The sequence below is a fragment of the Sphaerodactylus townsendi genome, linkage group LG01 (assembly GCF_021028975.2).
Source record: "Sphaerodactylus townsendi isolate TG3544 linkage group LG01, MPM_Stown_v2.3, whole genome shotgun sequence".
NCBI lineage: Eukaryota > Metazoa > Chordata > Lepidosauria > Squamata > Sphaerodactylidae > Sphaerodactylus > Sphaerodactylus townsendi.
In genome coordinates this window covers 192763939-192836027 of record NC_059425.1, presented here as the reverse complement: position 1 = coordinate 192836027, position 72089 = coordinate 192763939, and the positions used below count along the sequence as shown (strand labels likewise).

The 72089-nt window shown below is 47.4% G+C and overlaps 1 pseudogene; it reads left to right on the top strand.

Annotated features, from left to right (window-relative positions):
* Positions 1-20249: 20249 nt before the first annotated feature.
* Positions 20250-70922, top strand: LOC125438328 (annotated as a pseudogene).
* Positions 70923-72089: the final 1167 nt, after the last annotated feature.

The window sequence follows — 72089 nt, the reverse complement described above, 5'->3', positions numbered from 1 at the left end:
ATTAGGAACAAGATCCACCAGACCACGGCCACACAGCCCGGAAAACCCACCAGAATCAGTATTTACTCTGTGACTCAGAAATTTCTAGTTTTTATTAAACCACTGTTAGACTCTCTAACTGCGGTACTGTAAATAAAGTTTCCAAGTTTCCTTGAATTTCTCTGGCATATTCCACAATCTCCAGGTCAATTTGTCCATTTCCATTCATTCTTGTAGTTTATCTTCCCAGTTCGCCATTGTTGGTATCTCTTTCTTTTTCCAGCATTTCACACTTTCTATTCTGCCTGCTGTTATCATGTAAAGGAATAAATTATCATTTTTTGGGTATTTCTTTATTCTTAACCAGTCCCAACAAGAAGATCTTAGGTCTTAACACAGTTTTTTTTTCTGCAGTTCTTTTCAAAACATAAAAATAAATAGAACTTTTCTGCATTTTTTCTAGTGAACAAAAAGCAGACCTAGATTCAGCAGGGATCAATGATTTTGAAAGCCTTCTATGCACCTGAGATACTGAACAACTACAGTGCGTATGGAAATCATCTAGGTAGCACATCCTCTGCACTTAGCAATATACAAAGCCCTAAGGAACTCGTCTCTTAATTTCTTATTGCTCCAAAGTGATATCAAAGATTCCACTAAAAAACAAATACTCAGAACAATTGTGGCAACAACTTTAGCAGTTGAATCTTGTTGAAAGTCAGTCAACAAGATCAGTTGAACGGATACGAAAACAACAATGTTGTTGACAAGAAGGGACAATATAATGATCAGTGCCTGAAAGTGGGCATTGGCTTGGGGGCTCCTGTGGCCCTCCCAGTGACCCCGCATCCTCTGATGGTGCCTCCAAAGTGAAAAAAGTAGCAGGACAGCAGACGTCACACAGATAATAGAAGCTGCCAAACATTCCAGTCCCACCAAAACAAACACATGTAACGGTGTCCCTGTTTGGATGACGTGAGTTACATTTTTGATGGTAAGATCATGGTTCCTTTGACTTTCTATTTCCAAGTCACTGAACACAATGTTTAGGCTAATTGCCAAAGATAAAACCATAGAGCCTAGGAGCCAGATGGTTAGTAGTCTTGGGAGTCTTAGTTTCAAGCGGATGAAGATGGGGTGCCTGAAGTCTGCGATCTTCACGCAATAGCAGCTGCACAAGGAAGCTGTCAGCCAGAGGTTACATGCAGTCAAACACCAGAGGCCAGATGTGAGCGCTCTGTAGAAGGTGCCCAGCTTGATGATCCAAGGGCAGAATTTTGCCAGCATATACCACAGAATTTTCATACACCCATGACCAATCATGATGGTTCCTTGTAAGGTCAGGATCTTATCAGTGAGACTCAGACATTTCTTTTTCCTCCAGTCCCTACAGTTGACAGCCAGGGTGAATACATGCATCCCCATTCTTCCCAAAGTTAAAATAGTTATGACTAAGAAGGAAATCATGTCTATGTCAAACAAGTTGCCTACTGTGCAGTTTTCTGAAAGGGTTCCCATTCTTCAGATTGTTTGGATGGACTCCTTGGAAGAAGGCAGATTTGGGGGAAGTGTGCCAACTGTAACTCCAAACACCAGTAAGAGAAACTGGCTTATGTATTCACGATGCTTTTCACCAGCATGGAGATATGCAAAAGACTGCTTTATTTTTTTCTACTCAAGGCAGGATATGTTTTGTTACTAACTATTCTGCTGTAATGCACATGCAAATGTGGTCAATATTCTGTTACTGAGGTATGGAGCCATACATCTATATTTAGCTGTGTGCTGAAGAGTTCTGAAACCTTTTCGACATGAGTTGTTTACAGTGTATCTTGGCACCAAAACGTACTTCTTTCTTTTAATTCCACACGTTTACCCTCCATTTTGGTTCCAGAAACATTTCCTCTTCATTTCCCCATTCCCCTTGTTTCCCCCGGCACTTTTGTTGTCATTTGTGGATCTATTTTTCAGCCAGTTTCCCTTGTTGAAACTGTCCTTGTTTCTCTACCCCCACCAAACAGCTGGCCCCAATGTTCCCTGTGCACTGCCATGCTGCCATCATATTGGTGCCATTCTGATAAGGGGCCGTCTTGGATGGCTCAGATCCACTTAGTTTTTTGCAAGTTCCACACAGTACTGGGGAACACTTAGAGGGACTATTGACTGCCCCTATTGTTACTCGAAATGGTGGGAGTCCCTCCCTTTTAAAGTGGGGAATTAGCAAGAGCTGACTCTTGGCTGAGCAAATGATTGGACAAGCTTGGAATCCTAGTTGCCTATGTTTACCGAAATCAGCTTTTGCAAGAAATTCCATGAGAGAGAGAGTGAATGAAGTTTAATAATTTTATTAAGGGTCTATGGTGCTCCACAAGCACACATTAATCAAAGCAGTAGAACATGCAGAGTCCTAAAAAGAAGTAGTGTTGAGTGGATGGGTTTGGAATAGATGAGGGAATTGAGGAGCAAGGGAGTAAGTCACCTGATTGTGCAGAGTTAGAGTTAGGGTTAGGGAATGGTCTGATCAACAGAGCTGAGTAGCCTGTGCTTAGCTCTGGTAGAAGAACAATGCACTGTGGAACAATACCAATGACAGAGAGGTATCCAGAGATATTGAACAAGGGCTACTGGGAGAGAGGGATTCCTATGGGGAAAATGGATCTCTCAGGGTTATACAGAATAGCCCTTAATCTCCAAGGACAAAGAGGAATCCTGTCTTTCTGGGGAAAGACAAGAGACAGGCATTGGTTGCGTTGTTAATCTTATGGTTGAGGCATTAGCTTGATGGTCCTAACTGAGGACTGCCTTTAATGGGAAAGGTAGCTGATGGAATTACAGCTATAGAAAAATGACTATGCAAATGAGACAGTCATTAGTTCTGTTTAGAGTCCATGCTTTATTTTTGTGTAGAGTCTTTGGCTTTCATTGAAATAAACTTCTCTGCTGTTGCTGTTTGCTCTTAGCTGAGTAGCCTACACTTGTCCGTTCTGTGGCCCTGTTATCTACCTTTTCTCTTTTAGAATGTATACACAGGTCTTTCTCACAAATACATGTAAATGGATCATGCTAGGTTTATGGTTATGCCCGTGCTGATAGCGTGTGGTGCCGGTGACTCTTGTGAGTAACCTGTTCTGTATGGGTGTATGTGACTGTCATGATGCATTCTCCCCAAAACTGGTTTTGAAGGGATGTGTGATTTAGCATGCATCTCACCATATCTAGCATTGTGCAGTTTTGTTTTACTTTCAGCAACGTACTGTGAAGGATTGAGAGGAACAGTAGTCTGATGCTAAATTCCTTGTTCTCTCAGGAACCGCTGTGTAGCATTGGACATGTATTCTCCTCCACTGCCTGTCTGCAGAATCTTTGTTTTTCAGCTGGACTTATTGGTGAACAGGGCTGTGCAATTCTTCAGCCTCACAAGCTTCTGTGATTTTTCTCTGAGCAGAAATAAAACTATATGTATGGAAAAATACTTATTGCTGCCTTTGATCCCAGTGAGACCTGGTGAGAAAGAGTATAAATAAAATAGAGAGTATTGTAGTCGTGCCCACGGAGTCAGCGTAAGAACGAGACGGGACGCGGAGATATCATCTGGTGGAGAGAGCCAGCAGCGGGAGCGCGGGGGTCCGTGGTCCTGGCAACTCTGCCGCGTGCTAGTTCCTGGCACCTTTTATTAGGGTTTCTCTGGGGGCGGGCAGAAGGGGAGGATCGGTGGGAGGCCGGGAGACCGGGAGACCGGGAGACCATCAGGTGATGCATGATCTCATCGGGCTGGTACGTGCAGGAGGGAGTGTCCGCGTCTGGGTCTAATCCGCACCTGGGGGCAGGGGCCCATTGTCCCTTTGTCTGAGACACCCGGTGGTTGTGAGCCAGGTAGTTCATGACCTGTGACTCACCAGGGGGTGGGGGGCAGGGGAGCGGGTGCGACCAGAAGGCCGTAGTTGGGCCGGCATTCTGGCGCTCTACCTACGGTGCTGCTGGGTCAGCGGCTCATCCCTACAAGTATAAATGATACAAATCAATACAAAAATTGAAGAGCATCAGTGGCATAGGAGGTTAAGAGCTCGTGTATCTAATCTGGAGGAACCGGGTTTGGTTCCCAGCTCTGCCGCCTGAGCTGTGGAGGCTTATCTGGGGAATTCAGATTAGCCTGTACACTCCCACACACGCCAGCTGGGTGACCTTGGGCTAGTCACAGCTTCTTGGAGCTCTCTCAGCCCCACCTACCTCACAGGGTGTTTGTTGTGAGGGGGGAAGGGCAAGGAGATTGTAAGCCCCTTTGAGTCTCCTGCAGGAGAGAAAGGGGGGATATAAATCCAAAGTCTTCTTAAGCATGGTCAATCACATGGCTCTTCTCCATGGGCATGAACAGATCTCTCAGGAAATTGACCTGAATGTTATAGCTAATGAGTTCATTGAAAAGATATCAATTAGAACAAACACAGTCAGTGTCATTCAAGTGCAGGTTTTTCTGAATTGCAACATCTTAACAAGGGGGTTGTTAATGGATAAGGCAATTTCTACAAGGAAATTGGGAAGGATGGGTGGCCTTTGGCAGGAGAAGATACTTGTAGGAGCTGGAAAAGAGGTAATTGGGAATTTAGGAGAATATTTGATTGTATTGTAATTTAAAAAATGTAAATAAACAGTTTGTGTTGTTAATTAATGGTTAAAATTGTATTTCAGCTATCTGAGGATCATTTGTTGTCTTACAAGTTTATCTTGAAGAAGCAGGTGATTGTATCAAAAGCATTGTTGAGTGTCTAAAGTTACTGCAATATCTTCAGGAGTTGTGACCAGCATCTTAGAGGAAGTGACCATTGTACTGGCTTGTAAACTTCAGTTTGTCCAATGGTCCATTTCAAGTAGTGATCATGAGGGGATCACAAGGGCAAAATCGCCCACACCTTCCTTCTACAAAAGGGCAAGAAATGCCCCCCAATTCTTCTAATCTTCTTTTTTCTGATCTTCACTGCTAGTCAGCTTTCTCTCTCTCTCTCTCTCTCTCTCTCTCTCTCACACACACACACACACACACACACACACACACCTCTTTTGTGGGGTTTCCTCCCGATTGTCCCACCCTATACCTCTTTAAAATAAATGTATAGCTCTGTGGTGGCGAACCTTTGGCACTCCAGATGTTATGTACTACAATTCCCATCAGCCCCTGCCAGCATGGCCAATTGCCACCACTGGTATAGCTGAACCAGCTTAGGAAACTGAGGTGATTCCACTCCCCTCCACTTACTCCGTTTTACCTCAGATAAACCACACTGGAGACTTTTTTCTTTTCAAAGTTCAACAAATAAAATATTAGAATTGTACTAAAACCTCATGGGAATAGGATGCAATGCGATATTAGCAATAAGGAAAAAAAGTATTTTTATGTACAGGTATGAAGATTTTCCTAAGGTACAGCTCAGATGGTCTTTTGGTGTTTGATATGGTTTCAGTTTGTCCCAAGTTCTTCATACTTTGGAATAAAAGATAGACTTGGCTTCACCTTCAGCTTATAGCCAGAAGTTCACGTGTTAACTTGTGCCTGAAAACTATAGAGAAAAGTGCATTTACTCAATTCCAATTCCCTTCACACTTCCCCAGACTTTAGGATCACTTGACAGTATTTGAAGCAATTCCTCTTTAGAACTAAAGATGAAAATTCTTCTCCTACATGCAGTGTAAAATCCCCCTCCCAACTTGAGATTGGTCCCTCTGACACAAGGTCCCACTTAGGCTGATTTTGCACGGCAAAATTGCCCTTGGGTGGACCCAGAATCTTACATACCCTGCCAATTTTGCCCCGATTTGTGCATCTGCACGGATCCCCAATTCTGCCCCTGCAATGTTCCAGCTGTTTCTTCATGGGCACAGGGCTTTTTTCATTTGCCCTGCGATCTATTTCACACATGCGTGGACAATCTCCGTTTCTCACATTCTGATTGGCTGCTGGTTGTGTCACACAAATCGCGTCATTCTCCCCCATTCACTTTCACGGAGGGTGAAACTGTTGATTTAGAAAGAAAAAATATGGGGCAAAAAAAGGGAGAATGATAAGAAACGAAGTCTGCCTTTCCCAGGCAGGACGAGAGGAAAGCATGTGAGTGGGGGGTGGCAGCTCCCATCTCCTGTTAGCTCCCATTGGAAAAAATGGGGGCACAAACTTCCGGTTTGGTGAAGCGAGCTGCAGCAGCGCCTTTACTGAGTTAATAGAGTGAATAAAAACCATGTCCCTCCCAAAATTATTATACCTATTTCAAAACTTACCTGTTATAGGCACTTCTAAGATCATCACAGAGTGGAAGAAAGATCTGTTAAATTTTGTTTGGAGTAACAAAAGACATCGGATCAAATACTCCTCCCGAATTGAAAGTAAAAAGAAAGCAGGTTTTGCTTTGCCAGATCTTCAATCGTATTCGGATGCGGCGGCATTATTTATTTATTTATTTATTTATTTATTTATTTATTTATTTATTTATTTATTGGTTGCATTTTTATACCGCCCTCCCCCGAGGGGCTCAGGGCGGTGAACAAACAGAATAGGGCACATAAATAAGCTAAAATACAATAAATATTTAGATAATTAAAACGCAGCAGTGTTAAAAATCAGCATAAAGATGGCGCCTACTATCAAGTCCCCTAAAACAAAACAAAAGGGGGAAGGGGGACGGCAGAACCCACTGTTGTTCTGGGGGGGAGGGGCCCATCAGCAGCCAGCCGCCCCAAAGGCCCGGCGGAACAGCTCGGTCTTACAGGCCCTGCGGAACTCGTTAAGGTCCCGCAGGGCCCTGACAGCTGGAGGGAGAGCGTTCCACCAGGCCGGGGCCAGGGCTGTAAAGGCTCTGGCCCGGGTGGAGGCTAGCCGCATCATTGAGGGGCCAGGGATCACCAGTAAGTTGGCCTCTGCCCTGTGGGTTAGAGACTGGATTATGCTAAGAAATGAAGAACTCCTCGATTTAGAGGGGTTTAATAACAGTGTGGGGTGGCATGAACATCTGTGGCCCACAAAGAAGGGGAACTCCCCGACATTTAAAAACCACAAAATTAGGAAAGCATTATTGGGAGTTTGGGACAAATACAAATTTGCTTTATATCATAAACTGCCTTATTGGCTATCGAGAATGGAAAGCAGCTTGAATATACAGAACTCCAGTAATAAACTGTGGTTAACATATTCAGACTTATTACTATGGTCACAAGAAAACACCACACATAAGGCAAGAAACAACATTCTAATAGGACAGGAGGAAGCCCACTGGTTTACATATGAACAAATAAAAGCCCAATATAAACAGGATATTAAAGAATGGGGAATAAGAAAAAAACCTAATGAACTGGATAAAATACTGTTTAACAGAACAAAAAAAAGAGACTTAGACATACAAATTATTATTAAATTTAATTTTGGAAAAAGAAGATGTAAAAGAAGTGATGGTAAACTGGGCATGGGATTTCAAGAAAGTAATAACGTACCAAGAATGGGAAGACACTTGCAGATAAATAGTAAATTTTCGGCAAGCTTAGAGTTACGAGAAAACTTCCTGAAATTGTTCCACCGTTGGTATCTTACTCCATTGCAATTGGCAAAAATAACTAAGGATAATAATTCAAATTGTTGGAGATGCCATAAAGAAACAGGAACTATGTTACACATGTGGTGGACATGCCCTAAGATAAGGAAATTTTGGAAGGGAATACACAATAATGTAACTCAGATATTGAACATTACAATCGACTTTTCTCTGGAACTATATCTGTTGGGGATAGGAATAAGAAAGATTGCTAAGTTGAATGTGGAACTCTTCTGTTACATGACTACTGCGGCCAAAATTAAAATGGCTAAAAACTGGAAAAGTATAAAATTGTTAACAATTGAAGATTGGCTGTTGACTTTGTCAGAGTATATGCAGTTAGATAAGCTCTCAGTTACTGTAAAGCAAATTCCAGAAAACTTGGAAAGAATATTTATTGTTTTTGGAAAAGAAATGTATAAAATAAACAGTAAGTAAATATGTATTAATGGAAAACTCATGTATATATGGAAAACTAAATATACACAGATATATTTAAGATTATATCAGAAATACTTTAGAGAACTAATTATATATGATAAGGTTTCAATACTTGTTTAACATATGATGTTTTTTCTTAACTCTCCAGATTCAGCTAACCCGATGGGGAAGTTCGAATATGTATTTGCTATATTATTTGGAAAGGGGAAGCTTAATAGAAGAATCAACTATATTAGTTTAAATAGAATAATGTAGAGGTAATGTTAGTGAATTTGTTAAGTAGTCTATGATTTGTTTATTTCACTGACATTCTTTTATTATTTCTCACTATGTAATACATAATAAACTATATAATAAACGGTTAAAAAAGGAAAAAATGGGGGCACCACCACGAACTAAACCTCACCAATCTCAGGTGGTATCATCAGAACCGTCCTCAGATGATACCCTGAAATTTTGGTGCTGCTAGCTTTAACAATGAGCCCCCTGCAGGCCAAAACATGAAAAAACACAAAACTAAAAAAAAAATCAGACGGACCTGAATTTTTCAGGTATATTCGAATATGTTATTTGTCTTATTCAGGCATACAGATAATTTTATGCATGAATAAATCTGAATCCAAATGTTGTGAGGCATAATTTTTTTAAAAAAATAAATAATTTGAGCTGCAACCCAAACAACCAGTCTACATAGACTGAGACCACTTAAAGTCCATTGAATTCAATGGCCTTTGAAAGGTGTAACTCTACTTAGGATTGCACTGCAGTTGTCCATCACAGTTAGCTTTCTGCATACATGAGGGTTTCTGGCAGGGCTGGATATATTGGTTATATTTGCATATCAATAAGCAGTAGTTGTGATAAAGGATAATTCCTTTGCTTATAGATATTGCTTCTATATATCCCATCCAGTCCCTTCTTAGAGCCGAAATACATGATATTCCTGATGGGTGGTTCATGGATGTGTGACCAGACTCACAGTCAGATACACATCAGGGGAATACACCATAAGCAACATTTGTTTGCTCATCACTGCAAGGGAGTGCTGCGTGGAGGGAGAAGGCACTTCCGGTTTCTCTCCTGCTTTGCTTTCCCTAGTGGACACGGCACTGTTTATGGTCAATTCCCCCAATGCGAGTTCACTTGTGTACCCGTGATCTGACGCATGTCAGCTATATCGTCCATTTGAGCCCTTAGAAGTATATCAGGGAGAAAAAGAGGTGATGCACAGTGGTGGGATCCAACAATTTTAATAACAGGTTCCGATGGTGGTGGGATTCAAACAGCGGGGCCGCCGCACACACGCACCTCCAGTCCCTATTGGGCAGGGAGGTTGCTTTAGTAACCCCTTCTCGGCACTCAGAAAAAATTAGTAACCACTTCTAGAGAAGTGGTGAGAACTGGTTGGATCCCACCTCTGGTGATCCAAAGAGTCACCTGCCACTAAGTGCTTTCGACATTCTGCAATCTTTCTGTAGTTCCATTCAAAACATAAAAATAAATACAACTATTCTGCATTTATTCTAGTGGACCAAAAGCAGACCTAGATTAAGCAGGAATTCTGAAAGCTTTCCATGCACCTGAGATAATAAAACACAGCTACAGGGCGTATGGAAATCATCTAGGTAGCACATCCTCTGCACTTAGCAATATACAAAGCCTGACTTAACTCATTTCTTAATTTCTTATTGCTCCCAAGTGGAAGAAAAGACTCCACTAAAAAACAAGTATTCAGAACAGCTGTGGCAACAACATTAATAGTTGAATTTTGTTGAAAGTCACTCAACAACATCAGTAGAACAGATACGAAAACAACAATGTTGTTGACAAGATGGGACAATATAATGATCAGTGCCTGAAAGTGGGCGTTGGCTTGGGGGCTCCTGTGGCCCTCCCAGTGACCCCGCATCCTCTGATGGTGCCTCCAAAGTGAAAAAAGTAGCAGGACGGCAGACGTCACACAGATAATAGAAGCTGCCAAACATTCCAGTCCCACCAAAACAAACACATGTAACGGTGTCCCTGTTTGGATGACATGAGTTACATTTTTGATCATACAATCATGGTTCCTTTGACCTTCTATTTCCAAGTCACTGAACATAATGTTTAGGCTAATTGCCAAAGATAAAACCATAGAGCCTAGGAGCCAGATGGTTATAAGTCTTGGGAGTCTTAGTTTCAAGAGGATGAAGATGGGATGCCTGAAGTCTGCGATCTTCACGCAATAGCAGCTGCACAAGGAAGCTGACAGCCAGACATTGCAAGAGATGAAATACCAGAGGCCGGACATGAACGTTCTGTAGAAGGTGCCTAGCTGGGTGATCCAAGGGCAGAATTTTGCCAGTGTAAACCACAGAATTGTCACACAACCAAGCCCAATCTTGATGCTTCCTTGTAAGGTCAGGATCCTATCCGTGAGACTCAGACATTTCTTTTTCCTCCAGTCCCTACAATTGACAGCCAGGATGAATACATCCATCCACACTCTTCCCAAAGTAAAACTAGTTGTGACTAAAAAGAAAATCATGTCTATGTCAAACAAGTTGCCTACTGTGCAGTTTTGTGAAATGGTTCCCATTCTTCAGATTGTTTGGATGGACTCCTCAGAAGGCGGCAGATTCGGGGAAAGTGTGCCAACTATAACTCCAAACACCTTTAACGTCTGAGTAAGAGAAACTGGCTTACATATTCACGATGCTTTTCACCAGCATGGAGATATGCAAAGGACTGCTTTGTATTTTTTCTACCCAAGGCAGGATATGTTTTGTTACTAACTATTTTGCTGTAATGCACATGCAAATGTGGTCAGTATTCTGTTACTGAGGTATGGAGCCATACATCTATATTTAGCTGTGTGCTGAAGAGTTCTGAAACCTTTTCTACTTGAGTTTTTTTTTCATGATAGCCTTTATTGGCATTCCAAAATACAATAAATACAATAAAACAATAAAACAATAAAACAATTGTCCATAAAAGACAGATAGTTACAGCAGCCATTCAGAGTCTCATCAATAGTTTAGTCCAAATGGACTCATCAAAAGTGCCATTCCTATACACCTCTCCACAGACCTGACTGAAAACCCACCAACAGAGCCCAGGCATCACAACAGCATACAGTATCAACACTCCACTATAAAACACAGAGTTTGTTAGAGTGGAACCTAACACAGAACAAGGGATAGGGGGCGAGGAAATGGGCAAACAATTGGTTTGACTCCCATAGATTGCCACAGCCTTCAGTTGTCACTCACTCCATCTAACAATCAATAACAAAACTACGACATCCCTCAATGAATCACCCACATTTGACTTTGGGTGACCGTGACCCCAAAGGTTGTTCTACATGAGTTTTTTACAGTGTATCTTGGCACCAAATCGTACTTCTTTCTTTTAATTCCACACGTTTACCCTCCATTTTGGTTCCAGAAACATTTCCTCTTCATTTCTCCTTTAATGTTTTCCCAAGCACTTTTATTGTGATTTTTGGGATCTATTTTTGAGCCAGCTTCCCCTGTTGAAACTGTCCTTGTTTCCCCACCCTACCAAACAGCTGGCCCCAATGCTCCCTGTGCACCACCATGCAGCCATCATATTGGTGCGAGCAAAAGTCTGGACCAGCCTGGAAACTTGGTTGCCTATGTTTACAGAAATCAACTTTTGCAAGAAATTCCAAAGGAGAGCAAATGAAGTTTAACAAATTTACTAAGGGACCATGAGCCTCCACAAGCACACATTAATCAAAGCAGCAGAACACACAGAGTCCTAAGATGTAAGTAGTGTTGAGTGGATAGGTTTGGGATAGATGAGGGAATTGGGGAGTAAGGGTTATAGTCACCCGATCATGCAGAGGAATGATCTGATGAACAGAGTGGGGTAGCCTGTGCTTAGCTCTGGTAGAAGAACAATGCATTGTGGAAAAATACCACAGACACAGAGGTGTCCAGACATATTGAAGTGTCCAGACACTTCCCCTGCTTGCACCCCCACACCTTTCTCTCCCACCTCCCCTGCTTGCACACACCCCATTCCTCTCCCACTGCCCCTGCTTGCCACCCCTACCTTCCCCTCCTAGTGTCCCTACTTGCTACCCCCACATTCCTCTCTCACTGCCCCTGCTTTCACCCCCACCTTCCCCACCCATTGCCCCTGTTTCCACCCCCACAACAATCAGACATCCCATGATCCATAGTGCTACATTGGCACAAAAATGTGGTAAAAAAGCACAGGTCACAAGAATCACACATCTCCTGCACCACAGTGGCACAAAGATGTGGTAAAAAGCACAGATCCTCATGGTCCTGAGGCACCTAATTTCCCACAGGGCTTCTAGTGAGTATCCTGAAAGAAACCAGCAGCCAGCTTTGCAGAACTTTGTGTGGGAAGGCCAAATGCTGAGGCCATCCAATTGAAGGTGAACCTGATGCCCACATAATGAATGCCCAGCCATCCAAACTTCAGCAAAGTTGGCTGGTTCCTTTCAGGAGACACAGAAGCAGCCCTGTGGGAAATAGGTGCCCCTACCCAGAGCAAGACCCACCCCCCAGAGCCCCCAATAAAAACTCCAGCACAGAGCCAGCTGGGCATAACACCAAGCCCCACTTAAGTCTACGATGTGCTTCTCTGTTCTGATGTGGCTTCATTGCAGCTAATGGGGAATTTGGGGGGGGGGTCTGTAGGATGCACAATTTTTCATGGTCGAGGCACAAAACTTTGAAGGTGGCTCCAGGAGACCTTCCTGGCACCCAGGTCTGGTGAACTTTGCTTCAGGGAGCAGTGGAAGATGGGCCCTTCTGTTTTGGGGGTCCATAAAATTGACCCTCCAGAAGCAAAGGTTACCAAACCTTAATGGTGTCATCAAGAGAGTCTCCTGAAGATATCATGAAAGTTTTGTGCCTCTACCTTGTAAAATGTGCAGCCTGCTTATACACCCAGAAATTCCCCCTTGACTGCAAGGGAGCCAAGGCCCTGAAGCAGAGAATCTGGAGAAATTTCCCGAGATGCCTTTCAGGGGAGCATTTTTAAAGCTAGTGGCACCAAAACTTCAGGGTATCATCTGGAGACTATCCTGGCAATACTACTTGTGTTTGGTGAAGTTTGGTTCAGGAGGTCCAAAGTTATGAGTCCTCAAAGGGGTAGCCCCATCTCCTGTTAGCTACTATTGGAAACAATGGGGGACCCCCTTTGGAGGTCCATAACTTTGAATCTCCTGAACCAAACTTCACCAAACCCATGTGGTATCATACGGACAGTCTCTGGATGATACCCTGAAATTTTCGTGCTGCTAGCTTTAAAATGCACCCCCTGCAGGCAAAAACACAAAAACACCAAAAATACAAAAAAATTCAGACAGACCTGAATATATTCGGATATCTGAATGCCATATTCGGGAATACCAAATATGGTATTTGGGCTTATTTGGGTATACAGATATTTTTATGCCCGAATAAGTCCAAATCTGAACTTTACCAAATATTTAAGATATTGCTGAACCCGTTACCACACTAGAGACTTTTTCTTTTTAAAGTTCAACAAATAAAATATAATTTTATTAAACGTCTCAGGGGAATAGAATGGAAAATGATATTAGCAATAAGGAAAGAAGTAATTTTATGTACAGGTGTGGCGAAACAGGCTTGCTTTGGCTGGCAGGCCCTATTTCGCACTCTGCACACCCCCAGGAGTTACCGACTTTTCCTGGGGAGGGCTAACTTTCTCTTTGGGTATGCTGCCACCACCTGATCATTTGAGGACTGCCTGCTGGGGAAGATCAGGATTTCCCAGCTTCCTTTCCAACTGCACGAGGCCCCTGCCTCAGTTTCCCCTTGGTTCCCCTCTCCTGGGTTCCACAGGGTAGACTGGAGATCCTGGAGGAAAAGCTCGCTGCTCAGCCTCTCTCCTCTACCTCCTGTTTAAATAAGCGTGTCCAAGACAGTAGGGCATATGTGGTACAGAGAACTTTCCTCCAACAGCTAAGGTTTTAAAAAAGTACTTCTATTAAAAAAGAAAATGATTACCATATGTTTTAGCACACACCAGATTTAGCAAAGGGTTACCAAAATAAAAGGAGATAAAAGCGCCGATGGAATCCTCTTTTCCTATCTGCTACTAACACATACCCTGGCTAAAGATGTGGTAGAAAGCAGAGAGTAGGTCCTTAAAGCTTAAAATGTTGCCATTGGCAAAAGAGCTCAAGCATTACCTGGCTGAGCACATGGTCCAGAAAATGGATGCCGCCTTCCCAGTTCAGGCAAGAGCTCTGGCTCCCTCCAGAGAGACCTGGAGCCAAAGAGACCTAGCCGCCCTCACTTCCCCTCAATTTATCAGGATCCCCAGACCCCACCCTCCTTTTGACCAGGTCAGGCTGGGTCAAGATATCATTTCCCCCTAGGTCGGGTAGGTAGTGCATTCCCTGATGTGCCTCTTGGCCTTTCTAAGTCCTCCAAATCTCTGAGGTACCTGGTTGGAGGAAGGAGAGATGAGAAAAGAAAGATAGCTGTGAATCACCCACCGGCTCGCGGCTAGCCTCTCTGGGGTGGGGACGCGGTGGAGCCAAGGTGACCGCTTCCGCCTAACTGAGGGCGGAAGCGAAGCCCGAGCCATGTTGGGCAAGGGCTGACGTCACCGGAGGGGAGGGCAGATTGACCCTTTAAAGGGGAAGCCCTCCTTTGTTCTGGCCATGTGCGTCGGCCAGCCAGCGCATTTAGACTGATTGCGGAACTACCGATCCGCGTCGCCAGGAGTGTGAGTATGGCTGGAACAATAAAGCTTGTGGGACGCTGGGGTCAGGCTGGTTGTTGGTGGGCTGAATTTTGGGGTTCTTTGCCCTTGGGGGTTCCCCTTTCTACCGGGCTTCTTCCGCCAGTTGGAGGCGCAAGAGAGTTCCAGAGGCCCGGGGTTCCCCGGGCTCTCTCTGCCCCTTAACCGCGGCCGGGAACCCCGCAGCTGATCTCGGTGGCCCGGCCGCTGCCTGCTTCTCTCCCCTCCCGGCGCCGGGCAGGGGAGCGCCTCAGTGGCGGCCCAGCGGCCTCCGGCCTTCTTTGCTCCCCTCCCGGCAACCGGGCAGGGGAGCGCCTCAGCGGAAGCCCGCCCGCCTCCGCCATTTCCTCCTTCGCCGCTTCGGATGAGGAGGCTTTGGGAGCCGTCCTCAAGGCCGCTGGTCGGTGCCAGCAGGCCTTTCGCCAGCGCAGCCCCTCCCATGGCACTCCGGCAAGGGAGGCGCTCAGCCCGGCGTCACGCAGCGCTCCCGCCCAGGTTTAGCCGCCGCCGGTTTCGTGGGCCGGTAGCTCCCCTCCCGTCAACCGGGCAGGGGAGCGCTCCAGCGGCGGCCCGGCCGCCTCCTCCCCGCCCCTGCTCGCGGGGGTCGAGGCCTTCCCGCCCGCGACTGCGGCTGGCCGGGCCGTGGCCCTCCTTCGCTCCCCTCCCGGCACCCGGGCAGGGGAGCGCTCCAGCGGCGGCCCAGCCGCCTCCGCCCCTCCCTAATTTCGGCCCGGGGGGTGCGGACTCTTCTCGCCTTCGGGGCCGCAACCAGGCAGGCGGGCACTTCACCGGTGGCCCGGCCGCCTCCACCCCGCCCCCGCTCGCAGGGGGGCGAGGCCTTCCCGCCCGCGGCCAGCTGGCCGAGCCTTGCCTCGCCGCTCCTGAAACCGGGCCAGGAAGCCGGGCATCGCCCGGCCGCTCCAGCCAGCCCGGTAGCCGCTAGCTCGTGGATGAGGCCTTCAATACGCCCAGCGGCCCCAGCCCTTTGGCCGTGGCTCGTGCCCGGCTCTCCTTCGCTCCCCTCCCGGCACCCGGGCAAGGGAGCGCTCCAGCGGTGGCCCAGCCGCCTCGGGCTCCGCTCTGGCGCGGGATGGGGCGTTTTTCCGCCATGTCGCAGCCCAGCCAGTGCAGGCGGGCACTTCACCGGGCGGTCTGCCGCCTGCCACCTCGCCCGCCCAGCCTGAGGAAGCGAGGCCTTCCCGCCCAGCCCTGCCCGGCTGGCCGCGTTGCTGGCCTTTTCGCTCTCCCGGCACCCGGGCAAAGGGAAGCGCTTCGCCAGCTGGGATGGGGAATTTTTCGCCCAGCCCTGCCACAAACCGAGGCGGGGCCCGGGCACTTCTACCCGGCGGCCCGCCGCCTCCGCCCCGGTCGCCCGGCTGACAGCCTTCCGCCCAGCGGCCCGGCCTGGCCAGGTTGCGGGCTCTACTTTCAGCTTCCCCACCCGGCACTTTCCGGGCAGAGGCGCCGCAGCGGCGGCGCGCCCAGTCAGCTTCACCCACCCTGCTCACAGGGGACAAGCTCTTCCGCTTGCAGCAGCGGCTATGGCGCCATCGCAGCGGCGACCAAGCCCGTGGGCCGCGGCTTTTCGCCGCTCCCCAGCCACGGGGAGTGGCTCCTTTGGTGGCCTGCCGCCTGCGGCTGGCGGCCGCGTTGCGGCACACACAACCCCGCCCCGTGTTCCCGGGGGGGGGGGGCGTGGGGACAGTTGGAAGAGAGGGGGGGATGGAGAGCGGTTTAGAGTTTCCAGGACAGTGGGTCATCATTTGGTTGGACTCTCCGCCACCTCTTACTCCTCTCCGCTTCGCTCCAGTGCGAGTTTCTCCAGGGACGCCTTCGGTTGGTTGACTTTAACGGGCGTCACATGCCTTAACGCCCATCTGCCTACCGCCTGGGCATGGCACACCTGCAGGCGCCAGGGCAGATTCGCCCCATCGAGGAGTGTACCTAGGCACCCCGTCTCCGGGGGGCCCTGGGGGGTCGGGAGCCCTTACTGACCCACCCACCCGGCTACAGCGGGAGGCCTTCCTCAAGGCACAAGGGGTCATTTGGGAAGCTACCAGGGGGCGCCTCGACAAGTATTTCAAGCTACTGAGTACGGGGGGTCGTGCAGATAGGGACCCGAGGGAATTACTGGCGCAAAGGCGACAGCGCCAGCGGCTACCTCCGGGTCACCTTTGGCGAGTTCCCGGCCAGGGCGGACGCGGAGGTCCTCGGGGGCACCCAACTCCCTTCCTCCTCCCTCCCCTCCGGGCCGCAGGACTGGCCCTGGCCCCTCCCCACTCCAGGCGCCGCTTGCAGGCAGTGCAGTGATGCCCGTGCAGGTGGGGGGGGGGCGGCCAGGAGTCCAGAGGCTGCCCAGTGGGGAGTTCGAGGGCTCGGCCGGACAATTTAATGGGTACTGGCCCGTGCATCGGGCCGGTGGCCCCCCCCCCCCCCCCCCCCCCGCCTAATTCGCAGGGTATCACGGAGGAGTATCCTCGAAGCAGACCAACAAAGGCGGTTCCAGGATATGGCCAGGAGCCTTCCAGGGGAGGGGCACCCACCCACGGGGGTCCTCTACTGCACCTACCGCCCTCCCGCCCGTAGAGCACCGAGCAGCGGCCTGGGTAACAAGCGAGTGGGGCCCTCGCGACGGGGAGAGGTTCTCTCTTCCCTCGCGAGGAGAGCCCGACATCAATGAAGCCGGACGTTTGAGCCTGTTCGAAGTCCGGCGGACCGATGGAGAGGCCGGGATGGCCAGCCGACAGCTTCGTCGACAGGGGCGATGGAGATCTTCGTCCCGCTGCTGCGCATCACGCCGGCGCTCGGAGAGCTCGTCGTCTGAAAGTGAGTATGACCCAGTAGACGACGCGGCACATGCTGATGGCACGTTCTGGTATGACAGGGCTGCCATCCCAGTGCTCCCTGATTGGCTCGCCAGCGGGCTGAGGAAGGGTTGGGGCCCTGACTGGGGTTGGCTATCCCATCCCTCCGCTTGGCTGACGGGGGGGAGCTCAGCTGCCCGCCAGGGTGGCACATGGCAAGGCGAATCAGGGAGCGGGCCCTGGCAGGGTACTATGTCGATGTCTTTGACATGGCCAAGCCATCGGGGCAGCCAGGGGTCACGGGTAAGAGGCACAGGCCCGTGGCGGGCGCGCATCGACCGCGACCCTTGCGGCTTCGACAATTGGTTGAATGGGTACCGGGCCTATGCCGCTATGCTGTCGGCAGCCTTCCCCCTGAGGGCGTGGCAGTTTTGGGAGCACATGGGCAACGTGCTGGAGGCCAGGTCCATCGCTGGGGATGCGGCGGCCATTGAGTATGACGAGGAATTCCGCCGTTCGGCCTCCCATTCGGCCACTGCCCGGTGGGACGTCATCGAACAACGCATCTGGACCCTAAAGGTGCAGGCTTTCACCAAGCAGGGCCAGGCCCGTGGGCAACGGGCTGGGGGTGCTAAGAAGGGGCGGGGGCGGCTAGTATGTTGGGAATATAACCAAGGAAAGTGCACACGCTCCGTGTGCAGGACCGGTTCATGGAACATGCAATGCGAACGGTGTCATGGCATATAGGCACCCGGAGGGAATCCTGCGCAAAAGGCGGCTGCAAACACTTTTTTTCAAGGTGCCCGCCCGCCACTTACACGACACGGAGCCAAAGGGGAGCAGAGGCGGGGCCTCGCCAGCTAATTCCATTAAGATGAAGTGGCCCGGCGTCTTCACCCTGGCGCAGCCGTGCTTGGCCAACACGCCGGTCTCCCTCCCTGCCATGTTGCCGTGGCTGGCGCGATATCCTAACAGGCAGGCAGCAAGATACCTTCATGAAGGTTTTCTGCAGGGCTTCCGCGACTCCCCTACCACCCGGGCTCCCCGTGGTGGCCTTACGGACAGCTGGAACTCTTAAAATCCGGCAAAGGGCTAAAGCCATGCCCAGCGTGGTCGCAGCAAAGATTGGCAAAGAGCAGGTGGCGGGGCGGGTGGCGGGCCCCTTCACCGAACCACCTTGCCCTAATCTGCGGGTATCCCCGCTCGGGGTGGTGCCCAAGAAGGCAGCGGGGGAGTACAGGCTTATACACCACTTGTCCTACCCGCACGGGGCTTCAGTGAACGATGGCATCGACCCCCATCTCTGTTCGGTTAAATATGCATCACTGGACCATGCTGTAGCCATTATCCGGGCCTGTGGGCCCGGGGCCCTGCTGGCAAAATGCGACATACAGTCCGCCTTCCGGCTTCTCCCCATCCACCCCGAGGACTTCTGCCTCCTGGGGTTCAAGTTTGGGGGGTGCTGGTACGTAGACAAAGCCATGCCAATGGGATGTGCCGTGGCATGTGCGGCCTTCGAAGCTTTCAGCACCTTTTTAGAATGGGTCGCCAAAGACCGGGCTGCATCCCCCCACATCACCCACTATCTGGACGATTTTTTGTTCGCTGGCCGGGCGACCTCCAGCGAATGTGGGGACAGGTTGCGGGCCTTCCAGGAAGTCGCGGCGGAACTAGGGGTCCCCCTAGCGCCGGAAAAAACGGAAGGCCCGGCTACATCTTTGGTGTTCCTGGGGATCACCCTAGATACTATAGCCGGTACATCTCGGCTGCCCCATGACAAAGTGGCCACGCTCCGATCCCTCATGGCAGCGATGGGGACGCAGAAAAAATGTTCGCTGAAGGATTTCCAAACCGTTCTGGGTCACCTGAATTTCGCATGCAGGGTTGTGGCTCCGGGCCGCCCCTTTTGTGCCCGTTTGGCCCAGGCCACCCGGGGGGTACGGGCCCCACACCACCGCGTCAGGGTTACCAGGGCCATTAAAGAGGGTCTTGGGGTGTGGGCGGCGTTTCTGAACCACTTCAACGGGGTGAGCATGTGGCAGACCAGGCTTCCGCCCGGATTCCATACTTCCAGGTCAATCCGATGCCGCGGGGCCCTAGGGTTTCAGTTTACTAACGGCTGCGGCACAACGCTAATCCCCCCAGGGTGGGCGGACTCAGGCATTCAGAGGGACCTCACATTCTTGGAGTTCTTCCCTATCCTAGTGGCAGTCTGCATTTGGGGACAGTTATTTAGGGACAAGAAGGTACTCTTCTGGTGTGATAATCAGGCCACAGTGCGGGTCATTAATAAACAGTCCTCCAGGTCCCCTAGAGTTATGCGCCTGGTCCGGCGGTTTGTGACACACTGCCTAGTCAATAACATCACTTTTGTGGCTAAGTATGTTCCAGGGACCGAGAACGGCATCGCAGACGCACTGTCCCGCTTCCAGGAAGAGAGGTTTCGGGCCCTGGCGCCGGGAGCCCGCAGCCAGCCGGACTCCTTCCCTCAGGAGCTGTGGAGCCTTGGCGCCGATCACTGATCCAGGGCGTACTGGACTCCCTGGCCCCGGCGACACAGAGGGCCTATCGCGGGGCCTTGAACACGTTCTGGGCTGACAGCGGAGTTCCAGCGGGGCACGGACAGGGACAGTTCAGTGAGCCGGCGGTCCTGCAGCACCTGGATAGGCTCCATTCCAGAGGGAGGGCTATCCGGACTATGCGCATTTTCCTGGCAGCGGTTTCCTTCTACTGTCAGGCGGCGGGCATCCGGGACCCGTCGTCCTCTTTCACGGCGCGACGGGCCCTGAGGGGATGGGGCAGGGTTGCCCCACGCCCGGCCGATGGCCGGCAGCCCATATCCACGGACCTCCTTGGCCGGCTCATGGGGGCCCTCGACGAAGTCTGCCTGACCGGATACGAAGCGCTGCTATTCAGGGCGGCTTTCTCCCTGGCCTTCTGGGGGGCCTTCCGCAGCAGCGAACTGGTGGCTTCCTCGGAGGACCTTTGTGGGGTGGCCTTGGGGTCCGGATTGCGCGGGGACCACAGTGTGCAGATTTGGCTCCGACGGTCCAAGACCGACCAGCGGGGTAGGGGGTGCAGGGTGACCCTTCTAGCAGCCCCCGGGAGCGGATCCTGCCCAGTTGCCACCTCTAGGGCCTATCTGGCGGCCCGCCCGGCGGGGGACGGGGTGCTCCTCGTACATCAGGATCGCACCCCTCTCTCCTTACCAACTGGCGGGGTGCTCGCGATGGCCCTGGCCAGGCTGGGTTCCACCTACTCAGACGTGGGTTGCACTCCTTCCGGATCGGAGCAGCGTCTACGGCGGCGGTCCTGGGGGGGTATTCCGGACCAGGGATACAGGAGTTGGGCAGGTGGCGATCCTCCGCATACAAGAGCTATGTTCGACCTTTCCCCTCCCACTAATTCTCTTCGTTTAAGCCCTGACAGGTCAGGCAGGCCGGCAGGTCTGGATCGTGGGCCACAGCATCGTGCATTGGGCATCTCGCTACGCGGCTACCTCCGGATGGGGAGAGTCATTGGGCCTGCAACCACGGGTGACTGTTCACTGGGTGGGGATTCGAGGCATGCGCTGGGCATCGCTCCTGCAACAGCTCCGCCAGACCCGGGAACATCGTGGCACCCCACACGCGGTTATCATCCAGCTGGGGGAAAACGATTTGCCCGAGATGAAGCGGATACAGCTTCTCCACGACATACTGTCCAGTCTCGCGGCACTGCCCCTGCTTCTGCCGGGCACCGTGATTTTTTGGTCCCAGCTGCTGGAAAGGCGGGTATGGCGCGGGGCGCTGGCCAGAAGCTTGTGGGATGAAGCGCCAGCCAGGAAAAAGATCTGCCGGGCAGTCTCCCGGTTCGTTTTGGCGGCTGGCGGCAGGAACATCGCCCATCCGGCCATCTCCTTTCGGGAAATGGCTATTTATCGGGAGGATGGCGTCCATCTGTCTGAACAAGGGATGGACCTGTGGTTGCGCGCAATACGGGGAGCGCTGCAGGACTGGACAAGCATTAGGAAGGCGTTTGGGGAGCCGGGCAGGCGAGCCCGCGGCTCTTGTGGCGGTGGCATGGGTAATGATCTGGAAGTGCCGGGATGGCGTGCAAGAGGCAACCGCCCTGCCGGAACCCGGCAAATGGGGATCACCTCTTGCCAGGAGCTGCCCCACCGCAGAGCCCTTCAGCGGAGCGAAGTCCAATACAGGGCATCCGCCCATTGGAACTTCGCTATGAAACAGACAGGCCAGATCAAGACCCATGCTACGCCTCACGCTTCTGTTTTTGTGGTTGGCTAATAAAATGGCTATGGCCAAATGTTTATCCCAGCTAAGTGTCCAGTGTGGTTATTGGAGAGGATTCACCCTGGTGGTTCCCACCCTCAGAAGGCAAAGACAGCTGTGAATCACCCACCGGCTGCGGTTGCCTCTGGGGGTGGGACGGGTGAGCTGATGGTGACGCTTCGCCTAACTGAGGGCGAAGCTAAGCCCGAAAGCCATGTTGGGCAAGGGCTGGCGTGCCGCCACCGAGGGGAGGGCAGGATTGACCCTTTAAAGGGAAGCTCCTCCTTGTTCTGGCTATGTGCTTCGCCAGCCAGCTGACGGTCTTAACCCACCTCTCCCTGGATTTGTCCGGTTGTTGCAATTTTTCTGTCATAGCCGTTTGGCGGTGGCGCATGGGTAATGATCTGGGAGTGCCGATGGCGGCAAGAGGCAACCGCCCTGCCGAGCCGGCAAAATGGGGATCACCTCTTGCCAGGAGCGTCCGCCCGGCAGAGCCCTTCATGAGCGGGCCCAATACAGGGCATCCGCCCATTGGAACTTCGCTATGAAACAGACAGGCCAGATCAAGACCCATGCTACGCCTCACGCTTCTGTTTTTGTGGTTGGCTAATAAAATGGCTATGGCCAAATGTTTATCCCAGCTAAGTGTCCAGTGTGGTTATTGGAGAGGATTCACCCTGGTGGTTCCCACCCTCAGAAGGCAAAAAGGAAACGGAAGGGGGGGGGGGGAAGGAGCCATTTCTCCACAACAGGTATGAAGATTTTCCTGAGGTACAGCTCAGATGGTCTTTTGCTGTTTGATATGATTTCAGTTTGTCACCAAGTTCTTAATACTTTGAAATAAAAGGTAGACTTGTAGATGTTGGTTCATATGCTAACTATAAACTATAGAGAAAAGTGATTCACTCAATTCACATTCCCTTCAGACTTCCCCATACTTTAGGATCATTTGACAGCATTTGAAGCAATTCCTCCTTAGAACTAGGGATAAACATTCTTCTTTTTCGTAGTGTAAAATCTGCCTCCAAACTTGAGATTGGTCCCTCTCTGACACAAACTCTCACAGTCAGTTCCCTGCATTCTACCCATGCTGTCCAGAAGATGATCTAGCTGTTATTAGAATCTGGGGTAGGAATTATTCTCTCCCTAGAAGATAATTCCCCTCCACGGCTAGAGTATGGTCCTCTTCCCCCCAATACTCTCTCCCTGGCAGCACCACAGGTCTATTTGCAGACACGATAAACATCTGATCTCTCTGCATCTCAGAGTTCAAATCCTTATATTCCCATCAGAATTCCCATCAGCCTTCTTAACTCCACCCACTCCCAGCCTGTCAATCACTCTTTCAGGTTCTATGAGGGATTAGAATTTTACAGTCACACTTTTCTGCCATTGCACGATGCTTAGGTCCATCACAGTATGGTAACCAGTATTGGCTTCTAAGCTTTGATTTATCCAATGGTCTGTTTCAGGTGCTGATGATTTTTTTTTTTGGCTGTTCTGGGACCAGGTGTTTTCTCAGCATGTTGTATATAGAAAGCGTAGCTTTCTTTCATTTCCAAGAAAGGAATCTAACTCCAGTGGCTCTGAAGATATATTTAGGCAGTATATTGTTCCTGGTATATATATTTGCATTTGGTCCTAAGTGGAGTTGTGTAAAGAATTATCTCGATGGGATCAGAAAACTTGATCCACTTTCTCTCCCCTACACCTTCCCCTGCCCCAAACTGGCTGTTCACTTGTATTTCTAAGGGCTCTAATACACAATTTGGCTGACATGTTTCAGATCATGAGTATACAAGTGAAATCACAGTCAGACTACTTTGGGGGGAATTAACCGTAAACAGTGCCTTGTGGAGCAGGAGAGAAAATGGAAGTGCTTTCTCCCCCACCTCCCTTTCAGCTGTGAGCAAACGTTGTTAGGTCTTGGCAGAATGATAAAAAAAAATTGACTCTGGATATGAAATCAGAAGCCTTTATTGGGTTGACGACAAGGACTCAGACAGCAGGAAGACAGATCTGGGGATCTTGGTTCCTGTAGACACATTTATTCCCTTCTCGAAAACCCCTTCCCATCTTCCCACTGATTAATAGAACAACTGTAAGGTTGTGGTGAGTGTGTGCGTTCCGACCTTGAGAGGTTCCCGCCGGAGGTTTCTGGCTTTCTGCCTGGGAAGGGGAATTTTGCTGTTTTCGGTTATCTCTTACTTGCTTGCTAGTCTATGTGAAACTCTGCCTTGTTTACACTGTCTTGGCGGGAACCTGCTTTGACACTCTGTAAAAGCTTGTGACTGAGATCTGGGGCTCCAGATCCCGCATCGCCTGTATCTGACTAAGAATGCCAGCTCAATAAAGAACTCAGAACGGTTGCTTTTGCCTGGACGTTACTGGTTCGTTACAACAACAAGCTGTGAAAAGCTTTGTTTTGGAGAGCTGAATGTCTCAAGACCAAGTGATGGTCTTCTGCCTGAAGCCTCTGCTCCTTCCTCCACCCTTCCGGAGGTCCAAGATGAGGTCGTCTACTTAGCTATGTTACCAAGCACAGAGATTTAGAACAAAAGGTCCATTAACATATGATAGATAGGTATATGAAAGGATGTTCTCCCTGACCAGGGGTGGCCTTGAGGCCTGAATGGTTTGTAGTCAGGTGCCATGGGCAGGTGCCATGCCTGGCACAAGTACTGTTTAAGGTGAATTACCCCCGTGTATATCTGACTGTGAGTCTGGTTGTGCAACCGTAAACTATGAGTCAGGATTATGTATTTGAGCCCTTAGAAATACATATTCTTATTCTTATTCTTATTCTTATTCTTATTCTTATTCTTATTCTTATTCTTATTCTTATTCTTATTCTTATTCTTATTCTTATTCTTATTCTTATTCTTATTCTTATTCTTATTCTTATTCTTATTCTTGATGATGATGATGATGATGATGATGATGATGATGATGATGATGATGATGATGATGATGATGATGATGATGATGATGATGATAGGCCACCTCATCCCCGAAGGGCTCGAGGCGGCTCACAACAGGACTGTTTCCAGAACAGTAAATCAATATAACATAAAATCTAACTCATTAAAATTCAGCAGCAATTAAAACAATAAATACAAATTAAACAACAAAGGTTGTGTAAAAACACACACACAGGCGCCCGGTCTAAAGGCCAAAGGAGAAGGGAGGAGAGGCAGGATGGAATCAGAGCCCTACCAAGATGGAAAAGGCAGCTTAGTTCCGGTTTCAATGGGGGGCAATAGAACTGCGGCCGGCTCCTCCAAAATATGAGAGAAAAGGGGACAATGCTTTTTCTGAAGAGTCATCTGCCACCAACTGGCTTGGGCAGTCTGTTTTTCAAAAAAGGAGAGAGCTTTTGATAAGTCTGCTGCCCAATTAATTAGGGACATATTTTTACCCCAGAGGTTTTCATATCAAGTAAATGCAGTTGATATTGAAGGTCTGGTATACACAACAATGGTCCTGTCTTTCTGCAGTCCTTTTTATTACTCTGAAGATGCCTGTTAGATGGTCTCATTGTTCTAGCTTCCGCAAACATACAAATGGCAACGACACTGTGCATTCTTCTGGCTACCAAGCAATATCTCCATGTATTCCAGAGCTCTGCAAGTCAAATCCTACTGCATCACGCTTTGGATTTCTCTCTCTGCTGATTGCACAGATTCATCTGATGTAATCCACCTTGAGTCCCAGTCAGAGGGCAGGCTGCAAATAAGGTAATTACATACATATATACATACACACACACGATAGAACTACTCCACATTTTTTCCTAGCAGGCCTCGATTTAGCAGGGATCAATGAGTTTGAAAGCCTTCCACGAACCTGAGATAATAAAACACAGCTACAGTGCATATGGAAATCATCTAGACAGTACATCCTCTGCACTTCACAAAATGCAAAGCTTTACGGAACTCGTTTCTTAATTTCCTATTGCTCCAAAGTGATATCAAAGACTCCACTAAAAAAAAGCTATGTAGAACAGCAAAGGCTGCAACAGTAACAGTGCAATTCCCTTTCAAGTCACTTGACAATACTAGTAGGAGAGAACCGGAAACAAAAATGTTTTTGATGAGAAGGGACAATATAATGACCACTGCCTGGAAGTGGGTATTGGTTTGGGGGCTCCTGTGGCCGTCCCAACTGCCCACCATTCTCTGGTGGTGCCTCCAAAATGAAAAAAGTAACAGAACAGCGGAAGTAACACAGATAGTAAAAGTTATAGAACATGCAAGGGCTGGCAAAGTTTGCACAGGTAACAGCCTTGTGACATAAGTTACGTTTTCATTTCTGAAGAAATGAGAAAGGTTCCTACTACACCCTATTTCCAAGTTGCCGCTTACATAGGGAAGGCTACTTGCCAAAGATAGAATCATAGAGCCTAGGAGCCAGATGGTTACTAGTCCCGGGAGCCTCAGTTTCAAGCGGATGAAGAAGGGATGCCTGAAGTCTGCAATCTTCACGCAGTAGTAGCTGCACAAGGAAGCTGTCAGCCAAAGGTTGCAAGCAGTGAAATAGGTGAGGCTGGCCATAAACACTTTGAAGACAGAGTCTATCTGAGTGATCCAAGGGCAGAATTGTGCCAGAAGGTGCCATAGCATATCAACACACCCCAAATATATCTTGACAATTACTTGTAAGGTCAGGATCTTATCAGTGATGCTCAGATGTTTCTTTTTCATCCAGTCTCTGCAATTGACAGCCAGGATGAATATATCCATCCACATTCTTCCCAAAGTTAAAATAATTGTGACTTGGAAGAGAGTTGTGCCCGTGTCGAAGAGGTTGCTGCTGTCTGAACGGGTCCCCATTCTACAGATTGCTCAGATGGGGGGAAATGTACCAGCTGTAATTCCGAACACATTTAAAGTCCGAGCGGGAAGAAACCGGGTTACAGATTCACTACGTTATCCCCCAGCATGGTGATATGGATTAAAAAAACCTGCTTTGTATATTTTCCATCCACGGGATAATGTATTTTGTTACCATTTTTGTTCTAATGTGCATGTAAATGTGGTCAGTATCATGTAACTGAGGAGATATTTGGAGCCATATATCTATATTTAGATGTGTGCAGAAGGCTTCTGAGCTTTGAGCTGAAAGCTAATTGCCAAACCACGCACTTCCTATCCTAATAGGTGTTTTTTTTGATGATTCCTTTGCCATAGTAGTGTTAGAATATTTGACAATATGTGTTGTGTTTCTAGGAACAATGTCAGTTACACCATTGGGTTTAATTGTAAGTTAATGCTGTGCAGCTGGTTAATAAGGGTGACCTTCACCAACTGCTTATTAGTGGTTTAGCTTCTATGCTCGCTCACTCTCTCTCCTCTATGTTAGATTTCGTTTAGAGTCATGGATATGCCCAGTAGTGTGTGTGAGTGCAGTTTATAGAAACTTCTCCAGAGACATAAATGTAAAAGGTAAAACTGACAGTTATTCAATCATCTTCAGTTCACAACTTTGTTACAAGAAAAAGGTAGATAGAAAGAACCCTAGTCTAAAGAGATTACTTTCCCTACGACAAGTGGGCACAACTAACGCGCCATCACGTGTGTGGAGGTGAGAGGATGCTGCAGTGGGAAAGGCCCCACTGAGCAGGTTGCCATTGACCATGCGCTCGGGTCAAAGGCTAGAGCAGAAGTGAAGCAAGCATGGGGAAGAAAGGAAGTTAGTGGGCGGTCTCCTGGCCCAGACAAGGAGGGCAAACAAGAGAGGCAACATCACAGTTAGAGTGAGATACACAGCACCCCCCAGGGTCCAGGCATGCAGAAGTCGCTTATTCCAACACTCTATTCATATGCAGGTTTGTGTATGTGTTTCTCTCTCCATAATGCTATTGCTGCACATGCTGCCTGCTATCTCCTATTTGCAGGGTTGCTGTGCTGTTATGGTATGCTATCTGCTGTGACATGTTTTGTATGCATGTAAGTCTGTTTCTGCTTGCCAGTGCTTGAGCACTTATGTTTTGACTTCTTCTTTTGGAAATATGTTTTTCTGTAGCCTGCGTTATTTTTAAACTCTACATAGAAGTAACTTTCTTAAGCAACTCTGCTGCGTGTATTTTTTGCTCTGCTAGAAGCTGAGTGGCTTCAGCTTCAGTCCTTCCATCAAGTAGGTCACGCCCATCATGTTTGGAAAGCTAAAACATTCTAGCTGATCAAAGCTGTTGAAGATGTGAAATCAAGGCCCTTTCCGCACAGGCCATAAACAGCGCCCTGGGGATGGCAAAAACGCCGTCCCCAGGAAGCTGTTCGTACGGGAGGCACAGCCGCGCTGCCCTCGTGCCTCCCGAGCGGTGCGAAGCCGCCGTTTTCCGACCTCGCTTCCTGAGCGAGGTTTACGGAAAACAGCGGCTTCCAGCCACTGCCGTGCGAACGGCAGCAGCTCGAAGGCGCCATCCCTCCCCCTTGTGACTGGTTGACCTACCATCTCTGCGGCCGTCGGGCGCATTGCCGAGGCCTGGGGACACGCCCCCCTGCCCTGCGATACCGGAGCAGTAGCGCAGGGCAGGGGGGGTGTCCCCAGGCTTCGGCGATGCGCCCGATGGCCACAGAGACGGTAGGTCGACCGGGCGACGGTGCTCCGCAGCGCCATCTTCCTGGTAGTTTCTGGGACCATTTGCACAGGGTTGGGTCGGTGTCGTGTACACCGACCCAATCCCCATTGTGGCCGTGCGGAAACGTCCCAAGTTACAGTCCAGCCAGAACCTGAGTTATAGCTTAAGTCCATTGAGGTCAATAAGTTTAGAAGGGTAAAACTGCTTAGGGTTTAGTTTCACGCCATTCTCTATTAGTATGTGAATTCCACCAAAAAGTTGTTGATTGACTCCACTGTCTGGTCAGTGAGATGGGCTTTCGATCAGGAAATTACTGTTTTTCTCAGGTTTCCCAATCCAGTTCAGGAAAAAAAGTGGCATGTCCTAGCTGGTTGACCCAGGATCTCTACCAATATTGGAGAGACATGCTAGTCATTCTTCACAAACTAAATGTGTAGTTTGCTTAGGTTCTACCTTCAATATATAGCTAAATCAGTGTATATTTATGCAGTCATGCTGTTTTTAACCTCTGTTTTAAATTTCCTGAGTCTTTCTGCTTATCATGGTCCCATTCATCTACATCCATAGCTCGATAGCAACTGTAATATCAAATGTATGCATAGCCGGAATCACTGGAGTGTTGTGTGGTTTCCGGGCTGTGTGGCTGTGTTCCAGTAGCATTTTCTCCTGACGTTTCATCTGCATCTGTGGCTGGCATCTTCAGAGGATCCTCTGAAGTCCAGTCAGAACCTGAGTTACACCATTATAAGTCCACTGAGGTCAATAAGTTTAGAAGGGTAAGACTACTTAGGATTAAGTTTCATGCCATTCTCTTTAATATTAGTATGTGAATTCCACCAAAGGGTTGTTGGCTCCACAGTGAGATGCAGGCGAAAACGTCAGGAGATGCAGGCGAAATGTCAGGAGAAAATGCTACTGAAACACAGCCATACAGCCTGGAAACCCCACAACACTCCTGTAATATCAAATGTTAGTTCTTATGCAGAGATGACTTTTCCTTGCCAGCAGATCCTCTTGCAGCAGGAAGTGTTGTGCGGCTGTCTTAATTTTACTTCATGTTCTTCCTCTTCCCCAACCCCATTTTTGTCAGTGAAGCCATCAGAGCTGGACTTTGGGTAGAGGTCCAGAGGTCCAGATAGATGCTACCAATTCCGTGAACGTTGGTTGGTCATGAGAGGGATGAATCAGTGCTTGTCTCTCTTGGCCCTTTCTTACATGCCCAGAGTAATACCAATCGATTGCCACTTCAGGATCAGGAAGGAACTTTCCTCCAGGCCAAACTTGGCCCAGGGATACTAGCGGGTTTTTAACCTTTCTCTTGGCATACAGCATGGGTCAGTGGGGAAGTGGGAGGAGGTTGCTGTTAGTGTCCTGTGTTGTGCAGGGGGTTGGACTAGATGATCCCTGAGGCGCCTCCCAACTGTATGGTGGATTCCACACAGCACAAATATAACCCCTTTAGGATGTTATAAAAACTGTTTTGGGAACGAACTTTACACAGCTCTCTTCCCCAAAATGAGTTTAGCCCATTTTATTTCTCTCAACCCAAGATCTTCAAAAATTGCTAAACTAGTGATCTTTTCCCCTCAGCCCAGTTTGAAGACAATCTCTGCCTGTGATTTTGCTGTAAAGATGAATAAAGTTTGTTCAGTCTAGCAATCTGGTGCACGTGCTATTTTTCCTTTTTTTGTTGTTTAATATCCGCAAAGCTACAGCGACACAAATATGCACAAACTGCAGCATCTCTAATCATGTTGCCATAGTTGAAGGCTTTCACGGCCAGAATCACTTGGGTGCTGTGTGGTTTCCGGGCTGTATGGCCGTGTTCTAGCAGCATTCTCTCCTGACGTTTCGCCTGCATCTGTGGCTGGCATCTTCTGAAGATGCCAGCCACAGATGCAGGCGAAACGCCCGGAAACCACACAGCACATGTTGCCATAGTTTTACAAACATCCCCTCAAAACAAACAAAAAGGAAAAACGACACGTGCACGGCATCACCAAGATAAACAAACTTTATTCATGTACTGTTTACAATGAAACAGCAAATGGATGAATTGCAAGCAGAGAAAGCCTGCTTGCAAGGAGATTCCCCACAGAGAATCTGCTGCAGCTCACAAAATGACAGACATGACTGTGAAACTGACAAGAGGCCTGTGCAGCAGGTGGGGGGAAAAGACCCGTTTTGGTTGATAACGCTTGCGTCCTCCCACACTGTGGGAACACAAAATGTCAAAACAGATCTTTTTATAATGTCCTAAAGATGTTATATTTATGCAGTGTGGAATCCAAAGGCCCATGAAACTGGTAAACCCAGAGGCTACACCTACCTAACTGCACTGTTGATGTTGCCACGGGAACTCACGTGTTCTTTGAACTGACTGCAGTTACCCCATTTCAACAGCTGGATGAAACCTGCCCCCCAAAACAACCATCTCCTCTTCTACCCCAGTTGAAATTGTTCCCAGGGCCCTAGATCACGTCTTCTTCCCTTTTAACTAGTCTGGATACCCATCAGATTTGCTTGCTTCCTCTGCTCCTTCATTGATCCACAGCTTTATTTATAACTGGGGCCAGACATCTAGGTTGTGCACTTCTGCCGTTTGTAGACTACATGACTTTCTGTAGCAGCAGTTTGGAGCACAAGTAGGCATAGCTCTTTTAGACTGTTTGCTGCCCGGCAGCCTAGACTCCATTGGACTTCAGGGATTCATAGCTACCGTCTCTCTTTCCCGTGTTTTCTATTTTCTGGCCTCTTTCTTCCCTTCTAAAGAAGAAGAAGAAGAAGAGTTTGGATTTATATCCCCTCTTTCTCTCCTGCAGGAGACTCAAAGGGGCTGACAATCTCCTTGCCCTTCCCCCCTCACAACAAACACCCTGTGAGGTGGGTGGGGCTGAGAGAGCTCAGAAAAGCTGTGACTAGCCCAAGGTCACCCAGCTGGCGTGTGTGGGAGTGCACAGGCTAATCTGAATTCCCCAGACAAGCCTCCACAGCTCAGGCGGCAGAGCTGGGAATCAAACCCGGTTCCTCCAGATTAGATAACTGGCTTAAAGCTTGGTTGCTCAAAGTGATTGGCTGTGATATTCAGTATGGCACTTGTGTGCTAGACATTATTTTGACTGTTTGAGAGGTACTGTATTTGCACAATTACCACAGTATTTGTACAATTACAAATTTGTACAATTACCCTGAGTAAACGGAGTATTTGTACAATTACCCTGAGTAAACTCTTTGTTCTGGCTTCTGTAACACCTAGGGTTGCTAGCTCTGGGTTGGAAAATACCTGGAGATTTTGGGGGGGTGGAGCCTGAGGAAGGTGTGGTTTGGGGAGGGGAGGGACCTCAGTGGTACACAATGCCATACAGTAGAGGTGGGATCCAACCAGTTCTCACCACTTCTCTAGAAGTGGTTACTAATTTTTTTCTGAGTGCCGAGAAGGGGTAGCTAAAGCAACCTCCCTGCCCAACAGGGTCTGGAGGGGCGCGTGTGCGGCGGCCCCACTGTTTGAATCCCACCACCATCAGAACCTGTTATTAAAATGTTTGGATCCCACCCCGGCCGTCCAGCCCACCTTCCAAAGCAATCATTTTCTCCAGGCGAGCAAATCTCTGTAGCAGGGATGTTACCACAGAGTAACGTGTTTACTAATAGTTAGCTAATAAGCTTAAGCCGACAAGGACTTATTAAATAAATAATTTTTATTCCGGACCCTCAGAGGGTCTGCTTTAGAATCAGAGGAGTCGCGCTGAGTATACAAAAGTCTCCGTTCTTATAGGATAAAGACAGCTGATGCATCATAAATGTTGCAAAGCCAAACCCTGTCAATTCATGACGTTTCAGTATTCCCATCATTGTTAATCATGGCGATACATTGTTAAATAGCATTCTTAAGAATATAGTTTCTCACGTGGCTTGACTCCTCTTTCTTTGCTTTTAATCTCTGCTTTGGTCAGTTATTTTCCTCTACACACACACTTTCTCAGCTCATTGCTAAGTAAAAGTATCTCTTCTTTGGAATGTGGGAAGAGACAATAGGGGCTGTTTTAGAAAGCAAAGTGTCTTTGCTATTTCTCTGAGCTAATAATTTTAATAACTAAAATGTCTTCAAGAAAACTTGGCTTAAGTTACATATAAGTATAATTTCCTTTAGTTGAAATAATCATTTAAAATGTTTTATTTCTATTTTCTTCTATGTTCCTGGTCTTGTGCTTCTTTAGATATGTTTTAGTGGAAGACATTATTTTCATGAGCTTTGTCTTTTCACACAAGCATAAGATGTATCTTTCTGGAATGTAGGAACATTGGAATGCTTTTTCTCTTAACAAAGACATCTTCTTTTCATGATCTCTGTGAAATGACTTTTAAGCTGCATTTCTGCCAGAATCTTTTCCTCTCCATTATTTTCCTGAATAATGGGGAGAAGGGAAGAAATAACCTTCTGGTAAATCTAAAAATCATTTCCCTTTTCCTCTCTTTTTTCTCTCTCTTTTTTTTTTCTCTCTCTCTTTCTCTCTTTCTTTTCTCTCTCACTTTCTATTTCCTTCTTACTTTCACTCCTTTCCTTCTGTGCTTACAGGGAGCAGTGGTGGCGAACCTTTGGCACTCCAGATACAGGATACAGGTGGATTGCTACTCCCATCAGCCCCTCCCAGCATGGCCAATTGGCCATGCTGGGAGGGGCTGATGGGAATTGTAGTCCATAACATCTGGAGTGCCAAAGGTTCGCCACCACGGTGATAGTGGAAGATCTCCAGCCACCACCTGGAGGTTGGCAAATCTAGTTGTACTCATCCGCTGAGCCAAGTATGACGTCCTCCAAGCCTCTGTGGCTCAGTGTGACAGCATCTTCTGCTTGGAATGCAGAAGGTCCCAGGTTCAATTCCTGGCATCTCCAGTTAACAGGCAGTAGGGGATGTAAAAGGCCCTGGCCAGCTGCCGCTACCCTGTTTCCCCGAATATAAGACATCCCCCCAAAATAAGACTGTAGCAGAGGTTTTGCTGAAGTGTGAAATATAAGGCATCCCCCGAAAGTAAGACGTAGCAAAGTTTTTGTTTGGAAGCATGCCCGACGAACAGAACACAGAAAAATAAGACATCCCCTGAAAATAAGACATAGCGCATCTTTGGGAGCAAAATTTAATATAAGACACTGTCTTATATTCGGGGAAACACGGTACCAATAGTTCGATCCTGTCTACAGCTGCTTCTTATGTTCATATTTTCCTTGAGTCAGAGGAAGACTTCAGAGTTGTCTGAGCAAGCAGAATGGCAGGATACAAACTCCAGGAAACAGAAGATTGGCTTATTAAACGTTAGCTTATCGCCGCATCATTATTGTCAGTGAATATGGCATGCAAAGTCCACTGACTGATATCGGTTGTAACTGTTACAGCAGTTCTTCTGCAGTTTGTCCCGAGTTATCTTCTGAGATGGCACCCTTGAAGCTCTTGTGCCTGGCAGCGTGGCTTTCTCTTTCTTCTACTTTTGTGGTATGTTCATCTTCTGCGTGTTTTCTGAATTGATTTGAGGCTGAGATTTTCCTCTAATTAAGTGGATGTCCTATTGCTATTGTAGATCAGGAAGACTGAAGAAGACACCAATGAAGGTACACCAGTTAAAAGACTACGAGTATGATTTTTTTTTTAAAAAAGGGATATCTTTTTCTGAGATGTGAAGTGAACAAGCTGAAATAATTGTCTGCAAATAGGCAACTATGTCTTGATATTCACATCTTTGTCTATCCATTTAGCTGTATACACCTTAGATGAAGGAGAATCAAGGCATGGGATCCCGGAAATCAATGCGGGTGAGCAAATTTACTGTGGTGGAATAACATTTTTTTTCAGATATGTGGCCCATCGAAGGCTCTAGGTGGATAATAACTTTATTCTCTATAGTGCCTCTCAGAATGTCCTTGGGCCATTGTAGGCAAAGTGGAGTCTTCAGTATTTATTTATTTATTTATTTATTTATTTATTTATTTATTTATTTATTTATTTATTTATTTATTTATTGGATTTCTATACCGCCCAATCCCCAAAGGGCTCTGGGCAGTGTACAACATGGATTCCATATACAGTATATAAACAAAACCCCATTAAATTAAAATGTAAGTTTAAAAGTTTAAATATTTAAAACGCAGCAGTATTTCAGTAAAATGGCGTCAGCAATACCCCAGATTAAACCCTCCCAAAAAAGGGGGAACAAGACAGTAACAAAAGTGGGTCCCCTAGATGACAGGGGGACTCCGAAAACCGGAGGAATAGAGTAGAAGGGGCACCTAATCAGCGGCTAAGACCTCCAAAGCCCGTGGAACAGTCTGCCTTTACAGGCCCCAAGTGAACACCAAGATCCCGCAGGGCCCGGACAGCTGGAGGGAGAGTGTTCCACCAGGCAGGGACCAAGGCAGAAAAGGCCCTGGCCCAAGTGGAGGCCAGCTGCATCATTGTATAGGATAAGTGGCAGGAACAGCTGCCTCCTCTTCCAAAGACTTACAGTGCAATCCTAAGCAGAATTACTCCAAAGATTGCAAGTGCAATTCTAAACCAAGTTACTCTAATTTCAGCCCAGTAAACTTTGACTGGAGTAATTCTGCTTAGAAATGTACTGTTAATTGTTGTTAAGTCTTTGGAATAGTCTGGTTAGATATATCCAAGGGCCACTAAGTCATCTATCTTAGTGATTCACTAGTGATTCTGAAGAGGGACTACATTGTCCCTCAGAGGGTAACTTACCAGGGGTTTTCTGGGTGGAGGGGGCACGGTGTGGAAACAAATGGGGGAGCCCATTTTAAGGTGCCCCTGATTCCCACTTGCAGTGGTTTTGGATGGCCAGAGAAACAGAGCTGTTTTGTATTGCTTATGCTATAAATCATCTGTGACTTGATGGCAGAAAGAGAGAGAGATCTTAGAATATAAGAACATAAGAACAAGCCTGCTGGGTCAGACCAGAGTCCATTTAGTCCAGCACTCAACTACTCGCAGTGGCCCACCAGGTGCCTTTGGGAGCTCACAGGCAGGAGGTGAAAGCAATGGCCTTCTGCTGCTGCTGCTGCTCCTGAGCACCTGGTCTGCTAAGGCATTTGCAATCTCAGATCAAGGAGGATCAAGATTGGGAGCCATAGATCGACTTCTCCATAAATCTATCCAAGCCCCTTTTTAAAGCTATCCAGGTTAGCGGCTCTCACTACCTCCTGTGGCAACATATTCCAAACACCAATCACGTATTGCATGAAAAATGTTTCCTTTTATTAGTCCTAATTCTTCCCCCCCGCATTTTCAATGAACGCCCCCTGGTTTTAGTATTGTGAGAAAGAGAGAAAAAATTCTCTCCTATCTTGAGGATAACACCCGAGATCCAAGATATCTCTTCCAGTCCCTTAAAATGCTTCAGAGCTATTTAGATGTAAAGGAGCTAGGACGGTCATTAGACACAAGGGTGTCATTGAATGTTTACCCAAGATCTCTGTACCATAAACACATATCATAAATATGCTGTATCTCAAGGGGCAGTCGGTGATCATGTTGTGCTCTTGGGGGTGGGGAGATTAAAGGTTAAGAACCACTGACTTGCACAAACTTTCCAGCAAGGTCTTCTTCCTTAAGGTCTTCAACAGCTCTAGGATTTGGGCAGCTCAATCCAGACTTGGGGGCAGGAGGAACTCTCACAGGGAGTGGCAGAAGGCCTTGCAGATGCATTTGCCCCCTGGGTTGCACAAGGGGCACCCCTGCTAGCAGAGGGGGCAGAGCTGCCCAGCCACCCCTCAGCTTGGTGGCGAAACCCAGAAGTCTGTGCTGTGCTGTTGTGGAGCAATGCCAGCATCTACTTGGATGCTGGGACGGGGCCAGGCCAAGGTGTTCCCAGGGGTGGAGCCAAAATTAGTCAGCCTCCACCAGCACTCCAGTCCAGGGTTGACAGGCCCTGAGCCTTGCAGACTAACAGTGCACAGAAGTGCGGCATAAGGCTGTGTGGCCTATGGGGCAATGTGGGCAGCGAGAGGGGTTTTTGTTTTCTTTCCCTTCTGTGCCACCTTTGTGGAGGCGGCATGGCACTGCCTTTTCCAAATAGCCTCTGGCTGCCTCTGCGCGCCACCCACCACCCCCAATTTGGATTGTAGTGTTAGCTTATCATCTCAGATGTCAAAAACTGATTAGTTCCTCGGACTAAGTCTCTTATTTACCAGGTGGCCAATTTCCAGGTAGGGGGTGGACTTTTTCTGGAGTTAGAACTGCTGACCTGACTACACAGATCCATTCCTCTGGATAAAACCCACGTCTTGTATAGTTTGGCACTTAAATTGAAAAACCCTCGATCACATCCCATTCAGCTGTTGTTGTTGTTTTTTACTCAGATGTCCCAACTCAGATGAGCCCTGTTAGGATAGGGCATGATATACATTTGACATTTTTTTTAAAAAAAACCCTCAAAGCATCTAAAGGAAATATGAACTGATCCCTTGAAAACAATGCCCTTGACCATTTTAAAATGATCTCTTTTCAGCTTCCCAAAGGACGTTTTTTGAAGGTGACATTATCTTGCCGGTAGGTTTGGTTTCTCTAATTCTTGGAGAAGATTTTAGAGAAAGAAGAACTGTTTAAAGGTGTCATATCTTTCATTTTCTTGACAGTCAGAGAAAAATGCACTGAGGAACACCTCCTACAGGTGGGAACTTCCAATTCCTTATATAATGGGTAGCACCTTAGGTAAGAAGATCCTTTGTTTCTTGGCATTCCTGTTGGTATATTTTCCCTACAGACAACCCTTCCCTTTTCTGGTCCAAAGTGGATTGGATTCCACAGACCGCTTCTATTGGAACAGATCTGTGTGATCCATTTCCCACTGATGCGGGGGCAGCTCCCATGCCCCTGCTGTCATTGCCCACCGCTGTGTGACTTCTGTTATGACCTGGAAATGAAGTCATCACATCATATTATGGTCTAATATTTGCCCACATCTCTGTGGTTAAACCATAGAGTTTTGGGTAAATGCTAGGGCATCATCTCCAGGATCACATTTGTGGATCACTTCTGGATCACACTGCAAGCAATGTCATTGCATCTGGTCTGCCAATTACCTCTCCCATCGGTAAGTTCTCCTTCCCTACCTTCTGCCAACATAGATCCAACCCATAATCCACTAGATTTATAATTGCAACCTGCCCATTTAAAATGGAAAACACTCTGAACAGGAAAAAAAATTTTTTAGTACATAGCTTCCCCCCCCCCCCCGCCCCCAAATCTATATATTTTAGCAACCAGGTTTTTAAAAGATCATCCTGTGGATGGTTAAAGAGTGTTTCTGTGTGTGTGTGTGTGTGTGTGTGTGTGTGTGTGTGTGTGTGTGTGTGTGTGTGTGTGTGTGTGTGTGTGTGTGTGTGTGTGAGTTTTGTAGGTGTCATTACAAGTAATGTCCAAAGTTCTAATGTCAAGATAGAAAATATACTTGGTTAAAGCTACTCTGATCATAGTTTTTCAACAAGGGATGAGATTAGGTATGGCAATAAAGTTTATGATATGTGGCAAAAGATATCTTACAGTGACAATCTAAATCAAACTGCCTCATAAGATTGCTAGTGGCAGAGTCCTTTGAGTAAGAGCTCTCTTTTCTTTTGCATTTTCCCTCACTCCAAATAATTATTTCAGCATATCATAGTAATAAACACAAGAAAGGATGAAATGTTCATCACCTTGTAGTTTTCAGGGAGGCAAGTCTGGGCTATAGGTTGTCCATTGATCTTGAATTATGGCCAGCAGTGGATGCCCAACCACTAATGGCATATTGCATGGTTACACTGTGAGTGACCACCTCATGATAACCAACCAGCTTCATGGCTGAGTTGGGACTTAAATACAGATGTCCCTAGTCCAAGTCTAAGCCACTCAAAATACACCCCTGTGCTGAGCATTTCTTTCCCATAATGCACTCATCATGTAAGAGGTTGTCGTCACGCCACAACTTTCTCTGACCTGCTCCACATATTGCCTGAAACAGATGCCTCTGAGACACATGACAGTAGGCCATGTTGATCATTGCAGGGAAGGAGGGCAGATTACGCATGAGGTGTTTGCTGCGTGGTGGAGGTGAATGTCTGCCATGGCAAGATTTCTTGTATGGACATATTTTCTCTAGCCCCGCTTTCATGTTCCACTCTCTCCGTGGCAAGCAAATCCACTTACAGCATGATTTTAATTTTGTTTTGCTAACATAGTGGGACAGATTTGCCAGTGGGCACAGCTTCACCTCAGACCTCTTCCCACCACCTGAAGCCAGACTGCCTGATCTTACCACCACCACCACCACCCCACACACACCCTCATGATGCTTGGCATGCTTCCCCTTCACCCTCCTCCCTGTTGCCAACTACGTCCTGCTTCTTGTCCTGTTGAATCATTTCCATTTCCTGTGGTCTTCCTGCTCCTGCATATTATTAGATCTTTAGATTTAAAAAAAATATAGATGTATCAATAAATCAATACTAATACTAAAAAAGTCAAAATAAAAGTCGATCAGTCCAAACACACGATTTGCCTCTGCAATGTCATCCACAAACTGGGATGTCTCCGGTCTCATAGTTTTATTCACAAGTAAGCAGTGATTCCAGACTACACCAGAAAAAAAGTCTGGTATTGGCACTTGGTTTTACAGCACTTCGAGAGGCAGGTGATTGTGAACCTGAGGAGGCAGTTCACATTGTTCTTCTGTAGTGTTGCAGTTTGCACACCACCATTACTTTCTCCTCACTTCCTGCCATAAAAGACAACCAGTGTGCTGGCAAAGTGTACAGATGCTCTATTAGAGACTTTTTGATGATAATAGCATGTGCATACCGGGGTTTCAGATATTTCGTTCAGACAGGATTGCAGAATTATCAGGGAAGAAAAAAGGAGGAGGATTATGTATATACATCAACAAAAGCTGGTGTCAAGACATAACAATAATTCAAAAATTCTGTGATGAAAACTTGGAGTCCCTACTTATTAATTGCAAACCCTTTTATTCCCCTCGAGAAATAAATTCAGTTCTGTTTTTTTTGGTTTATGTTCATCCACAAGCGTCTGTAAAAAAGGCATTAAGAACTCTAGCCGATCAGATTATGGAGGCTGAAGCCAAATACCCTGATTCACTGGTTATTATTTTGGGAGATTTAAACAAAGCAAACTTAAGGGAAGACCTACCAAAATACTTTCAGCATGTCACCTGTCCCACCAGAGGCAAGAATATCTTGGACCACTGCTATACAACACTGAAAGATGCTTATCGGTCTTTACCACGAGCAGCTGTAGGTCATTCTGATCATTGCATGATTCACCTTGTACCTGCTTACAAACAAAGATTTAAAGCCACAAAACCAATAACTAAATCAGTGAGAACTTGGACTGAAGAGGCAGAGTTAAAGCTGCAGGCTTGCCTTGACTGTACAGACTGGAATATTTTTAAAGACATCTCTGCAGATTTGGATGAACTCACAGATACTGTAACGTCATATGTCAGCTTCTGTGAAGATCTTTGTATACCAACCAGGAACTTATGATATATAGTAACAACAAACCTTGGTTCACAGCTAAACTTAAGCAGTTACGCCGTTCCAAAGAAGAGGCCTACAGAAAAGGTGATAGAATGCTGTACAATCAGGCCAGAAATGTATTATCAAAGGAGATCAGAGCAGCAAAAAAGAAACTACTCTGAAAAAAGTTAAAAATCAGCTTTCACCAAATCCAAACAGCAAACATGTGGAAAACTCTCAAAAATATCACCGGGTTACAGCAAACCCTCCTTCCCAAGCTGAAGGAAATCCAGCAATTGGCAGACGACCTTGAATGTGTTCTACTGTAGGTTTGAAAACAGCTATCTGCAGTCACCTTTCTCCACATCCTCTATTTCAGATGCACTAACAATAGCCAAACTTCCTACAACTGAAACATTTCATTGGGTTTACAACCCCTGGTGATCTCAGAAAAGGAAGTGCAAGATCTATTTCACAGACAGAAGCCTGGAAAAGCACCAGGCCCAGACAAGATAACACCTTCTTGTTTAAAAGTCTGTGCTGTCCAATTGGCCCCCATCTTCACCCAAATCTTCAACAAATCACTAGAGATGTGCTATGTTCCTTCCTGCTTCAGACACTCCATTATCGTCCCCCCAGTCAAGAAGCCTTCCATCAAGGAACTGAACTACTACAGACCAGTTGCTCTAACATCTGTAGTTATGAAAACTTTTGAAAGGCTAGTGATGTACCATTTGAAACCATCATGGACCCACTGTTGGACCCTTGCAATTTGCATACCGAAAGCAAATAGATCGGGACAGGATGATGCTGTTAATATGGCTTTGCACTATATTCTACAGCATCTTGAATCGCCAGAGACCTATGAGGGTCCTCTTTGTTGACGAAACTAAATCAGCTAGCAGTACCTGAGCATATTTTGTAAGTGGATCATAAGCTTCCTAACAGACAGAAAACAGCAGGTGAAGCTAGGAAAAATTACATCAGACACCTGTGTAAATGAGCAACAGGGCCCCCCTAAGGCTGTGTGTGTACTTTTCACCACTTCTCTTCTCTCTGTATACCAATGACTGCATCTCAAACGCATCCATCTGTTAAAATACTGAAATTTGCAGATGATACAACAGTGATTGGTCTCATTCGAGACAACGATGAAACCGCATACAGACGGGAGGTTGAACAACTAGCCTCGTGGTGCCACTGGAACAATCTAGAACTGAACACACTTAAAACCTAGAAATGGTGGTAGATTTCAGGAGAAACCCTCCCATCCTACCTCCTCTCACCACACTAGACAACACAGTATCAACAGTAGAGACCTTTAAATTTCTATGCTCCATCATATCTCATGACCTAAAATGGTCACCTAACATCAAAATGTCATCAAAAGCACAACAAAGAATGTTCTTTCTGCGCCAACTCAGGAAGCTCAAACTGCCTAAGGAGCTGTTGATACAGTTCTACAGAGGAATCATTGAGTCTGTCATCTGCACCTCTATAACTGTGTGGTTTGGTTCTGCAACCCAACAAGATCGACACAGACTTCAGAGAATAATCAGAACTGCAGAAAAAACAATTGCTGCTAACCTGCCTTCCATTGAGGACCTGTATACTGCACGGGTCAAAAAAGGGCTGTGAAAATATTTACTGACCCTCGTGATCCTGACATATAAACTGTTCCAACTCTTACCCTCTAAACGTCGCTACAGAGCACTGCACACCAAGACAACTAGACATAAGAACAGTTTTTTCCCCGAATGCCATCACTCTGCTAAACAAATAATTCCCTTGATAATGTCAAACTATTTATTATATATTTATTATATAATTACTGCACTACTTTTTTCATCATTCCTATTACCCATCTCCTCCCACTTATGACTGTATGACTATAGCCTGTGCTGACATTTCATTTCATTTATTTTATGATTTTACATTTTATGTTTTTATTACTATTGATTGTTTCCTGATTGCTTACTAGACCTATATGACAATCATTAAGTGTTGTACTTTATGATTCTGACAAATGTATTTTTCTTTTATGTACACTGAGAGCATATGCACCGGAGACAAATTCCTTGTGTGTCCAATCACACTTGGCCAATAAAGATTCTATTCTATTCTATTCTTTTCTTAAATAGATATAAATATCTTAAATGCATCTATCAGTAGATTGACAGATTGATATATCAATCAATTGATAAGATTAAAGATAAAACTTAACTATTATATTAAAAATTAAAGCACGTGTATGCAATAGAGAACTCACAAAACATCGCCCCGCCTGGACTTCAGCAAAAACCCAGCAGGTGGGTAATGTCTGCCTGGCTGCAAACAGGGTGGGTAATAATGACGAACATGCCCTGAAACAAAGGCCCATGTAGACCAGTGTGGGGTCAGTAAAAATGCCATTATGGGGGGAGGGGGTAGATTACACAGCTACTTCTGCGCAGCAGCAGCGTTTTCCACCCACAACAGCGTTTTTTGGATAATGCCAGCTTTTATTTGGTGCTGAGCGAACAGCACCAGGTGGAAGGTGGGGTTTTCCCCACACCGGCACAGATCCCTCTTACCTTGTCCCCCAGCCACATCACTCTGGAATGGCCAGGGGACATGCCTCCTGGCCTCCACCCTGGTACCCTGGCCTCTCCAGTGTGACGGCGGCTGGGAGACAAGGTAAGTGGGTCACTGGGGCACTGAGGCCATTCACAGGGCACCATGCGAACAGCCCGTGTGTGTGTGTGTGTGTGCACCGGTGTCAATTAGGACAGTGCACCTCCACTCGTGAAGCAGTGCAGAAACGGCAAAAGATTCCCTGGCCAATTCTCTTTGAAGTTGCGGGAACTTTGCTGTGCATAATCAAACGAGGAGAGGATAATTCTCCATGGAGAGGCCATCTTGTATAACATTCATTCCCCTTCATGTGCTCACTCCTTTACATCAGAACAGTCTGCAGTTGAGGCTACAGAAGATGTAGACTTCCGGCTTCATTTCTTTATGATAGTCCTGCAGTCATATTTTGTTACAGAAATAGTGCAAAATTTGTGAATTGTCAATGAAAATCCACACTCTTGGAACCAGCATAGAAAATTTCCCTACATCTGGATTGCAGCATTTCCAAAAATAATTACAATGCCAAACTCTTATCCAGAGTGATTTCTTGTGTATGTGTTGAATTACTTACTTGAGCAAATTAGCGCTCTTGACAATGAAGTTAGGTTTGTTTATTTTTGCATTCTCTGGGCAGTCATTTTAAGCCTGATTCAACCTTAGACTTTGCTCCTGTATTTATCCTTTCTTTCAGATTTGAATACTAAAGGTGTCATCCTGCAAGCATTTGAAATGTTCCGACTGAAGTCCTGCATAGACTTTAAGCCTTATGAAGGAGAAAAATCATATCTGCAGTTTGAAAAGCTGGATGGGTAAATTGACCAAAAAGGACTCTTTCATACCGACTCTCTAAACCCACTTTGGCTACCGACTCTCTAAACCCACTTTGGCTGGCTTAGTTCTGGGCAGCAAAGGCATCAGAAGGGAAAAGAGGCTGCTTCCCCACCCAACCATTTCTCTTTCTGGTCTGGTTGGCATCCAACACTGTGTGTGTTGCTGAAGGGATTCTCCCTGTTTCAATTTGTTAAAGGTTGCCCCAGGACATTTGTTCTGCAAGCTCTGATCATGAGCAGAGGCTTAGCTGGGCCAGAGTGCGCCCGGTGCGCACTCTGGCTTTTTTTTCACACACACTGGTGCCCCCCAGTGCCCCTCATTAATGCACCCCACCACTCACCATCATTCTGAGCTACTAGTCTTAGGAAACCGAGCAGGCTGGAGGCCTGTTCTGGTGGGAACTACAATTCCCAGGGTCTCCTGGGAAATGTAGTTCCCACACAGGAAGGCCTGTTCTCTAGCCTGCTCGGTTTCCTAAAGTAAGTGTGGGGTGCCACTGCAGGGGGGGCGTTGTGGGGGGGGATCACGCTGCAGAACAGGCCTGCCTGTGTGGGAACTACATTTCCCAGGAGACCCTGGGAAATGTAGTTCCCACCAGAACAGGAAGGCCTGTTCTCCAGCCTGTGAGGTTTCCTAAAGTAAGTGTGGGGGCGGGGCCCCCAAAGGGGGGCATGGGGGAAGGGGGAGGGGCCGGGGGAATTTTGTGCCCCCCACGTGACCCAAATCTGTGCGCCCGGTGTGTGGCGCACCCCCCATCCCCTGGGAGCTTCGCCACTGATCCTGAGTGTATTTTTAGCCCAAAAGTAGATAGTTGTACTCAGCTCATCCTGCCAATTCTGGCAATATATACTTTCCCTTTTCAACAATTTCAGTGAATTATCTTTGTAACTACGCAGATGGGTTTACCACTCATTAGAAAATATTGGGTAGACCTGACTTAGCTCTTTCCTACTGCACAGAAAAGCTAAGTTGGTCCACGGAGGGCAGATTTACCGAGTGTTTTTCAGTGGGAGTAGAGGGGTCTTCTGAGTGGCTGAGATTCTCGTATTTGCGTCTGCCTGGCTACAGAGATAGCTCATCAAAAGAAGAAAAATAAGATGCCTACTGAGGTCTGCCCTCTGCACAGTCAGGCAGGAGATGTCTTGCAGGCAGCTTAGGTGAAAAAGGTGCACTTTCAAGCATTCTCAACAAAAGACTCCTTGGTCAGAAATAAGGCATCCTGAACATGTATTGGGAATTCCTGTGCAGAATTCCTTCCCAAGACGCCTTTTTAAAGGTCCTCAGGATATCTCATTTCTGTTGTGTGGAACGGTCCTTTGACTCTTGAAAGCTCAGAGCCCCACAAATCTTGTTGGCCTCAGAGTTGCTACGGGACCCAAATCTTTTTTCAGTGATATTGCTACTTGCAACTATGCTGCTGGTGATTTCTTTAAAATGGCTTATAATGAGCTGGGAAGTTAAATGAATATGAAGCAAGCCTTTATTGGCATAGACAGCAGTACAACAATAATAAAAACAGATTAAAAAGCATATACAATATACAATACAGGATATACATGTTAGGACGAAGGAAATCTACTGGCATTTAGTAATTTCCAGGAGAAAGTCTGCCACTATCATACAGAGAGAAGGATCAGGGTTGTCCAACAAGTAGTGTAATCTAAATAAATCGGGGAGATCGAGTAAATGTAAAGGAGTGAGATTCACATACTTGGATCTGATTTCCTTGAATCTGAGACAGTGAAGTAATTGGTGGGCCAGAGATTCAACTGAGCCATCGTTACATGGGCACAATCTTTTAGCCTTTTCTTGCTTATTAAATCTGCCATGTAACAAGGCAGAAGGCATAACATTAAACCTGGCGAGCATTATGGCTCTCCTTTGAACAGGGTTTATTAAGCAGTACAGGTAGTGTGCCAAGTGGCCCTGTTCAAATGGGAGAGAAAAATACAGGGGGGAGCACGTTTTCTTGGAGGAAGTTAAATTAATTTCCCACTGAATATCATTTGTTCCATGCATTCTTTCCTAATCCAATTACTTGCAAAAGGTGATATTTCCTTTTCAACACATGCTAGTTAATCATCACACAAATTAATCAATTCATGGCACAGTTTTTATTTAGTCTGGAGCAGTTCTGTTATCTGTTAAGTGGTTTTTCCTGGCACCTAATATTTCTCAATAGGGTTGATAAACTCAGTGATGAAAAGGAGCACCTTCCTGAATTTGCTCTACTTCTTCCCCACTCACTCAGGCCTTGGATAAGTGGTTAGCGCATTGAACACAAGGCCATTTTGGACTACTTCTCTCTAAAGGGATGAGCCTGGGCAGGAACTCTGCCAGAGTGCAGGTGACTGGTCGTATGACCAAGTGGGCCTCCATGCAAAATAAAAAAATTCCATCCACACAGAAAACTAGAGGTTAAGGCCAAGATGTCTAGTTTAGTCCCACTATCTTATAACTAAGTTTCATAAGTGCAGGAAACTTCTTGTTTTCTGAGAAGGAACATTCTTGTGACTCCTCATCTGAGTCCAGTTTTCCCACAAATTAAAAGCAGGCCTTCAAGAGAAAAAAACCCCCCAAGGTAGTTTAATAACAAATGTTGTTGCTGTTACACTGGCTCTCTCTATGCCCCTTTTGACCTCTTATTTGGTAACTGCAAGACCAAGCAGCATTCCTTAAAGGACTACATTTTGCCTCAAGGCCCTGAGCTGCTATCCTTTAGACTAGAACCATGGCCCTAAGCCAGTAGGCAGAGGCTTCCCCTCACTGCTGTGCTGCTTAGTGGATACCAGAATTACATCTGAAAGAAAAACTTCTAGAAGTCTTCCTGGGATGTTCTGAATGAATGGTTTGCACTGGTTTCACTTGTGAATGAATAGCCTTTCTGCAATACTTATGTTTTGGTACCTGTATACCACCAAAGACAATTTTGGTACCTGTATACCACCAAAGTCACTATTAGGAAACACATGAAGGTGACTTATTTTAGTCTGGCTATGTGGGGTGGGAGAGCAGGCATGAGCACCCTGGCTCCAACACATGTCTCCAGTGAGTGGTCATGAAGAAAACTTGTACCAACAGGCTACAATAATGGCTTCAAAAAATTAGTTCTCCCACTGGAGTAGCAATTTACTTTTAAGTAACCAAAATAATTTTATAATTTTACAAACACTAACCAAATGTTTTGGAAAAATTGTTTACATTCTCCCATTGGAGAACAAACCAATTGCAGAGCGGCTGTCCCTCCCCTGGGATTGTAAATCCATTATTGCATATTTCTCTTGAAAAAACCTGACCTGCCTTTTAAACAGTCAGTGGAAGTTTTAATCCAGGCCAGTTGGTTAATTATCTAGAATCTGGCTAGCTGTTATACCGGTATTTATATTGAGATTACATTGCCGTGCCGTTCTAACTTATGTTTATATATATTACTCCAATGGGAGAATGTAAACAATTTTTCCAAAACATTTTTCCAAAAAATTGCTACTCCAGTGGGAGAACTAATTTTTGAAGTCATTATTGTAGCCTGTTGGTACAAGTTTTCTTCATTTTCACTTTGGTGTGTACCTTCCCCTCTTGCTTAGCATGGAGGAATCCACTGAATGGTCTGCACAGGGCAAGCTCACCAAGTCAGTGGCCGCGGGTGCGCTTCTCCTCCATAAAATGCCACCACTTTCTGCCTGCAGTCGAGCTCCATGTGGCAGGCTTTCCAGGTCTCTGGCTGAAGCAGGGGGTGCCCCTGATGACCCTTTCCACAAAGCTGGATGGTGTTGGAAAAATGGGGAGTGACTGGTGTTATCCCGATGCCGTTAAGTCACTTCTTGCCTGACCTGGGAGTTATGTCATTATATCGAGAGATGCTCTAGCATTTGCCCAAATTTCTATGGTAAAACCATAGAGTTTTGAGAGAATGCTGGAGTGATGACTGTGATGTGATGACATCACTTTCAGATAACACTGGAAGGGATATCCTCTCATTGTTGACAATGTCACAATTTTACCCACAAGGGCTCCCCCAGTACAATTACTCTCTCACGGGTTAGCAATCATCCCTGCTTAGTCAATCAAGGTTCATGCAGGTTATCTGCACAGGGCTACTGAGTCGAAGCGGTGGTGTGCCATGGCCAGTCGTCTGCCTCACAGCCGTTCTCCGGGTCTCCATAGAGGCCTCTCACGTTGGTTGAACTAGTCTCCAGGGCTCAGATGGGAACTACACCCTATCAGTTTCTTCGTCAGCATGGCCAATTGGCCATGCTGGTAGGGGCTGATGGGAATTGTAGTTCCTGAACATCTGGAGAGCCGCAGGTTCCCTACCCCTGAACTAGAGATTCCAGGGACTGAACGTGGGACTTTCTGCATGCAAAGTAGAGGCTCTATCCCTAAGCCAATGTCCCCTCCCCAGAGGAGAGGTGGACTATGAATATTCTAAACAATGTCTATCCATTACCTGTACAGCTTCTATTACTTTAAATCAGTGTTCAATAACTTGTTCTACACTGAAAAATATGTAGCTGGGTCATAATTTGGCACGTGGCAGTCTGTTCTGGTTGGCAACAAGTGCTGCAATTTGCTTCGTATAATTATTAACCCCACCTAACCTTGGCTGGTATCATCCCAGGTGGAGCACTTCTAATCAAGCTGTTTGGGAATATCTGCTCTGCTGACTGTCTTTCCTCAGCACAGCAAGATGGGCAAGCTGTTGACGGCCATCACAGCACCATCCAAGTGGGAAGGCATTTCGTTTCTAATCTATACCAAAATGATTCACTGAACATCAGAACAGAGGACCGTCCAGTTATACTATTAAAATAACTTTTTTCCCCTCTAAGGGAAGTATATTTGAATGATGAGATGATTGATTAAGCTATAAATTAGGTACATGCACATTATTTATATTCTTCAACACAACATCTATTTTACACCGGAGGTGGGTTTTGTTTGAGTGCTACAAGGCAGCCAAGATCAATTTTTTAATCCTTATAAATTTATTTAGATAATTTCTCTGTCACCTCTCCAGCAAATCTGCTCCAGGCAGCTTACAAAGCGCAACAGGATAAAAACATTAAGTCCCATAAAAGTCATTAATTAACTATTGCGTACTTTTATTGTGAGCCCTTTGAGTCCTGCAGGAGATTGGTGGGATATATAAGTCCGTCCAATCAACCAACCAACCAACCAACCAACCAACCAACCAACCAACCAACCAACCAACCAACCAACCAACCAACCAACCAACCAACCAACCAACCAACCAACCAACCAACCAATCAGACTATTAAAAACCCAGCCAGAGCATTAAAAAGTATAGGCATTTAACAACATAATACAAGTCCTATAAACCAATTCTCAGGCTGGAAGGAGATAGTCAAAATGATGTTAAAAGATCAAACTCTTTCATTGAAAGCCTGGGCAAAAAAGAAAGGTTTTGGCCTGGTAAACTGGACACTACAGTATGAGATGAGATGGTCCTTGGAATTAAGAACCAGCAGTTTGAACTATGCCCAAGAACAAGTGAGGAGCTAATGTAGATCTTCCAGTGTGGGCTGATAGGAACCCTGTCTGGCTTCCATATTGTTGGACCAACTGAATTCTCCAGGCGGTTTTCAAAAGGATGCACAACCCATTACAGTAACCTCACCAGAATGTGCTCAGATCATGAATCACCATCAGCAGACCGTTCTTTTTGAGGAATGACGGGGGGGGAGGGGGGGCAGAAGAACCATTCCCATCTTTGTTGTGATCTGGCACTTCTAAATTGATGCTCAGCACTTACCAGGGAGTCTATGAAACAAGCGGCTTAACCATCTATATCTTTGTCCAACAGATGTTGGTCTTTCGTAGGTGATTTTAAGACTGGCCAGAATGTTTCTATTGGACCACGTTGTGAATATAAAGATACTGTGGAGCATGAAGTACTCCACGCGCTGGGATTTTATCATGAGCAGTCACGGAGTGACCGAGATGATTATGTTACTATTGCGTGGAATGAAGTTATAGAAGGTAAGTGAAAATTTCAAGGGGATGAAAATATTACCGAGTCTGGTGGTCAAACCAGGCTGGGCCAGCTTGGGGCTCTCCCCTGGGCCTATCCCAGGAAGGCAGGGGGCTCAGCTATACCCCAGTTCCTTCCTCTCCTACCTGGCTTTCTCTACTCCTTTCTCTCAGCACCAGGAGTTGTCAGAGAGTCTTCCTCAACTGTCAGTGGGTTAAATTCTCCAATCTCTCCCAGTCCCAATGCCTTGCTTTTTATTCCACAGGAAGTCTGGGCCTTGCAGAATTTCCCCATTTTGTTTTGCTCCTGTTGTCCTGGTGACTGCTCCAATGCATATATTGGTTGTGATTCAAATCATGGGGGTCAGGGGAACCTGGGAACCTGATCATAATTCGGCCTTATGTCATCTGCTCCTTGTTCTCAGCATGATCCCAGGCTCTTGTTCGCCTCCCAAGGTGGGCATGGTGCCCATCACCAACACCTTTTGTGGGGTCACCCAGTGCAGAGACCTCTGAACCTGAGAAGGCCTCAGGCCTTTCAGATCTTTGGGGGCCATTTTGTACTCGAATGTTTCAACCAGATACCCAAGTGCCTGACTTTTCAATAATCTGCCCCTTAAAATTGTACCAGGTTAACAGCTCCAACCATTAGAAGGGTTGCCAGTCATAATGCAGCATTTCTGTTCTCCTGACAAGACAGAGGAGAAACCAGATGGTGGTGGAAAGTGCTGTCAAATCACAGCTGACTTGTGGCAACCGCCTAGGGTTTTCCTAGGCAAGAGACACTCAGAGGTAGCTTGCCCTTGCCTGACCCTGAACAGCCTGGGTGGTCTCCATCCAAGGACTAACCTTGGCCAACCCTGCTTAGCTTCCAAAAGCTGATGAGTTCGGGTTAGCTTGGATCATCCAGGTCCAAGTTGAAAGCAAACAGTTGTGTTTTGTATCTGCTGTGGTTTCAGTGCCAGTCCTCTGTTGATATCACCTAAAAGTATATTCCAAGACTGGCTAGTAAAGGAAGGCTTTACCTGATGATAGACAGGATGGCACTATTTAGTAGGCTAATCCTGGGACCCAGATGTTATGGATCATATTTCCTTATCAGTTTCTGCCAGCATGGCCAATTGGCGGGATATAATTGGCCATGCTGGCAGAGGCTGATGGGAATTGGCCATGCTGGCAGAGGCTGATGGGAATTGTAGTCCATAACATCTGGAGTGCCAAAGGTTTGCCACCACAGCACTATAGCTATGGCGATGCTGAATATAATATAATGTGACACGCTACTGGAAGGTGCTAATGTGCACTCCTAAGAACGCTTTCCTGGAAAAAAGAAAAAAGGCGGGGAGAGAAAAAAGGGGGAAAGAAAGAAAAAAGAACAAAAGTTTTTTTTAATTTTGTAAACTTTATTTAATATTGAAAAAAGAATAAAAGATGTCTACGATTGTGAAATAAGATATGTCCAACCGCAGTACAAAAAAAGAATAAATTTGTTTCTATCGTTTCATAACTCTTCAAAAGAGGAAAAACATGAAAAAAGGAAAGAATTAGAAAAAGTAAGGGTAAAAGACCTTGACTGTTTCTGCACGGGCGGAATACAGCGTCCCAGAGATGCTAAAAACAGCGTCCCTGGAGATAGCTCGCCGCCACCGCTGCATCACGGCGGCGGCGGCCTCGCAACCCCCAAGTGGCACATAGCCGCTGTTTTTGAACCTCGCTCCCTGAGTGAGGTTTTTCAGAAACAGCGGCTGGAAGGTGCCATTCCCCCCTTCCTAACTTCATTTCTCGGGATTTTTTCTGCCTCTGAGAGCGTCAGGTTAGGGAATTGCCCCCCGCTTCCCTGCGACTCCAGAGCTGTCAAGAGGCAGGGGGGGCGCGGTCCCTGGCCTGGGCGACGCCGGAAGGTCGGAGGGACAGTAAGGGTGTTTGGGCGATGTCAAGAGTTTTCCACACAGGCTGCGCCTGCCTTCCTCTCTTTCTACCGGACCGTCAGAACGGTGGTCCGGGAAGGAACAGCCCTTGACTATACTCCTCTTACAGGAGAAACTAATGTCTAATAGTCATACAACCGACACTGTATCACATCACTTAAATGTGAAATTCTAACCTGAAACGTACCTTGAAACAAGAACAAAAGTTTCCAAAGAATACTTTCCTAGAAGTAAGCTTCATTGAATAGACCTGAGTGGGATTCTGCGTAGATTTCTTTAGGATGGGACTGTGAAAGCCTTTGCGGATGCTATAATAGTCAGTCATTTCTAATATAGGGGTCATAATTTGATTCCAGGTCAGACACATAATTTCAACAAATACGACGACAAGTTCATTACTGACCTGAACACCCCATACGATTATGAATCTGTCATGCATTACGGACCTTATTCGTTCAATAAAAACAGCAGCATCCCCACAATTACAGCCAAAATCCCAGCATTCAATGACATTATTGGGCAAAGCCAGGATATGAGCAGGACTGACCTCCAACGGCTGAATCAAATGTACAGTTGTGGTAAGCTGACTTTTTGCTTTGCGTGTATAAATGGTTGTGTCTTTCTGCAATAAGAGGATAAAAATTGTTTGTGCTCTTGGTGGCAATGAGTGGCAGGTAGACATTTTGCATTATCCAATAATTCTTCAACAGTGTGGTAGATTATTCTCTCTTTTCTACCATCTTACATTGGTTTAATTATACTGTACTAAGACAAGAGACTAGGAGATTGTAGGGTGTTATTATAGGAACTGGAAAATCTAGATGAAGGCTAACTGAAAGAGGCCTTAGTGTTACAGGCATTTGCAGCAGGACTGTCCCATACATCTGTCCCAAAACTGTCCTATGCAGCTGTTTTTCCATAGTGGCTGAAACACCCATTGGATGGTGTATAGGAAAAGCGTCTCCAGTTCCATCGATCTGCACTCAATCCTCATTCATTCCTATCACCTAAGAAATGTTACAACACTTTGATGTAGAGGGATGATGGCTGTTGTCTTCACATTGTTGATGAAACATGCTTGTTTCTAGTTGGTAGGGAGAATTTTCCAGACTTCCAGATAAAGAGGGATATCAGCCCCTGCCAACATGGTCAATTGGCCATGCTGGCAGGGGCTAATGGGAATTGTAGTCCATAACATCTGGAGTGCCAAAGGTTCGCCGCCACTGCTCTAGACCCTGGCTAATGGGTAAGAAGAAGAGTTTGGATTTATATCCCCCCCTTTCTCTCCTACAGGCTGAAAAACTCCTTTCCCTTCCCCCCTCACAACAAACACCCTGTGAGTTGGGTGGGGCTGAGAATGCTCCGAAGAACTGTGACTAGCCCAAGGTCACCCAGCTGGCATGTGTGGGAGTGCAAAAACTAATCTGAATTCCCCAGATAAGCCTCCACAGCTCAAGCGGCAGAGCGGGGAATCAAACCTGGTTCCTCCAGATTAGAATGCACCTGCTCTTAACCACTATGCCACTGCAGCTCAGTGAGCATGTGGCTCAGGTAAAAATATTGCCCAGTTTCCAGAAAAGGCAAGTTGTTCCCAGGATGAGAAGGACCCATCTTGGGGAAATCAATAACCACTATATGTGTGGCTCCTACCTTATGTAATGACCTGCCTGATGGGGTTAGGAAGGATCCCACTGGGGTGGTTTACAGGTAAACAGGACTGTATTGGAGTGATATGGTTTAGGAAGTTGCACTGGTAAAGAAAGGGTATTTGCTGCCTACGACTGCATACCGTAAGTATGCTTTGAATATGCAATTTCTATATCATTGAATGAGTCATGTTTATGCTTATGCTTTGTTTTAGGTTTGCTTTAGCCCTGTTTTAGATTTCAATTTGTCTTCAGATTTCCGTAGTGCAAACCCTATTGCACTGTTGGATGTCCCAACCTGTTGACTGTACTTGACTTACACTAAGTAATCCATCCTGAAAAGCCGGGGTATAAATAATGTAAATAATAAATAACAATGTATTGTTGAAGGCTTTCACGTTGAATATTTATGTTGGGGTTTCTGGTTAGCGGTCGTTCTAGTAGCATTCTCTCCTGACGTTTCGCCTGCATCTGTGGCTGGCATCTTCAGAGGATCTGTGGCTGGCATCTTCAGATGCAGGCGAAACGTCAGGAGAGAATGCTGCTAGAACACGGCCATACAGCCCGGAAACCACACAGCACCCAAATAAATAACAATAATTGAGCAAGGGAGCAAACCATATGGGGGAATGATTTTCATGCTCCTATGGCCGTAGTGGCGAACCTTTGGCACTCCAGATGTTATGGACTACAATTCCCATCATCCCCTGCCAGCATGACCAATTTGAACACATCTCCACCTAGGTGTTTGGTTTCAGATAAACATTTGTGCTTTTCTACAGCTTCCAGTCTTACTCTCCTTGACCAATGTTCCTTTGAGGCCATTAATATATGTGGGATGATACAGAATGGAAATGACGATGCTGACTGGCAGCATACCCTGACTACACCTGAGGATAAGGACCACACCTTGGTGGGCCGCTGCACAGGTAACATATTGCTGTATGTTTTTAATACAGCAGCTGAAGAAGGAAGTTATATCTGGAAAATCTTGTATGAAGTATACAATTGTATGAAGTATACAATTGAGCACATGTTACTCTCATATAGGATATTAATGGGAAACATTTGGGGGGAGAGGTTGAAATCTTGTGTTAATCACTCCCTTTGAAACATAATAGGACCAGCATACTTATCTTTAATGGATATTGTCTTAAGTTTCTTAGAAGGTCCTTGTGCCATAGACATTAAATATCTTGGGTTCACTATCTGGCAGAAGTGCGCTTCGTTGGAGTGAAGCATATGACCTAAAAGTCAGAAATTGTCCTCCGATCACTGTGACTGTACTCACAAAGTCAGATGCCCTAAGTAGAAGAAGAGTTGGTTTTTATACCCCACCTTTTATCTAACTTTAAGAAGTCTCGAAATGGCTTACAATACCCTTCACTTTTCTTCCATACAACAGACACCTTGGCCCTTTCCGCATGGGCCAATAAAAGCAAGGGAAACGCAGGTTACATGAGCCTGCCCTCGCCCTGGCCCCTTCTCATGGCTGGCTGGGATGTGCTCCTTCGCATGAAGGCACATTTTAAAAACTTCCCTGCCTGCAGGCAGGCAGGAAGGCAGGCAGGCCCAACGCCGCCGCAGGCCAGGATACAGCCAACCCCCGGGCCAAGATATGGCCTGTTTCCCCCTGTGTGGTTCCGCAGAGGGGAGCCGGGGAAGAGGGTTATGAGAATCACATTATGTTTGATTCTCTTTTTTAACGTGGCTTACAGCTGCGGCCCTTTGCTCAGCCTGCGGTGAGCTGCGTTAAAACACAAGAATCGCACATAACGCGGTTGTTCAAAAACCCAGATTGGGATGGGGACGTGGAGCAGATCCACGTTAGGATCAGGATCTGTGTGAAGTTCCCCCCAAACCTGGGGTTTTTTACCAGGTTTATCTTGGTTTAATTGGCCTGTGTGGAAAGGGCCCTTGTGAGGTAGGTGGGGCTGAGAGTTCAGAGAGAACTGTGACTGGTCCAAGGTCACCCAGCAGGCTTCACGTCGGTGGGCAGCATATTTATAACAAGTTGCACTCATTATAAATGAACCAGTTTTCCTTGGTTCCATTCACATGCGTGCTGTTTAAGCATTCAGGAAACTTTTTGAACCCATGATAATGATTTGGGTTGTTTTTGCACCTTCACCCGGAAACACTTCTCTTTCTTCTTTAAATTTGTTTTTATAATGCAAGTGTAGCTGCGAAGGGAATCAGGAATGGACCCTTACAGCTAAGCCAATTTGCCTGCCATTCAAGTGGCTGCACCTGCGTAGCTTCGCATGTTCCACACAAAATGTTTAAAAAAGAGAGAAAGGGGGACTTTCTTGCAAAAGACAGACAGTTAGGAATGGATTACTGTAGATTTATGAGTGAAACAGCGGTCATACTCACTGCCACGGGGTGAAAACTTGCTTGGGGGCTTGTACAATGGCAGACACTCAGAGAATCAGCCTACAACATGCTGGGCAAACTGCACAAAATGGCAGGCAGGCAGATGGAGGCAGAAATGAAAATAAAAGTGTGGAAGGAGGGAAGGGAGGGAGAAATCAGCCGGCGGGCGGGAAAATTAAAACGTCTCCTGCTTGTATTCACGTGGCGGCAGTGACATAGGCAGAGGCGTAGCTGGGCCAGAGTGCCTCGAGCACACTCACAGTGCCACTGCGTAACTCCTCATGTTCCCCCACAATTACTTTAGCAAGCCGAGCAGGCTGGAGAACAGGCCTGCCTGTTCTGGTGGAACTACGCTCCCAGGGCCCTTGGGAAATGTAGTTCCCATCAGGTCCTTTGCAGCCTGAAAGGGAACAGGCCTGTTCTCCAGCCTGCACGGTTTGCTAAAGTAATTGTGGGGGCAACGACGGGGTGCCGCGGGGATCACGCCTGCTCCTCTCTGGCCTCACGCATTTTTTTAGCAGTAGGTTGGAGAACAGTTCGCGTGTGGGAACTACATTTCCCAGGAGACCCTGGGAAATGTAGTTCCCATCAGAACAGGCAGGCCTGTTCTCCAGCCTGCTCAGTTTGCTAAAGTGGGGGAGGGGTGTTGTGGAAGGGGCGCTGGGGATGGGGAGGGGTCGGGGAATTTTCCACCCCCCACGTCACCCAAAGCCATGCACTGGTATGTGGTGCACCCCCTATCCCCTGGTAGCTCCACCAGTGGACGTAGGCAGTGTGGGATTCAGCCGGTTCACACCACTTCAGCAGAAACTATTTGTTAAAATGGTGCTTGTAAACAATTAGTTGTTAAATTATTTGAATCCCACCGCTGGATGTAGGTATAGCTTTTTTATGGGGTGGGCTTGGGGGTGGGCTCAGGGGCGGGGCCATACCCCCTCCCATCTGTGGGGGGGGGGGCGCATGTGCGCAACAGAATTAAGAAAAGCCACCCATACAGGCAGGCAGCCAGCCTCACACGCTTGCAAGCTGCAAGCCAGCCGGCTGGGGAAAGAAAGTCTCGCCTCTCAGCTCTCGCGAAGCAGGTTTTGAGCTAAACTTTCTTTCCCCGGCAGGCGGGCTTGCAGCTTGCAAGCGTGTGATGCCGGCTGCCTGTACGGGTGGCTTCCTTTAGTTCTGCTGCGCACACATCGTGCCTCCCCCCCCACACACACTGTCCTTTTGTTTTTGCAGTGCCACCCCCACAGCCGCCTGGTTGCCCGGGCCCGGTGGGAGGCACAGCTGGGGTGGGAGGGGCATGCAGCTGAGGCACAGGAGCGCCCAGCCCCCCCTCCAGACATGTAATGGGGAGGTTTAAACCCATGAATCCCCCCTTACCTATGTCCCTGTGTGGCGGCATCTTCAACTTGGGATTTTGCAAAGAGATTCAGTGATTTTTGAAAAACACGGATTGAGAGGAATATAATGGGGAAGGAACCTCTGTGAAGTTCTTCCCCAAAATGCTATTTATAATATATTTGTGCTGTGCGGAATCTACCATGGAGAAGCAGGGAAGCAAACCTGGTTCTCCGGATTGGACTTTGCTGCTCACATGGAGGAATGAAGAATCAAACCTGGTTCTCTAGATTAAAGTCTGCCACTCACGTGGAGGAGGGGGAATTGATTCCAGTTCTCTAGATTTAGCTTATAGATCTTTGCCATCTGTTTTGCTTATGAATTGACTTCTGTTGTTGTCCCTAGTGGATTCAGTAGAACAGATTTCAAAATCCACGTGAGTAGCCCTCAACTGCTTTATTGTGGTTCTCTAAAACAAGTGTGGCTACATGTAGCAGCTCCTGCAGAACCAAATGTTGTCATGACATGGTGAAGCCCCAGGTGCCCATGAGGCAGTCACAGCAGGACACAAAGAAGAGCTCCCTTTCCTCCCCCTCCCTTTGCCACCCTGGGATGCACGTGGCCCATCAGCAAAGATAGCAATTGTGTGGCATTACATTTAATAGAACAGCCAACATGTTGCATGGCTCTAAGCCCCTGTGTGGTTGCTTGGAGCAGCAGTGACATAGTAGTTAAGCGCAGGTGCATTCTAATCTGGAGGAACCGGGTTTGATTCCCTGCTCTGCTGCTTGAGCTGTGGAGGCTTATCTGGGGAATTCAGATTAGCCTGTGCACTCCCGCACACGCTAGCTGGGTGACCTTGGGCTAGTCACAGCTTTTCGGAGCTCTCTCAGCCCCACCCACCTCACAGGGTGTTTGTTGTGAGGGGGGAAGGGTAAGGAGATTGTAAACCCCTTTGAGTCTCCCACAGGAGAGAAAGGGGGGATATAAATCCAAACTCTTCTTCTCTTCTTCTTATACATATTACTTGCAAAGTAGCTTCATTGTCATTGTTTAACTGCACTCCATATTTATTATTTGCAACTTTAAAAGATTGCTTCAGCTTCTCTTATTGGCACCACATTGGAAAAATTTGGGCAAAGAAATGTTGTGTCGTAATGATGATACTTGTTTGGCACAGCTGATTCCTAAATTGTGTCTAAACGTTAGTAAAAGATTTAGACCAGGGGTAGGGAACCTGCGGCTCTCCAGATGTTCAGGAACTACAATTCCCATCAGCCCCTGTCAGCATGGCCAATTCAGCATGGGAATTGTAGTTCCTGAACATCTGGAGAGCCGCAGGTTCCCTACCCCTGATTTAGACTAAGAACATAAGAACATAAGAACATAAGAACAAGCCAGCTGGATCAGACCAAAGTCCATCTAGTCCAGCTCTCTGCTACTCGCAGTGGCCCACCAGGTGCCTTTGGGAGCTCACATGTAGGATGTGAACGCGAATGGCCTTCAAGGGTTGCTGCTCCTGATCACCTGGTCTGTTAAGGCATTGGCAATCTCAGATCAAAGAGGATCAAGATTGGTAGCCATAAATGGACTTCTCCTACATATATCTGTCCAAGCCCCCTTAAAGCTATCCAGGTGAGTGGCCATCACCACCTCCTGTGGCAGCATGTTCCAAACACCCATCACACGCTATGAAGAAGTGTTTCCTTTTATTAGTCCTAATTCTTCCCCAGCATTTTCAATGAATGCCCCTGGTTCTAGTATTGTGAGAAAGAGAGAAAAATTTCTCTCTGTCAACATTTTCTACCCCATGCATAATTTTGTAGACTTCAATCATATCCCCCCTCAGTCAGCCTCCCTCTCCAAACTAAAGAGTCCCAAACGCTGCAGCCTCTCCTCATAGGGAAGGTGCTCCAGTCCCTCAATCATCCTTGTTGCCCTTCTCTGCACTTTTTCTATCTCCTCAATATCCTTTTTTTGAGATGCTACACTCAGAACTGGACACAGTACTCTGTAGTCACCCCCGCAGGGTCGTCGTCAAGGAATAGGCGAGACGCGGAGGAGGTTTCATCTGGAGGAGAGCGTCAGCAACAGGAAGCGCGGGATTTCGTGATCCTGACCACTCTGCCTTGTGCTAGATTCTCGCTCCTTTTATTAGGGTTTGCAAGAGGGGGGGCGATGTGGGCGGACCGGGAGAAACCGGGAGAGCGGGAGACTGAGAGATCATCATGTGATGCATGATCTCACCCGGCTGCTACGCGCGGAGAGGAGCTGCAGCTGCCTGAGCCTCAATCCTCACCTGGGGCAAGACCATTGTCCCTTTGTCCGATGCCCGTGATTGAGCCAGACAGTTCATGACCCGTGGACTCATAGGGGATGAGGAGTGGGGTGCGGTGGCGACCAGAAGGCCGAGGGTCCGCCTGCATGCCAAACGCTCTACTACGGTGCTGCTGGGTCAGCGTGTGCATTACTACATCTCCTCCTTTACATTTTAGAAGGAAGGCCAAATGCTAGGGGCGATTTAAAGGGACGCTTTGTCTCCTCCGCCGCTTGGTCGAGCTGACCGAAGCTGCTTGTGCAACATTAGAACTTGGTTATGGGTAAGGGAAAGTCGAGGGGCTTACATAGGTTACAGGCAATATTAAACATACATTGAACTAAAAACAAGATCCCCATAATGAGGCATACAATTAAACCAATGCAGAGCTGTACAATAGCACTTAACCATCCTCCCGCAGCCAGCTCCAGAGGGCTGGACCACCATTGGGGCAAAACATCATACTTCAGATTAGATACAACTTCTTGCACTCCGCGACTTTCATATGAATCAATTGGGAATTATCAGAGAGATTAAAGCAACACATATTACGTACATTTTCACAACCTTGGTGATGTAACAACAACAAGTAATCAGTAGCGGCACAATTATCTAAGGCCGCTTGACGAAGTTCCTGCTGCTCGGAGGCCAGGGCACCCAGAGCGATGGGGGTAGAGTTCATGGACTTCGCAAGAGCACAGGCCAGCCGGCCAATAGTCTTGGTGTTACAGGAAACAAGTCCGGGGACTCCCACAAGGGAAGTTGCGGAAACATACTCCCGGGCTTGCTAGGAGCCTGCCGCCTCGCAAAGGGTCGAGGGAAGGGCGGAGCGGGCGGCTGTGCTTGGGCTTCCGGGTGAAGCCTGAGGCAGATGGTGAGACGGTAGCAGAGAGTTCCGGCAGACAGACAGGCGGAAATGCAGCAACAAACAAATAACATAACTTCTAAAATTAAGGCATGCGATAACTTCAGCAATAGTTGGTTTACAGTAAACAATAAAACGTTGCTAAACGATACATAGGCTGGATGATGTACGGAAAGAAGGCAACCCGTGGTTGCATAATTGTCCAATGCATGGCTCTTGCTGTTCGACTACCAAAGCTACAGAGCCGGCTACGCGAGTCCATGGATTCTCAAGAGCGAGGGAGAGCTACTGATAGTCTTTAGCATTGCAGGTTCAGTGATTCTCACGAAAGCAAGGTTGTGAGAGAAGGCGCAGGTTCCACATTATTCAAGGGCTGAAAACAGCTGGAGAGTTCCAAGGGTTAATCTATCAGGAGTGTTCCTGGCTGCAATTCCAAGTTTCAGCCAGGGGCGTAGAGAGGAGAGAGAATGGCGACTGTGGATGAGGGCAGCTGTACACACAGTATCAAACTCTGAGCGCGATCTCCGTGGAAGAATGGGTGTGCTGGCTCCAGAGAGATCCCTCCCATCTCGACCCAGGCTGGGGGGTGATCGGGCTCTCTCAACAGGGCGGCGGGGTCGGATCCTCCAGGGAGGCCCCGCTCCATCTCCGGGATGGGGCTGGCCTGGCATGGTGAACTGGACTCCTGTATGGAAGAGAAAAAAACAAGCACGCTTTCCCCAGGGGTTTTGGCGTGGCTGGCTGGAAGTTAGTTCTTATAGATGACAATGGAAAGCCCGGAGCCCTGAGTGGGGCTGGCAATTTTTTGATAGAGAATAGAGAAGTACTTTGGACATGGTCTGCTGGATGAGACCTTGATTGGGACAATAGGGGAACTACTCCCCCTTCTTTCGCTTGTTTTGGCCAAGCTAAGAAGCAGTTGGCCCATTCCTCGGCCAACGAATCACTCTGCAACATCTGCTAAGAGATACAAGGCAGGAATTGCCCGAAGGCTTAGGAGAAGGGAGAGGTCATATCCAGGTCTGATAAGTTTGTTTGTAAAACAATCCCAATCACCCGCCTAAGGTGCGGGTCTCTTGCAAAGCAACTTGACCAATTCACAATTATAGTCACATCGTAATCTAGCATCTATAGGAAAGATATAGAGAAGATGCAAAGAAAACAGTTCCTGGGCTTGAGGTTTGATCACAGGAGTTAGAAATTGAGAGGGGTTTGCAAAACCTTTATCAGATCCTAGATCTAGAGGTGGGGTGCTGCCAGCCCATTAGAAAGAGGTGGGGTGCAGAAGGGAAGGCAGGGGGGAAGGGTTTGGAAGTCAGCTCTACCTTCCTCCGCAGGGACTTTGGCCGGTTTGAGCTCGCTTCCTACCTTCTCACAGCGGAGGCTGTGTAAGATAGGTGTGGCTGAGAGACCCCCCCTGGCACTGTGACTAGCCAGGGAGCTACCAGCAGAGAATGTGGGAGCATGAAAATTATTTTGCTTCATATGTAACCCCATACCACGCCAATGTGGCAGTGTAGGCTCAGATGGACTAAGGAAAAGGTTCAAGGAGAGGTTTGAAGAAAAGTTTTGAAGGTTTAAACTAAGATGGAGGCGGCTTGAAGCAGGTCCCATCGGTATCCTGGGGAACACGCACGAGCTGTGTCCCGCTTAAGGCGGATGCTGTAATGGGCGTAAACCTTTCAAGGCATTGGCACACATAATCAGAAGGAGAAAACTTTTAATTGAAGCACAAGAGCATAGCTTAGAAGCAATGGAAAATCCCCCCTATGAGGGGAAAACTTTAGGGTCTCTTTGAAAGGGGCAAGACATACAGAACATACATAGGCATACAGAGCAATATATAAGCAAAATGCAGGGAGGATTGCAACTCTGATTTGGGATTTTGCTCTCTCTGAGGTGCTGACGATTTTGCTGCCACTGGGAGCTTTGAGCTTAGGGCTTTGTACAGGCTCAGAGGCTATGAGATCTGGTTTGAACCTTACAGCTGGAGAGGGCCAAGGGGGGGGCTTCTTCTTCGCAGCGACTTTGGCTTAAGGCCATTGTGCCAGCATCTTCCCTTTCCATGCCTCATTGTCCTGTAGATTGGCTATGGGGCATTCTGAGGAGGGCTCAAAACGGGCAGTCCCTTCTCCGGCCAGCATTTCTCTTCTGTTGCAATTCAGTGACTGTGGACTCTGCAGAGATTTTGAAATGCGTACCATTCTGGGGCACTGGTGGGAGGTAATGGTGACTTTGGAAGTAGAAGGGGCTAGCAGAGCAGGAAGTATAGACGGGGGGGGAGCAGCAGCTGGCAAGACCAGCCCAATGGTCTCCGTGGGATGGGATCACTATACTGAGCTGGGGCAGCTAAGATCTCATGGGGAGTCTGGGAAGGGTTTGAGGTGCGGATCTTGGTTCCGGCTGGGAGATGCCCGGGCGCTGGCCTCCCCACGGGCATTGGGAGCCTCGGTCTTTAGACTTTCCTGGGGTCTTCTGGGGAGAGACCCTCCTCGGCCAGGGTTGTAGGCCTCCTACTGGCAGCCTACAATTCCTCCCGAAATGTCCTGGCTTGCCGCGAATTGGCATTAATTTGCCTCGGGCTGTCTCATGGCAGCCGGAGAGGGCGGCGGCTAGAAGGCTGGCTTGATGGGCTTAAAGACCATATCCCGGTAAGCTTTATACGTCGGCCAGCTCGGGTTCCTTCCTAGGCTCCAGATCGCTTTGGCGGCACTCTCAGCGAGGCGCCTCCCGGCAAGGGCGCCATGAGTTCGGCCTCTGGGCCTCCTCGCTGTCAACCTGCTCTTTGAGGGCCTCCTGAGCCTGTTCACAAACTCAGCATAGGGCCTCTTGAGGCTTCTGCCCGGTGCTAGAAAACTTTGGGTTGGCTGTCCGGTATTGGGGACTTTCAAAACGCCTTTGTAGGCGCATTCAGAGGCAAACCGTATGGGTGGCTCCCAGGCAGGACAATCTGATTGTCGGTCACGGAAGGCATTGAAACCGGGTAAAGCTGCTCGGCGGTGGTGGTGGCGCCACAGAGGTGGCTGCCTGCTGAAGCACTGCTACGGAACTCACTTTCCCAGATCACAAATTGTGCAGGGCTCAGGAGCATGCGGAAGGTGGTCTTCCAGTCGTCCGAACCATTAGGTGGTTCCTCGCTTGCCTCTAGCATGCCTCTCAAGCATAGGGCTTGTCAATTCTCACGTCCCGCATTGCTTATGGCGGAGCTCAGTGAGGATATTGTAACTTTAAAGGGCTGGTACTCGACCAACCCTTCTGAATAATGCCACCCTCCCCCCTCATGGTCTGTGAAGGTGGATCGGGCGACAAAAGCAAGGGATCTTCAGCATCGCCTCTCCGCCGGTCAGGGTCTCCCTTCCCTCTGCAGATCGTATTAATACGCCTAATAGCAGGGGTTGTTGAAACCCGCCGCCATTACGCGTATGCTTTGACGCGAGGTGCAGTGGCTTCGAAAATGAAGGCGAGCAGCAGAGGGGCGGCTGAGCCGCTGGAGAGTTTGAAATGGGTGGGAGGAGCACGGGCAGAAGGAGGACAGGCGCGCATTCAATTTGAAGCCGGATAGAGAAAATTCGGGATGAAATTGAAGGTGAAGGATCGAAGTGGAGTATGCCCATGGCAAAGGGAGCCATGGGTCTGCAGGCGATGATGGCGCATACAACACTGTTCTCCATCGCCAGTAGCAGTGACATCGGGCGCTGCCAGGCTCTGTGCTGGCAGAAAAGCCCGGCTGTTTTCCCAGTCCTTAAGATCTTGAAGTGTCCCCCCCCCTCGCGTACCACTAATGGACAACTGGGCTTCAATCTCCTCAAACCAATTTGGCGCAGCTCCCCTCTCTTAACGGAGACCTCCTGCTGCGATTTCGCTAATCGCTTTCAGCTCGTTTAATCGCAGTTGCTATCATAAGCCTCCGCTTTTGCAAGCTCCCATACCTTCACCGGTGTTCCGCCGACGCAGAAAGTGTCCTAGGACGCTGAAGCCCTTCTGGATGCGCCGATCCAGAGATGACAGGCGATACCGAAACGGTGGTCCCTGGATGCTCGATCCAGCTGACTTCGTACCGCTGGCCCTTTCCCAGGCTTTAAACGTGGTGAGCAGGGTGCAGAGGTCTGCGAGGATTCCCCCTGGTTTCGCACCAGTTTTGTAGTCACCCCCCGCGCAGGGTCGCCGTTGCCAAGGAATAATGGGCGGTAGGACGCCGGAGGAGGTTTTCATCTGGAGGAGAGCGCCAGCAACAGGGAAGTCGCTGGGATTTCGGATCCTGACCACTCTGCCTTGGTGCTGGGGACTCTCGCCCCTTTATTAGGTTTGGCAAGAGGGGGGGCGTATGTGGGCTGACCGGAGAAACCGGAGAGCGGAGACTGAGAGAGATCATCATCATGTGGATGCATGATCTCACCCGGCTGCTAATACGCATGGAGAGCGTGCTGCAGCCGCCTGGAGCTTCATCCTCACCGGGGGCAAGACCATTGTCCCTTGTCCTGATGCCCGTGATTGAGCCAGACAGTTCATGACCCGTGGACTCATAGGGGGATGAGGAGTGGGGGCGCGGTAAGCACTAGGTGAAGGCCGAGGGTCCGGTATGCCAAACGCCTCTACTACGGTGCTGCTGTGGTCAGCGGTGCATTACTATACAGTAACTCCAAGTGCGTGTCGCACCACTGCTTCTATATAAGTAAGCATGACAATCTTTAAGCTCTTTATTATCAATTCCTTCCTAATGATCCCCAGCATAGAGTTTGTCTTTTTCAATAGCTTTTCAAGCCATGCATTGAGTTGACATTCCCATGGAACTATCAACTAAGACTTAAATCCCTTTCCTGGTCTGTGACTGATAGTAATCTGACCCTGTAGCTCATGTGTTTGGATTTTGATTTTGCCCCTAGTGTGCAATACTTCACTTACATTTTAAGGCTAAGCATTGAACTGCATTTGCTACTTCTGAGCCCATATAATCACTCACCTAATTCTTATCAAGGTCCGCTTTGGAGCTCTTTCTAATCCCCTTTGTGGTTCTCACCACCCTACATAATTCCTGGTATCATCTGCAAACTTGGCACACCACGCTTACCCACCCCTAACTTCCAGGTCATTTATGAATAGGTTAAAGAGCACTGGTCCCAAAACGGGATCCTTGGGGACAATCACCACTCGCACATCTCTCCATTAGAGAACTTCCCATTTACACCTCCACTCTTTGTTTCCTGTTTTCTGCAACCAGTTTTTAATCCATAGAGAGACTTCTCTCATTCCTTCATTGCTGGAGTTTTCTCAACAGCTCTCTGGTGAGGGAACTTTGTCAAAAGCCTTTTGAAATCCAAGTAGACAATGTCCACCTGTTCACCCCTCGTCCACATGCCTGTTTACACCCTCAAAGTGCCATTAAACTCCTAGTAAGTTTTGTAAGACAGGATTTTGCTCTCTGCAAAAGCCATAAGCTGACTCCTTTCTCAGCAGGTCTTGCTTTTCTACATGTTTTATAATTTTTTATCTTTAATGATAGATTCTACTAATTTTACTCACAGGAACAGATGTTAAAACTGGACTGGCCACTAATTTCCGGGTCCCCCTAGATCCTTTTCTTAAAGATTGGTGTGACATTGGCCATCTTCCAGTCTTCAGGGATGGAGCCCTGATTCTCAGGGATAAGTTGCATATTAAAAGTGGGAGAAGATCAGCAATTTCACGCTTGAGCTCTTTTAAGAACTTCCTTGGGTGAATGCAATCTGGGGCCAGGGGATTTGCAGTAACATTTAGCCTATCAATGGCTGCCAGAACTTCTTCCTTTGTCTACCACTATCTTCGCTTAGTTCCTCGGATTCCGGCCTTCCTAAGAAGCTTCTGGGTTCAGGTGCAGGAATGTTCCTCACCTCCTCTTAAAGTGAAGACACAGATGCAAAGAATCTCATTCAGCTTCTCTGCAATCTCCTGCCATCTCTTTAGCACACCCTTTGTTCCTTTGTCATCTAATCCGGCCTACCGCTTCCCTTGCTGGCTTCCCCTGCTTTTGATGTGGTAACTCTTGGAAGAACTGTTTGTTAAGCTGGTCTTGGATGTTCGCAGCCATGCGTTCCTCATAATCCTTTTTTTAGCCTCCTCTTTACAGCCTAACTTTGCTTCTTTCTTAAGCCACCATTTGTGTTCCCCTCTCTATATTCTTTCATCAGCCAAACTGGACTTCCATTTTCTAAAAAAAGACATTTTTTTCTTTTTCTGATAATCTTCCTCAACCCTCTCTTGTTAACCACTATGGTGGCTTTCTTTTTGGACTGGGTGCTGCCTTTTCTAACCTGTAGGAACACATTCCAGCTGAGCTTTTATTACTGTGTTTCTTTAAATAACCCTCCAAGCATCCTTGGACAGTTTTGACTCTCTCTTTGATTTTCTCCTTTCAGCTTCCCATGCACTATCCCCTTCACCATCTTTTTGAGTAGAAGAAATTCCCTCTTTCTTGAAGGCTTAAATGCACCTATTAGTAGTTGCCACTTTGTTCAAGATGCAGTGATACTGAATCTGACAGTGCCATTGTGGTTCTGTTCCCTACTCAGGCTCGAACAACACCTGACTTCCTGCAAAATTCATGGTCCTGGGTCCTTGGCACATAGAATTAGGATCTAGGATCACTCTCTCCCCTGGTTGGTTCCAGACAACCATCTGCTCTAAGCCACAGTCATTTAGCATATCCAGGAATGCTCTCTCCTTACTATGACCTGAATGCTCTCTCCTTACTATGACCTTACTATTGAGCAATCTTCCTGTATTTGCTTTGCAGGTAGGGGATATTTCATGCACCTTAATACCACAGCAGGAAGTTCAGGAGAATCAGCTATTTTGGAGTCACGCATCCTGTATCCTAAAAGAGCAGTGAAGTGCCTACAGTTTTTTTACAGGTTTGATGGAAGCCACCAAGACAAACTCATAATCTGGATTAAAAAAGATGACGGAACTGAAAATCTTAGGAAAATGGTGAAGCTGCAAACGTTTTATGGTGAGCTTTAGAACTTGGCATCCTCATCACTGGGAATGTTGTATGTCTACATTTGTTGTATGTCTAACATTTAGGTCCACGCTAGGGGTGCTGGACTCTCAGGTAAACCCAAATCACAATACCCTTTACCCCCCCAAAAAGCCATATCAGATTTTATCAAGTTTTTAATTTACTGATATTTTTTTAAAAAAAGAAGAGGGGTGTTCAGAAAAACCGAAAACACCTGGTGCTGGAAAAGCTGAATAACGTTTGACTTTTTCAGCTTTTTCAGTCTCCCCCCTCCCCATTTCCCAAGGACACGGGCACTTGAGAGCCACACCAAGTGCGGTGGGGGGGGGGGCTCATAAAAACATAAGAACTAGCCTGCTGGATCAGACCAGAGTCCATCTAGTCCAGCATTCTGCTACTCGCAGTGGCTCACCACATGCCTTTGGGAGCTCACATGCAACTTCATGCCACCCTGAGAAAGCCCAGAGTTTTCTCCCCTGCTGATACTTTCCAAATCGTCTGGTAGTTGGGAAATGCAGGTGGGAGCAGTTCCCCCCCCCCCCCGGAGGGGGAGAACTGAAAAAAATTGGGTTTCTGGTTTTTTAACCTGAACATTTTCTGCAACAGCTGAATAAAACCGATGGGGCTTTTAAGTTCATCAGACTTTTTTCCCCCATGCTTAATGTTACAAAACAGCTTAACAAATCCTGAATAAATTCACTGGAATATCCCCCAGATGAGTGTGCAAAAGATTGTAACTGTGGCCTCTGTCGGTGTCTCAAAGGGCTGCTCTGATGAAGCCAAATAAAGATTGTCACGTGCCACTGAAGTTATTCGTAGTATTTTTTTAAGTCACAAGCTTTTCGCTCACTTTTCACAGCTGACGTGCACCACCACTGGAAGTTAGCAACCATTCCCTTCAGCAGCCAGACCAAGTTCCGCTATGTCTTCCATGGCATCAGAGAAGACCCCTCCAACTCTGCTGGTGGGATCAGCATTGACGATGTCAGTCTGACGGAGACGCAGTGCCCCCAACCGGGCTACCTGGCAGATCACAAACTTTACTTCTGTTTTGACCACCACTTCCCAAGGACAGTATATTTCAAGCCCATTGTTTGACAGCTCAGAAGGATATTGCTTCGTGCTGAGACTCTATCCCCATGGTGTGGTCAACTCTAGTGGAAACTACCTGGGAATCCGTTTCGCTCTGTGCAGCAGTGAAAATGACGGGGCTCTAGAGTGGCCAGCAGGGAACAGGCAAGTGACATTCACCATAGTGGATCAAGATCCGGATATTACCCAAAGGATGTCAGCCCAAAGGGTTTTCACTACAGATCCAGAGCTACTGAACGGTAAGCTAATTGTGCATGTGTAACCCAACTTTGGACTCTGGGTTACACATGTACTGAAAATACATGTGGGCCGTTTCTGCACAGCAGAATTGGAGCTGGTTCCTTACAATTCTGGTCTATTTTATCCTGGTTTGTCTGTTTGCATGGCTGTCCGTTTTGTGAAGGAATGCAGTGAAGACCGGGAGGAAATGCTCCAGCTTGTTTCGCATGGGCCCGGAACTTCTGTATTTACATTGCAAGCCCATTTGAGCATGCCCGGTGTCCCATGTTCTGATTGGCTGGGGGTTTTTTTAGCGGCAGCTGTAAGCGTATTTGAGCATGCCTGGTGTCCCGGGTTTGATTGGCTGTTGTTTTTGAGTGGCAGCTTGAATGTATGTCAGGCAGGGAGATAAGGCAGCTAGGCAGGAAAAATGAACTGGTTCTGCTCCCGATTGGTGTTCGCACAGTAGCAGGCTCTAGCAGGCTCACCCTGGGATTTTTTAAAATAATCACCAATCTGGCAGTTTTTGAATACCCTGGGATGGGGGAAATATCCCGAGGCAAACTCACTTTAGGACCGGGAACCATGCAGAATTCTTGGCTTCACAGGGATATATTTCTTGCTCAACGCAGGATATTTTGATCATGCCAAAATGACCATTGTTGTGGGATTGTGATGATGCCTCATGGGTAGTTTTGCCCTTTTAACTCCGCTGCGGTGCCTCCAGGATGGGCAACTCCAAGCTGGGAAATCCCTAGAGATCTGGGCAGGGGTGAGGGTGCGTGAGTCTGGGGAAGGCAAAGTTTAGGGCGTGAGAGAAGCTCAGAAGGAATGTCATGACACAGATTCCACCCTGCAAAGCTGCCGTTTCCTCCAGGGGAACCTGAGCTCTATAGTCCAAAGGTCCAATTGTCATCCTACGAGACCTCCAGGTCCCACCCAAGCCAGTTGGCATCCCCTAGTGACATTTTGTTTTTTCCTTGTTAGTCAAGATCAAAGGAAACAGAAGGTTCTGTTCGTGGAATCTTTGCCAGCATTGCTGCATTGTGTCCAGTGACTTTTATGATATTCCAGCTTTGATCTTAGATGATCCTCGCTTCCAAGATTCTAGGATAGCTGTTGAAGTCTCCCCACCTCCGGCCAAAGAAAAAATTCTTAGCCTGTCTGGGTAAAACTTGCTACTTTTCTTTTTCACAGACTTCCAGGGCAAGGGATTGTAAGCCCCTTGAGTCTCCATTACAGGAGAGAAAGGGGGGATATAAATCCAAACTCTTCTTCTTCCCCTTCACTCACACACACACCAAAACCCCTCTCAGGCCTAGGGAGTAGTGGTGTCTTGTGGACCAGATATGGACTCCACTTCCCATGGCAGGTTTCACCCTTCCAGCATGGCCAATTGGCCATGCTGGCAGGGGCTGATGGGAATTGTAGTCCATAACATCTGGAGTGCCAAAGGTTTGCCACCACTGACCTAGAGGTTTGGGGGCTTCCCAGACTGGTATGGTACAGGGGCTGGACAGACTCCTGGGTCTGGTCAGTGTCTACTGACGAAGCCTCTGGCCGGCGCTTCTTGCACCAACAAACCAGTGCCTGCCTTCCTCTCACAAGCTTCCTTCGCTTGAGGAGAGTCACCAGAATCCTGCCAGCTGTCTGAGCTGGACCAGAATTCCTTTACACCAGAGACAGAGCAGGGAGACTTCCCTCCACAGACTCTGCTCTCTGAACACCAGCTGTTCTCTTCAGAACTCCCAACAAAGAACTGTCTGACAGGCTCTCTCTGTCTTTCTGTTGATCTAGCAGCGTTTTAGCACACCCTTACATTGGCCAGGGGCAACAGTGCCTTCCATCGACCAATCACCTTGCTTTTATTTAAATTAGGGCCTGCTGCCTTACTTTTACTGTCACCCAGGCCTCTTTAAGCAGGCCTGCTTCTCACCAACCCTTCAGGGTGGGACAAGTCCGTTACAACGATCAACCCCCAGAACACTCAATTCATGTATTCATCTATTTCAATTTCTTCCCTTCTTCTTCTTTTTGTATAGCAAATGGCCAACTTTTTTGGGATAAACCCTCCATTATAGGATCTTTGGATCCTTCATACAATCGCTACGTCGGCTCCTATTATGGCTGGAGCAGCATCTTACATCGCAGAGAACTGCTACGGAAGAATTACCTTAAAGACGATACTCTGATCATCTTTGCAACCTTTGAAGGTAGAGTGTCCTGGTCTTGATTATCCTCTAGAAAACTCAGTGCTAAGGTTGTCAAGGAAGACTAGAATCAGAGGCAGTTTTAACTTTGGGGCAACTGGGGTAGCTGCTCCAAGTTCCCATCCAAAGGGTCCCATTCTCCAACCACTCTATAACCCTGTCCGTTGCTGTCATGACTTCTGGAGGTGTCATTCAGGCAGTAGCTGGAAATAAGCTGTGGAGTGGTGAAAAGCAGGACTTATCACCCTCTTGTCAATCTCACCCAGTGATTCTAGGACTCCATCTTTTTTCCCAGGACCTCAGAATCACTGAGGTTACACAACCAAAGCACTTCATCAAAAGATGTATCTGGGGTCTAGATCAGCATGGTAAGGCAATCCACATGCAGAAAGATCCACTTTCCATCTGTGACCCACGTGGGAGATGGATTCCCTCTTCAGGCTGCTTCTTCAAGGATTTGAGATTGGCTGACTGTTGATCCTTAATTTTATTTCTTTAGGCATAGAACAGGCATGTTTTGGAGGATAAGAATGATGACATGCTGTTTCCTTTCCTTTTTTTCTTATATTTCCAGTTGTGGAAGATCCAGGGAGAGTTTTATAGCTTGACTTCATATGTTCACAGAGTTCGTCATCAGCAAGTTCCCGTCTCTATGGCTCCTCTATGGTTTAAAAGTCGCTTTCTAGCACTACTTTGCTCATGGATTCGTGCTTGTCCATCTTGTGACTTTTCTTGAAAAAGGAAAAAAAATCAAAAGGCTTAGGCGGTTGTGGGTTTTCTGGTCTGTGTGGCCGTGGTCTTGTAGCTTTGGCTCCTACCAGTTCATTCGCAACTATAGATGGCATCTTCAGAGGTAGGTTTCCCTCTATGGCGTTATCTTACTGTGACATGCCTTGAAGATGCCAGTTGTAGATGCGGATGAAATATTATATTTTATATTTTATTTTATTTTTTCATTTATATCCCACCCTCCCCAACAGGGCTCAGGGCGGCAAACAATAAGACAACAGTAAAACCACTGCACTCATAAAAACAACCACGGAAGGTGAACCCCCCCCCCCCTTCCGCACTCATGGGAGGCCAACAATGATAACAGGTCAGGCTGGCTGGCCAGGTGAAAATGCCTGGCAGAAAAGCTCCGTTTAAGTCCCAAAGGGCCCTGATCTCACTTGGGAACTTATTCCACCAGGTAGGTAGAAGAGAAGCCAGCTGGATTGGGCCGGGGGCTTCCAGCATGTTTCCCTCGGATGAGTGGAGGGACCTCGTGGAGCAATACGGGGAGAGGCAGTCCTGCAGGTATGCAGGTCCAAGACGACTCACAGCCTTAAAGGTTAGTACCAACACTTTGAATATGATACTCGATCGGTACTCGATCAGTACTCGATCGGCAGCCAGTAGAGTTGGTCCAGGTCTGGTGTGATCCGGTCTCCACTTGATGCACCAGTAAGGAGCCCGGCTGCCGCACGTTGGACGAGCTGAAGTTTCTGGGTCACAGACGAAGGAAGGCCAGTGTGTAGCGTGTTACAATAGTCCAGTCTGGAGTTGACCTTTGCATGGATTACTGTGGCAAGGATGGAGCGGGAGAGAGATGGAGCCGGTTGCCATGCCTGTCACAGATGGTAAAAAGCTACCTGGGCAGTCTTAGCGACCTCGGCCGCCAGCAACAAGGTCGCTCCCAAGCTTTTGACAGATGAGGCCAAATGCCATCCAGCGAAGGCAGGCAAAAGTCAACCAGTCTCTCTCCCTGACCCACCCACAGAACCTCCATCT